This window comes from Athene noctua, chromosome 6 (assembly GCF_965140245.1).
Source record: "Athene noctua chromosome 6, bAthNoc1.hap1.1, whole genome shotgun sequence".
Classification (NCBI taxonomy): domain Eukaryota; kingdom Metazoa; phylum Chordata; class Aves; order Strigiformes; family Strigidae; genus Athene; species Athene noctua.
Genome location: NC_134042.1, coordinates 37,087,366 through 37,159,454, shown reverse-complemented (window position 1 = coordinate 37,159,454; position 72,089 = coordinate 37,087,366). Strand labels below are relative to the sequence as shown.

Below are 72,089 nucleotides of genomic sequence, written 5' to 3'. Positions count from 1 at the left end.
CAGTTGTTATTTTCTTCAAAACATTTTGTCACTTAAAAATGTTAGCAAAATTTTCTTGGAAAGTCCCACTGCAGTGTTGCTCTTGCATAACAGTTTGTCAATCGCTTCTAACAAAAGAGAAAGGGCTGTGTGGGAAGCCACGTGGAGGACTCATTGATGATTCCACCAAGTTAATGATTTGTTGTAAGAGGTTTGTCCACAATGTTCCATCTTGCTTGGAACATGATTCATTAGCACTAAAGACAGTTGAAGCTAATCAACAGATAAGGAAAGGGAGAGAGGTGATGTCTAGTGAGGAAGGACTGAGATGGTATATGTTCCATCATCAATTAACGAATTGTTCCGTGCTGATGAAATTTAAAGGTTAACCAGAAGTTATTATTTTAATAACAGATGACCATAAAGTGCATCTAGAATGCTATGGAAAAAAAGCTTAATGCTATCTAGTATCTCTTCCATATTTGCAAGTACATTTTAAAAGCAGTACATGAAAAAACATTTGTCTTAATGGGGAAATAAATTCAGGAAATTAAATTGAAATTCTGAATTTAGCTATAAAGCTGTCCTCTGCTTTTCTTCAACAGACTGAAATCAGTAATACTCCTTCGCATGACACATGTCTCAAAATCCTCATTAGCCACAGGTTGAAGTTTCGTTGATGGAGCTTTTTGTTGCTGTTTTAGGAGGGGAATGATAACCTTGATTAAACTTTTAAGTTTTCATGCATCCATCTGCACCTCCAGCACAGCTGCATAGACTTGTCAATCTGAAGATTTTCAATATTGTATTATAAGAACCACAAAATATATTAAAGTATTTTGTAGCTAAGAAGGACAAGGGCCAAATGTAATCCACACTTATAGCAAAACTTCCATTAATGTTTGTGATGCTGTTATGGATGTGTTCTGAGCTCTAAACACTGAACCTATGTAGGATTGAGGTTGGGGGAAAAAAAAAAGAAGATATATTATTAGTCTGCTGTTTCAAGACAGCATGACAGAGACAAAGAAGCCTTGTCAAGGGAAAAGTAACAGGCTGGTTTGAAACCTGATGTCAGAACTAATGTTGGACACTATACTGCTGTCACTGTGGGACTGCTTGTCTAAACACAATGAAATAGAATCAGGTAGATGCTACAGCTCTGCCTACTCTGTCGTTTGATGCCTGGACCAGCATGATGTTCCATTCCCTGGGGATAGCAGAACTTCACATCTATGGTGGTCTCAGCTGCCAGTAAGGAATGGGTACAGGAGAGTGGTGTTCTTCAGGCTAAGGGCCTGGGTCTGAGGAGAGTAGTGAGGGCAGGAGGACTTTGATGACAAATGCTGTCTTACTCAGATGTTGCAGTGAATTCTTTCAGGACAAGTCTCTCTTTTTCGGCCATACTCCTGCTAAGCAGATGTGTGGAGGCACAGGGTGCTAATGAAGGTGAAGAGACAACTCCTGTCAGTCTTTGAAAGTCCTGGAGTCCTTTTCACCCAGCAAAGTTTGTAGTACTATAATATGAAGAATATTAGTACATATAGGAAATAAGTTATTGTAACAGTGCATTGATCTCAATATCTGTATGTTTCAGACAGTAGCATTAGCTACAAAAAAAGAGTCCGAAGCTTAGAAACTTTATCTGCTAGAATCTTGCTTTGTCTTTTGTCTCCCTTCTCAGCACCATCCAAAAACCCAAGACAAAATAACATTATGTATGTTCATTTCTAAAACAGAAAAAATCCCAGGCTGTTTTCTGTGTATTTACAATGCCTGAAGCCCATAAAACATTACAAGTGTTAAGCAGCTGCAACAACCATCAGTAAAGAAACCTCTATTATTATGGTAGGATTTGTATTTTAACCTTTTGCCAAATAAGCATCAACTGTGAAAACTTGAGGCGCTTTGACTGAATGTCAGCTGAGCAAAGGAAAGATGACACCTTGGGAATTTCAGTCTTCAAGAGCTGGTGAGGTGATACCCCTGGAGGGATAAGAAGGCCAAAAGGCGGGGAAGCAGAAGGCTGATGAGAAGATGAGTTGGCCTTGGCAGAATTGTTTGTCAGCATTTAACCATATAGCCCACTGGGGGAGGAAAGGAAAGAAGAAGAGTGATAGCAGAGAGACTCAATCAAAACAAGAACTACTAACCAACTGATTTGTGTCTTCTGTTGTGTTGCTTGATGCTCAGTGCAAAAACTCGTGCATAGAAGTTTGTAATATAAAGAGGCTGCTTCCCTTCATTTTCCTACCAGCCTTGATTTTCTTGCCTGTGATCCACTCCTTTTCTAATCTGTTCACATCTCATGTCCTCTAGTTCTGTGCTCCCTTCCTCATCCTATGTCCTGTGACACCTCTGCTGCTATACCTCCATCCCTCCTAGCTCCCACTCTTCTCGCCTTTTTATCTCTTCTTCCATAGCCCTCTTCTGATACACTGTTTTCTTTGTAGGCACCTGTCCTGTTTTGACAATTTAAATAGCTCATAGAGGTTTTTTAGCTGGGGGACAAGGAGGGGATGTCTTCCAGCAAGGGTACAGAGAAGGAAAATCAGAAGCATTTAAAATTTGACATTTCAAACAATGATGTATGATTCTCCTCACAAGGGCCTTCCTGATTCCCTGCCACCTTCTGCCAGTATGCAGTTATGGGAGCTGGCTATAAGAGCTGTAGGAATAAAGATGCTTGGAAGCACTCTAACGCATATGAATGATACTTCTGTCTTTCTGAACCTAGGCACAGGTATAAATGCCTTCCACAACCTTGAACACAGGGGCCTCTCGTGCGATCCCTGGTTGTGCTCGTGGGTGCTGTGTGAGGGTGGGAGTCTCACCCTGTGCTGGGCAGGACCTTGCCCTCTGCGTGCAGGGGCTTTGCTGCTCTGGTGCTTTCAAGATGTGGAAGGGAGAATGTAACAGCTCAAACAGTCTGAGTACTCAAATGTCCTGCCTGTGAGTGTCTCGCTTGTACCTTTGCTGATGTGTATGCTCTCCTGAGACGTTTTAGGAGAAGGGAAACCAGGCCAGTTGTCAGGGGACTAACCTTGAACTACCAGTTCCCTGCTCTGCTTCAGGCTGAGGTATGTGTTTGTGACTCTGATAAGGAAAGTGCTGAAGGCTTCAAACCCACTGGCATACTAGGGCTTGGGGGTATTTTCCATTAAGGTTTTGCGTGTTTGTTCTTAAGTCACTGTTGCATTTTCAGTGAATAATGGAAAGTCTATACCATTCCCTGTTCTTTAAAACTATACAGAAATATAACTTGTGCAGAGAACCATAATTTTTAATAAGCAGATCTGTTTGGTGGTGAAAGCTTGTTAAAGATCGTTATTGAGAAAATGTACAGCTCTAAATCAAGTTTATTTTTCAGACTGAAACTTTGATGGCATTTAAATGGTGGGTAAAAACCTCATGAAAAAGTTTTTGTATAGCACCCTGTGGATATTAAAATTTATGGTGAGCAGTCATGAAAGGTGTGTGCAGGGGAAAAAGGAAGAGTGTGTGTGTGTGTGTTGGTGTGGGGGAAGAAAATAGGGTTTTGTTTGTTGTTCATGTCTCAAATAATTTTAACCTCACAATATACATTAAGTACCAATGCATGTGAAGCAGAGTGCTGGGTATGGTGACTGAGAAGAGCTGTTCATGGCTTATAATTTACCTGCCTGGTGACATAGAAGATTCTACTTTTGGGATGCTGAGGAGAGCAGAGAACTGCATTTCTATGTGTAAATTCAACCCTGGAAAATCAGCTTCCATCTGTTTTGATGCAGTTGTGCTTCTTTCTGTGTTCAGTGTGGTGTTTGCTGCCTCTTCTGCTCTAAGTGAGATGAGAGCGAGAGATGGAGACTTATGTGTGACTTGTGAAGAAGCTAGGGATTACTAATGCTCTTTTTTAAAAAAATAAAGGTCAGACTGCATTTATTTTATGAATTCATGTACCTTATTCATTTTGTTTTCACATTAAATGAGAGAGTCCTCATGCTGTAGTTTTTGTTTCGAAAAGTGAATGATTAAAGGAATAGGTTACAAGGAAAGTACATTAGAAATCTGCCCAGTCTTCCATCTGTAAATGTGTTCAAAGTATTTCTGACATTAAAAGTTAAACCAAATGGTCAGTGGATTTTAATGACATGGATATTTTGCTGTTTTACTGACATGATACAAAAGCCATTCTTGCTCTCTACTCCCCTCTCCTTTCAAATAAATTTTCTAAGCCTAAAACAGTGTGTGTTAGTGAATTTTAAATATTGAATGAGTGAAAGCCTGTGTAGGTATGTTGAATGTCTGCCATTTTAGCAGATGTATCAATCCTTGAAAACATCCTAGATGAGCTTCTTTGGACAAACAGTTTATCCTGTAGTCAACTGGCCAGTAGCAGCATAACTTGTGGTGGACACCACAGGCAGTAAGGCAGGATAGAAGCTGTGCCTGCTTCCACTTACTGTAAGCTTGTAGCCACAATTAACCATCTTCTGCCTCACAGGTTGACAGATCTCAGAATGCTTCAGCATCACTGTATGGAGAAGTGCCCCAAACCAGATGCACGTGCCACAGGTGACACCTATGCAATGTTTCTTGCTAAGAACAGGGCGATCTGCTTATTGGATGAGGGAAAGGCTGTGGATTTTGTCTACCTTGACTTTAGCAAGGCCTTTTACACCGTTTTCCACAGCATTCTCCTGGCAAAACTGGCTGCTCATGGCTTGGATGGGCACACGCTTTGCTGGGTAAAAAACTGTCTGGATGGCCGGGCCCAAAGAGTTGTGGTGAATGGAGTTAAATCCTGCTGGCAGCTGGTCACGAGTGGTGTCCCCCAGGGCTCGGTTTTGGGGCCACTCCTGTTTAACATCTTTATTGATGATCTAGACAAGGGGATCGAGTGCACCCTCAGTCAGTTTGCAGATGACACCCAGTTGGGTGGGAGTGTTGACCTGCTCAAGGGTAGGGAGGCTCTGCAGAGAGACCTGGACAGGCTGGAGCCATGGGCTGAGGTCAACTGGAGGAGTTTCCATAAGGCCAAATGCCGGGGGCTGCCCTTGGGCCACAACAACCCCCAGCAGCGCTACAGGCTTGGGGAGGAGTAGCTGGAGAGCTGCCAGTCAGAGAGGGACCTGGGGGGGGTTGATTGACAGCCGGCTGAACAGGAGCCAGCAGTGTGCCCAGGTGGCCAAGAAGGCCAATGGCATCCTGGCTTGTGTCAGCAATAGTGTGGCCAGCAGGGACAGGGAAGGGATCTGACCCCTGTACTCGGCACTGCTGAGGCCGCACCTCGATGCCTGTGTTCAGTTTTGGGCCCCTCACTACAAAAAGGACATTGAATGACTCGAGCGTGTCCAGAGAAGGGCAACGAAGCTGGTGCAGGGTCTGGAGCACAGGTCGTAGGGGAGCGGCCGAGGGAACTGGAGGTGTTCAGTCTGGAGAAGAGGAGGCTGAGGGGAGACCTCATCGCCCTCTACAGCTCCCTGAAAGAAGTTTGCAGAGAGCTGGGGATGAGTCTCTAACCAAGTAACAAGCAATAGGACAAAAGGGAATGGCCTCAAGTTGTGCCAGGGAAGGTTTAGACTGGATATGAGGAAGCATTTCTTTACAGAAGGGGTTGTTGGGCGTTGGAATGGGCTGCCCAGGGCGGTGGTGGAGTCCCCATCCCTGGAGGTGTTTAAGCGTCAGGTTGACATAGCGCTGAGGGATCTGGTGTAGATGGGAGCTGTCATTGATAGGTTAATGTTTGGATTAGATGATCTTCAAGGTCTTTTCCAACCTAGATGATTCTGTGATTCTCTGAACACCCAGAACCATTATTTCAGTTTTAAACTTGAATTCTTTCTGAGTGGGAAGAGCTGCACACTTGTGTTTGGATTTACCTTTGTTATAACTTGCTTAATTTGGGTTGGTAGATTTCAAGGACAAGAAATTAATCACTTGTTCTTGAAATCTTGTCTTATAGTCATACTATGGTTGACTGGGCTGATAATGGCCCAGGGGATGAAGCTGGACAGTTGGTTCCGAGACTTGGTGTGAAGATCCTCCATAGGATACCCCAAGAAGTGCTTGCACTACTGAAACAGTGAGCATGGAAGGATGGGTGCAGTTTTATTACTAGTGGTATTAAATGTATCTTCAAGTTCCTTGAGTTTTGAAAACAGACAAAAAATTTTTAAAAAATAATTTACATTTATTTTTACTTAAGACATTATTTCAAAACAAGATCTCTCTGTGGGGATCTTGAGGATGAAAGAAATGAAACTGTGCAGGGAAATGTTCTTTTATTTTCTACAAGTGACATACGTTCCCACACCTTCACTTCTGTAACTGCATTGAAGATGTAGCTCAACTTCTCTGCTATACGTTGATTTCTGGGCCATCAGCCACTGCTTCCACCCTTTGGCAATGACCTGGTGCAGCAGCGTCAAAGTGCTTTGATGTATCCATGACACATGGCCCTGCCCCAGGACACCAGACAGGATCTCCAGCTGAATAGAAGTGCATTTGCATTTAATAATAAACTCTTCATTTCCATTTTTGGAATTCAGAGTGCTACCAGGTTTTATCTGGGATGAGGTTTTGTAACATAAATGCTTCTAGAAAGTCCTCTCTAAGGAAGAATTCTTGAGACTCAACAAGTTGGAGTACCTTTCAATAAAGAACCTGATAAATGAATAGTTCATGCCAACTTCCTCAGTTTTGAGCCATATGTGAGGAAGAAAGAACTCCTCTTTAAAAGAGGATGTCAATAAAATTGATACTTTTTACTTAATTTGTTTAAAGCTAATAAACGTGAACTACTTTCTTAGCACTTGTAGTGTCAGTGTACATCTAATTCATAATTGTTTCTCTTCCATCACAGATGTTTTGATCTATCAGAATTCATTTAGGGTTTTTTGAGCTGTTGACCATGATAGTATATTTGGCTATTAATATCAGACTTAAAAGTAAAATTTAAGGAAAATTAAAGTTTGGGGTGGGGAGAAGTGTTGGTAATGTTCAAGCACTGCAGTTCAACAAAGGCTATTCCAAGAAAAATAAAAAAGCTTTTTATGTTTTTTTCCAGATTTGGAAATTAAGAAAAAAGGTAAATAAAACCAAGTTAGATTACTTCTTTTTTCCCCCCACCCACACACAATACACACACACTTTCCTCAAGTAAGTTGTTTTGGAAAACATTCTCAAGGATCCTTGTGACACTTGAGAATATCTCCCACGTTGAGAACAGTGGCTTTGAATTATAGCAACGTGCTTTACTGGTTTGTGAAGAGTAATTTACTATTTAAGATTAAAATGGTCACTTGATGTTATCTGATGAGCTCCTGTTTTTTCCACATAAAGACTTAGAGTGTTTTATTCTAGCTGTTGTGGTCCTCATGAAATTTTTAGAGGCAAGCCAAAATTACAAGAAATAAAACCAAAGCAGAATCTAATCTTTGAGGAAGTTCTTGCTTTGAAAAAAAAAGTGAAAAAAACCAGAAGAAATTTTCCAAAATGCTAAAACATCGGGTTTCAAACTACTGCTTACATTTAAAAATGCTTTGAAATTTTAAGATTTAAAACAAAAATGTTTTGAACTATCTAAAATTATATTGCCTCAGGGTAGCTGGAACTTGAGAATTTAATTTTTTTTTTAGGTGGGCTTTAATACTCTAAATATCTGATAACCCCAACATATAAATTGAAACCCCCTGTCTACATGTTCTGTGTGGTCTAGACCAGTAACTTCAAGGTCAAAGCATTCATACCTACCTGTTTGTGGTTTATGGTCTCAGAAGATAGTTGAAATAGTTACAGCTGAGAAGTCAAAGTTGTAAACAGTTAAAACTTGTGTCTCATTAGATCTTTCCACTATTCCTGGGGCAAATATCTCTTTTTCCTTTTTTCTCAAAATATTTTGTTACCTTGCTTGTTTAAATTAAAATGGATCCTGTCTTCAACCTGACTTTGGCTAGGTTTTTTGTTTGCTTTGGTTTTTTTGGTGTTGCTAAACAATCTTGGTCAGAAATTGTTCCAGTGCTGCTGGTGAGAAAAAATTATCTTAATCCCTAAATATTGAGTATGAAATGTTTGTTTGGTTTTGGGTTTTTTACGCTTAATGTCAGACTTTTGTATAGCATAAAAAGGTGATGAAGACAAGATGAAGTGTAGATAAGAGATAAGAACAGTCTCAGCCAGACCGCTGCTGCCCTTGTTACTTACGCTAACTGCAAAAACTAACCATGACTCTCTTCTTCCAGTGCTTCCTATAAACACCATAGAACAGCTGTCCATTGACTCATTATTTCTGCAGATTCAGTATTAGCTTATTAATTCAATCAACAGACTCTCATGTGAACAAGAAGAATATTTATTAAATGATTTATTGTCCTATTTAGTGCTTAAAGATTGTTTTGTGTCTTGAGCAGGGAGTTGTTCTGCAGGGCATGGTTACTCATATCAGCAAAAGTTAAAACATAAATATTTTTTAGCCATTACATGTATTACCAGTGCTCGTATCTTCATTAGCTTCTAAACTTATTCATTTTATATGTTGCTTCGTTGTGTTTTCCATTAATTCAGCACTGCAGTAACAGAATTTCTATATTTCAAGAAGTGGATTTAGAGTAGTCCCAGTGAAATGCTGGGTCAGGTTTACAGCTGCAGCTGAATTTGCATTTACCTGTCATCAAGATTAGGGTCTAAAAGCAGAGTCCAGATTTCATGCAGCCCAAGTGTGCAAGAAAACCCAGGTAGCAAAGGGGACAAGGGAGAAGGTAGGAGTGAAAAAGTGAGAAGCTAAAATGGAAGATTATCCTGGAAGAGAATACTTCCCAGTATAAATGCAGAGATTACATTTTATAAATTGATTTGAACATTTTGGCTTGTTGTATAGTGTTAGTTTATTTTTTGTTGTATATCAGCAGTGAAGAACTTTGTAATGGGTATGTTATTTTATTATATACTGGGTATTTAGTCCTATCTGTTACTGTTACTCCTTTCATTTGCTTTTCTATTAAAAGTAATTTCTCCTTCTGAGATTACTTTTGCCTGGGCTGTGTCACTGAGAGTCGAGCAACAGTGTGCTGCACCTGAGCTGACCTCTTTGCTGTAGACCTATCTTCATTTTGTTCATGAAGGGTCCCAGTAAATATTTTCAATAGACAGCAACTGCAGAGCTTACAGAGCAGAGGGGTATCTTGCTGTGAATCTGCCTGGGTAGGCACTAAAACACTTCTCTGCTTTGTTACAAGGTGAAGCACTGGCATGTGCTGTCACTTGAACTGAGTGGCAGTTTGCTTCAAAAGCAATGCTAAAGATAATACATCATACCATCCCCTTGTAACGCTTGTCTTAAGATGGGTAGGTACTGATGCTTGTTCTAAAGATCACTTTAACAAATTTTCTCTTCATTTCCACACCCATAAGCATTGAGAGGAACTGATTTCCAGGGTATAATTTACCTTCAAATAATATTAATTCACATCTACCTAAGCAAAAGACTGACACAGAATCCTATTGAAGTAATTTATCATGCTACATAAAAATGACAGCTATTAAATCATTAATCTTTTGCTATTTCCATCAGAAACATGAAAAAGAACTTCAAAGTTGATAACAGTTGGTGTGCTAGAGCTGAGCTGAGCCTGAGGAAAAGGAAATTCTTTCTGCATGGCCTAGATAGTTGTTGGCCTATTTTCAATTTATCCTTTAGCTTAAAATAGTGGTTTTCAGAATCTTCAGTATCAGATAAATGTGATACACCAATACCTGAAGCTGTTACAACTCACTGAAAGAAGTTGTTTTCTTATCTGTTATTAGTAATTACATCTGGTGCATTTGGGCTCGTCACACGTATAGATTTTTGTCACTATGGAATGCAAAATGAAGGACTTTGACATGGAAACCTCAGACTCCCTTGAGGGCCTGTTTGTAAAGCTTGCAACACTGAGTCAAACTCCAGTGTAGGACTAGCCAAGGCGCAATGGTTCTCTGTCTTTGGGGATTTGATGAGTATGCATCTAATCCTCAGAATGGGAAAAAGTCCTTGTGAATAGACAGTAAATTATCTTAAAAGTTAAAAACTAAAACAAAGCTTTGTTTATCACAGTTGCTAGAGAACTACTTCTGCTCCACTAAATAGTAATTTGTGTAGCTATAGGTTGAATGTATTTGTAACCATCAGTGCTAATGCTTAAGACGTATCTGGATCTGCTCTGTGTCAGTGTCATGGCTGCACTCAGCAGCACTATAAATCACGCGTTAAACTTCACATCTGGAAGTTCAGCAAAGTTCAGATGATTTTGGTTTTAGATTTGTACCACTGGTTTGAGTTCATGAACTTTTGTCTGTTACTTACTCATTTCTTTCTTTGAAGGAAAATCTGATTAAGAGTAAACTCTAAATGCTTTGTAGATAAAGGGAAATTTGTGTTACATGTATGACTGGGTGCCTGATAAAAAAAAGCTTGTTGGTACATCTGTGCTAGCAATCCCTCTGACTGTGAAATTGCTTCATAGAAGCAAAAGATCATGTTAGACTGATTCTTTTTCATTATACCATTTTGCCTGACTAAATTAAATTCTTGTAGAAAAAGCACTTTTACTGCTATGGCTGCATCTCCACTTTTTGCTGAACACAGAAATCACCTTTCCCCAGAACTGTTCCTGTCTTAGTAAGAATGTTAACAATATAAATGCATCTTTCCTTCTGCTAATCCCTCCCCCTAAAATGAGGATTTCTGATTTGACTTTTGTGCTTTTAAAAAAATATTATTATTTTGCTTTCCTAACATATTTGTGTTTGATTGCCCAGTAAGCTGAGGTGTACATTTATTTTATCTTAAGTACACAAGAAGTGCCTCTAATAGGCTCTGTCATATAAATATTTGCTGTCTTACTTTGAAGATTCAGAGATCTTGATTGAAAGGATGAAGGCCCCTAACTGCAGGCCTCTTAATATGACCTGTAAATTCAGAGCATCGTTATATCAGTAATAATTCTTCCCAACTTCAGTTTTAGCATTTCCTAAACTGGAGTCTGTATCAATATAATCTTACTAAATATCTCTAAATAAATCTGTCCCCATGAATAGACATTGGGAGAGAATAATTACACTCAAACCATGTAAACATTTTTGACTTGAATTTATTTCTAATAATTGTTTAGAGGATTTGGGGGTTGTTTTTTCTTTTTATTTACAATTCCCGCAATCAGTGTTTACAGCAGAAACATTTTTATTTCACTAAATATTTTCTATGTGGACAAATCTAAAACAATTCCACTTAAAGTTTATCCTTTATTATTTGTTGTCAAACAATGTGCATATTTTGTGCTGAGCATTTTGACATTGAGAGGTGTCTGCCAGGGCTGGAAAGTGCCCTGAAATCACACTTCAGGGGCTTAGTTTGCGATTCCTGGCCAGGTTGTTTGTCCTGCACTGCACTATGGTGTGTTCTGGAAAGCAGAAGACTGTTTCCACCATGCATTTAGTCAGACTAGGAAGAAAAGCCTATAACAGAGAAGGAGAACGGGAGGGATATGAAGCATATCCCATGTTGGGTCACTGGGGACGTTCAGAAGGACAGAGCTTGAGGACAGCTGTAATGGAAAGCATTTCTGAGTAATCAGAAGCCTCAAGCATGTTTTAAATTATAAAAGGCTCTTGTGAAAGTGAGCAGCAGGCAAGAAACTGCTAGAGGAGCGTATATCTAAACATCCGTGCTTAAATTTTCCATTTCAAATGAGGACAAGAAGCTGCATGCTGTGTATATCTGGGCCCAAGGATTTTTTTTCCTCCCTTGTTGTTTGCAGAACAGTTAACAAATAATTGGTGCTAGAGAAATAGCGGACTTGTGATGAAGTCAGATATTGTTGACTCCAGATCAGACTGCTACCCAAATTGTGTCCCAGTGGGCCACTGAACCACCACCTGAAGCTTCCTTCCCCTTTGCCTTCATGCTATAGAACAAAGTGTGTAAATTTGTGTCATTGGAGATGACTCTGGCATGACATGAGTAGGTGTGCTCCCACTGGAGGTTGATGGTCTGGTGAGAGCCTAGCCCAGGAAGAGGCATGGTTTCCATCTGGTCTCTCCAATGGACACTGGGTAGGAATGTAGACATCTCCATGCAGCATATTATTTTGCAGGTTCCTGCGATAATAATCCGATTTAATAAATGCTGTGCTGTTGTACGAGATCGAAGGATATTATAGATAAATTTTCAAAGGGTGTTTCTGGAATTAGCAGTGGCTTGTGCCTGATGTCACCCCTGTAATGTGCATCACAGATGTGACTGGATGGTCTGGAGGCATCACAGCAGCCTTTTTTAGAGAGACCGTTGAGTTGAATTAGCCTGTAGTACTCTTTATGACGATCATTGAGTATGTATAAACGGTGCTAGGATTAGTTTGTGTCATACAGAATTACCCAGGAAACTGCCCGTTCTCACTAACACAGGGCAGAGAGCTCTTTGCCTAGGAATTTCTCCTGGGAAATTAGGAGAGTAACAAACTCACTCTCCTGCATGCTCTTGTTTAGAAAACTAGCTATTTCCTCATAGCCTCTAGCCAAGAAAAATACTTTGCAGGACAGCTTCACTGTAAAAGTAGGGGCAGGCATGCCGTGCAGCAACCACTGGCATGTGGGACCAGGTTTTTAGCCTAATATAGTGATTTGCACTCTGACTTCTGTTTCTATTTGTAAAGCTCAAAATAAAGCTCACAAGTATCATAATTTGTGTGTTTGCAGCAATTCTTGGCATGTGCATTTGTGTACATCCAGGTATTCATACGGGATTCCTATTAGAAAAGTCCTTTGTGTGCCTCTGCCAAGTGCTCCAAGACAAGTGGCCAGGTTTTTACAACAGCTCAGGTTGCTGGATGCAAAGACATTTCAAATATTTAGATGAAAATATTTCTACTGGAGTTGCTGAGATCTTTGAACACCTGGTCTGAAGTGCCCAGACATGATCTGAGTTCTCTTCAGTTTCCTACATAATATTAAATGCCATGGGTGCATTTTCCTGCTATAAAGGCCTCGCTGAATTCACAGAGAAATGTTGCTGACTCCTCTTGGTAGCCATTTCACGTCTCTTTAGAAAGTACTAGCATGCAGGTAATATTTTTTTTCTCCCCCTCTCTGAATTCAAACCAACTGATGTGAGTCACCACAACTCCCTGTTTCTGGGGGTGCATAGTGGTACCAGTAAACAGGGCAGAGTATATTAATTAGCCTGGAAAGTATCAGGGGAAGAAATCCAGATGGACTAACCATCCTTCTCTACATCTAGCTGAGTATAAACAACATTCAGAGCTGAGACAGACAAATGCAGTGCTGTTATTTATGGTCAGATTAAAAGCACAGGATAAATTCCAACTACTGCTGCAAAGAGCTTGGCAGGAAGGGTGTTTCACTGCACGGGGAACCAAAGAATGTACATTTTTGAGAAAGGTATGTGCTTCCCCTTGCCTCCTCCAGGACCTGAGGAGCCTTGAAGTATTTCCAGCAATTATAAGGAAGTGTACAAAACCTGTTTACCCCAAAGTGCCCTTGTATTTTAATGTTTTAATATTTCACCAGCTCATATTTTCAAGTATTCTGAAAGTTATTTATCACTGAAGTGAACACTCAAGGTTTCTTTTAGCACGAGGCAGTAGAGAGCTCTCTGTGCTGGCAGAAAATATTGGTACTTGGTTGTAAGTTGCCCTACACAGGGAGCAGAAGAAAGGACTGACCCCTCTTCCCATCTCCTCAAATTCTGACATGGCCCCAGGGCGGTTCCTCTGAAAAAAGAGGTATTGTTGCAGGAGAGGAGTGTTTGTCACTCTCTCTGGCAGGCACAGGGATGAGGTGGGGTGATACGCTGTTCAGTGTGATGGGCAGGCCCAGGAGTGTGACTGACCATTTGCCAGTGACGTTGTGCAGTAGCAGTTTGGACATGGCAGCAGAACATCAGGGAGAGGATGACCTGCTCCTCGCCTCCACAGGGAGGTGAGCTGTAGGTCATCCTTTGCATGTGAGGAACAGCAGCACTAACCTAATAACTTCCTGTCCTATAGTATTTGGATTTAGTTATGTTTAGCTGTGAATAGCACTGCCAAGTGATGTTCTTTTTCATAAATTCCTTTAAGTATAATTTCTAATGCCAAAACCAAACAGCTAGTAATTTATTTTTTGTTTTCATTATGTACTTATGTCATTGAGGGTCAGAGGTATCTGACACTTGCACAAAGCAGGCATAATAGGTACTGTCAGTGACCATCCTCATGTGGATTTTAACTCACACACCAGAAGGGCTGACCCACCCCTTTTCTCAGCGTAGTTCAGTATGTCTGCTCCTGGCTCTGTGGTATGATGCTGGACCTGTGGCTGGGCAGTCTTGTCCCACTTACCCCTTCTCTGATCCAGGCTGTTGCTCCATCTTGTCAGTAGTGGATCTTGGAGCTAAAGTTGGCTGTAATGCATGTGCTGTGGCGGTACCATGGTGGTGTAATTGGTAGTGCTGATTGGACAGAATTCTTTTCTTTTATTGCTAAAATAATATGATTGTGAATGTAGCTGTGGCATAGGGTCATATTGCTGTGTATTTTCTCATCCCTGTGTTATTTGCAAAGAGGAGAAAGATGCTGGAGAACACTTGTATTTGCTCAGTTGAGAATCTCCCTGCGAGAAGAGACCTTTTTCATGATATGTAGTTGAGATATCCAGATTCTTTGTTTCTTCCTTGCCCAGGTTTAGCACAAAGCATAAGCCCATGTGGCATGTGGCTGCTTGTGAGATATTTATAGCCTGCAGATTTTGGCCCCAGATGTAAGGCAGTACTTGGCCAATTTAATCAACCAGTACTCTGGCCAAATTCCTTCTTTTGGCAAGAATTTATTAAGGAGATAAATGATTGCTCAGCAAAGCTAAAACTATTTTTTTCATCATCAGAATTTGCACTGAAAACAACAGAGAAGTACTAACATGCATTTGAAAGTTGCAGCAAGCTTTTTTAGCTCTGGGAACAGAGTTTTAAGGATCCATACATGTCCAAACTCTGTTCCTAATGTGTTTGCATCTCAATTTTCATAGATGAACTTGTTTCTACATGGGAAGGCCCAGAAACTCCTCCAAATTAGGCGGGGACATAACTAATCATTTGGGCAGTTCCATCCATATAATTAGACATGCTCAAAATCGCTTGGGCTGGAGACTTTCCCAGAACAATCATCTGATCTATGTTAACAAAATGTTCTCTTAATTTGGACAGACTCTTACTTAACTTGGTCAAAAGTCAACTCTGCAAGCATGGGGAACTTAAGTGAAGACTTTCTGGGAAATTTGGTGAAAAAGCAAATGGCAGCCTTTAAATGAAATTATAGACTTCATTAAGTGTTATCAGTGCATTTAAAATGAAACTGGCAGGTGTCCCTTGTTCTTTGATAGCCGTGATCTGTACCATCACCATAGAGTGGTCTCTTGGAGCTATTTATTACACCCCTATGTCGACTTCTTGTGATAGTATTTGAAAAAACTTTGCCAGCTCTTTTCTGATTTAGAGTGTGATGTAAACCTTGATCATCTCTCCTTCCCAGATAGAGGTATCACTTGAGAAGCACTGTATAAACAGTGGGATTCAACGTCTGGTTCAGAAGTCAGAAGTAAAGAGGAGAGCCAGTGGAGGCCAAGGTCTCTCAGCACAGACTGTTGCCCCTCTGGCAGACCAAACTTCCTCTTGGTCTCCTTTCAGCACTGACTTAAAGAAAAACAATTGTCACCATTGGTCCCTTCCCTCATATGGATAGGCTTTTAAATACTGTATTGCCATTGTATGATTCTCCAGAGTTTCCTCCATGCTATTGAATTCTATTTTCCGTTACAAAGTCGGGACTAGATTGAGTGTTTACTTTCAGAAATCCAGCCCCAGAGGAAACAATTATGATTTTCCTCTTCTTGGCCATCTGTCTTGCTGATAATTTGATGTGCTGCGGACACAATTTATTTTTAACTAATTCTGAGTTGTAGCATGTGGCTTTGTTGCCCTAATGCTGTTTTGCCTTTTTCACAATCATTTACGAAGATGTTTCCACTTGGTCATGTTCATTACAGTCAACATCTATGTGATGATATTTGCCTCCCATTCCAGTTTTGTCACATATAATGAATATACAGAAAGTCTCAGGTTTCACACTGAGGGTGGAAATTGCAGTCTTCCACCAAGTCTGAAATTATTACTATTTTTTCTAATGTTCAACATATTTCATTTCGGACTGACTGAAATTCTTAAGGTACTGTTTACATAAATCAAAAGATGAAAAAAACTCTACCCCAAACCAATAAACAATAGATCCCAAAGTATACTGTCTCCTTGCCCTCTTCAGAAGAATAGCATAGCATAGCATAGCATAGAATAGTTGGAAAGGACTTACAACAGTCATTAACTGCCTGACCACTACAGGGCTGACCAAAAATTAGAGCATGTTATTATGGGTATGGTCCAAATGCCTCTTAAACACAGACAGGCATGGGGCATTGACCTATCTAGGAAGCCTGTTCCAATGTTTGACCACCCTCTTGGTAAATGCTTCCTAATGCCAAGTCTGAACCTCCCCTGGCACAGTTCTGAACCATTGCCATGTGTCCTGTCACCAGATCCCAGGGAAAAGAGCTCAGCACCTCCCTCTCCACTTCCCCTCCTCAGGGACCTGTAGAGAGCAATGAGGTCACCCCTCACACTCCTTTTCTCCAAACTAGACAAACCCAGAGTCCTCAGCCACTCCTCATGGAACATGTTTTTCAATTCTTCCACCAGCTTTGTTGCCCTTCTCTGGACATGTTCAAGTACCTTGAAAGTTATTAAGTAACTACTCCATTCATGGCTTAAATAATTGGGAGAGAGCAAATTCTGTGGCTCAAGGAAAACAACCACAACCTTCTACTAATACTGTATTGCTTAAAAACTTCTTTGACATTTCTTAGTAATCTCATTCACTTTTAACAAGATCAGCAGTGTGGTTCCATTAAACTTCAAATTAGTGTTGTTTTGCCAATACACCACTCTATAATTTGACAGTGGTGTCCCATCTAGCTGCTGGTGGTCAAACAAGCTTCTTTCTACCTGTACAATTAAGCCTTCGATCACAGATATTCTTGTCATGTAACAACTCTACTGGTTTTCTAGATCTGAGAGAGCTGGTCCTGGGAGATGTGCCTGTATCTGATGGCCATAGGCACTGTAGTCTCTGCAGAGGTTCAGCTTGGCCTCTCAGTTCCTCAAAGAGTGCTCCAAATAGTGGGCTGTAATGGAAAAAGGGCCAAGGATGTCAGCTTTTCTACCTGCAGACACATGAACGCATAGAGTGGTGTTCACAACTGTCTCTGGGGCAGGGAATAGATCCTTTAGGTGCGGTACAAGAAATTAAGTCCTGCCAGGGGTGCACAGGTTCTGGGTACGTGTCAGATTGGGGTCAGTTCTGGCCATGCACAGCAACACTCTTTGACAGTGCCTGACAACATGAGGATGTGTTTTGGGTACAGTGGTGCCTTGTATCAAGATGACTGATGCATGCATGGGAAAGTTATCTTTGGTATAGCCAAATGAGAGGGACTCCCTTCCTGGCAAGGGAGCTTCCTGAAAAAGGGATATGCTGACCCCAGGTTAACACTGGGCTAATGTGAATTTACTGCTGGGCGTAGATAGGAAAGTGTCTTGATCTAATGCTGCATTGCATCATATAGAGATAGCCTTGAGATCAGACAAATGCTATCGTGTTTTGTGCAAGTTTGATTGAATCCTGTATATGTCCTGATTTTAAAGGGGTTTTGCTGTTGGTTTTCAAAAACAAACAACAAAAGGGGCTCTCAACATTGACAATGTTCGGTATATGTTTCACCAAGTGAAGATGTAAGATAAGAGCTCCTACTAAGTTGAGGTTCTGAAATTTCCTGAATGGTAACTGCCAAAGTGTAGAATGAAACTTCAGAGATAGAAAAGGACCAAAGTTAAAAGCAAACGTCATGTAAGAAGCTGACAAAAGAAAAAAGAAAAAAAACCAACTTAGTAGGAACACAGAAGATGCACTGCATATAGTTTAGAAAGAAAAATTTAAAATGCAAGGAAAAAAATTAATCAGAGATTTGGATGTCCACTAAGGTGCTATTTCTTTTGATGTGGAACACAAGAAGGAGGAAACATTTTATTGTTAATTTGTGCCTTAGTAAGACAGGATATCACTCATGGAAAACTGGAAAAGCAGTGTCAAAGAACAGTGACAGGAAACATAACATCAGCAAATTTCTTTCTCGGTCTGCTGGACTTGGGGTGGGTTGCTTTTAAAAATCCAGAGCCATTGAAAGACAATAGGCATTTATGTCGGCCAGGCAGCAGTCCTCATATCCTTACACAGAGAACTTTCCCCTCATTGCCTTCAAGGATGCAGGTTCTTGTAGCAAAGGAAGAAAAGTACTAGCAGGGCCTGAGGAACAGATTCACTCTTTTAATATGCCGATTCAAAAAGGAAAAGCTGAGACATCATTCTGCAAATATAAATATTGACAGGTATCATAGCAACACTATGAAGTGGCTTTTGAACTTGCTGAAGAATGGTAACTTGGGCAACTAGAAACTGTTCCTTTCTTTTGCTCGCAGTCTTGCACTTGGTGATCACCCTGCTAGGCATTTTCTGGGCCATATGTGAAATAAAGGGTCTGACTCTGAGCTTACTGTTGGTTGTCTGAATCAAGAAGGATCCTACTGAAGCCAGTATTGCACTAGACAGTCATCTAAAATGTGTGTGGGAAAGATGAGTAAGATTATCTTTTGGGGATCTGCTGAAAATATTGCTCAATTTGCTCCAATCAATAAATTATGGTGCTATTTTGAGTAACAGTCATTAAATTCTAATGTCTTTTCTTCCAATGATTCTCCACAAAATATACAGAAAGCCATCGAAAATAACTTTTCTATGTGTTTCTAAAGCGCACAAGAGAGGAAAGTTTCAATGTTGTGTTCTAGACCTTCAACAATATTTACGAGGAATTCTTAAAAGGATTCCAAAGCTAAAAGATACTTTGATTATTTAACTTGATCTTGTATAAAAATAGACCACAAATTTCCAAACAGTGCTTTCTCAACACTTATCTTTTATGAACCCTTCCTGATACTGAGTTCCATTTATTGAGGATTATTTTTTCAAAGCTACAGTTTGTTTAAAAACATATCTAGGAGAAGAAATGGGCTATAGTTTTGTTTCAATATCTATTTAAATTTGTGATTCATCTCTACGTAACTAACATGACTGTATCCTATGTGACAGGATAAAGCTGTCACATAGGATAAAGAGTAAAGGGGTCAGGGAGTGTCTTCTATGAATTCCTCATATACTAATGAACAGATGAGATATAAATAACTTCAGGTTTATAACCTATAAAGAAAAGGATTCATGGTATAACAATTAGTTCATAGTAGATAATGTAACAGAGAGTAGATAATTCCAGTAGAGAGCTCTAGTACTGTTTCAAGGCTATATTACATTAAACGGTATACATTACTGATGGAAAAGAAGGGAAATTTGGTTATGATACTTGTCTCCCAAACAAGATAGGAAAAATATCACTTCAGATTTTAGACTGTGCAATCTTAGATTATTTTCATCGGGAATAATACTTCAGTCTTGTGTCTGAATTTTGCAGCTCTCTGGGGAAACCAATGTACTTTTCCAATGTCAAATAATCTGAAGAATTGAAGGCACTTGTAGTGTGTACGTTGACATAATTCAAGGAAGACAGGAGAGAAAAAGAAGGGAAGCAAATCTCTATAGAATAAAAATAATTCTTAGGTATTATAATTTGTTGAGGTAATTTTGAATGTCAAAGGAAGAAAGGAACATGAAGATCCTCACATCTGGAAACCTAAGCAGCAGAGGCTTAGAAGCTGTTTTTCCATGCAAGCAGATAAGATTTTTGCCTCTGATTTCATAGGGAAGAACAGTTCTTAATATATACCCGTGCCTCAAATCCAAGCTGTTATTTCTAAGACTTAAAGGATCTGAAATGATGCAGACACTGCAAGGTTTACATGGAAGGACATTTTGTAAGTGACAATCTAACAAGTCAGAAAAGTTACTTCAGTTTTCATTAGAACAAGATTTTTTCAACAGCTTCCTTTCAGAAGTCTCCTTCACCTCCTTGAAATTCCACTCAAAGAAACCATGATGCCATCCTCTGACAGCCTCACAGATTGCACTAAACCAATTAAATCAAACCCTATGATTTATGGAAAAGATACTAAAACCTATTACTCCAAAAACATATTGTCTTGAATCTAATTATTACAAGGGTTTCCAACCTGAAAAGGTAACAATTGTCAACATTTATAAACAATACAGCTTGCTGGGAAAAAACATAAGACTATATATTCTAACAGCAACAGCAATCAAACCAATTCCATAGTTGTACTGATTTTTAATGAATTTCAAGTGTATAAATAAATCAGTAGAGAAGACTGAGGTTTCCAAATAACTTAGGAATAGTTCCATAAAAAGGTTAAACTTGCAAATTCTGTCATCAGGGCATCCATCTTAAAAAAAACCCCAGCCAACCAACCAGAAAAGCCCGAACACCCAAAACCTATCAAATCTCTTTCAGAAGCTGTCTAACCTGGGAACTACCCAAGCATCTGTGGCTTCTTAAGGTCTGTGTTGGGACACTACCCAAAGAATAGCTCTTCAGATGGTCACAAGCAGGCAGCCCATGCTCTATGAACCACAAATTTAATCTGTGAGGTTCAGTGCACCACTAGAACTAATTCATGATGAAAGACTACGATATCATATTTTTCCTCCTTCCTTCTCCTCCCCCACAATGTCCAGTGTTCATTGGCCAGTGCACTTACCTAAATGTGGAAAGCAGCTCAGGTTTCTCCTCTGCATGTGGAGAGGTGAACTCATGTTTCTGAGGTGAAGGCTGCACTCACTGAGCTGTAGAATATTTGCCATACTCACATTTTAGTGTTCAGGCACTAAACAAAGATTAACTGGATGAGAGGCAATGAGTACAAGTGTCTTGGAGTTAGGACACTCAGTTGGGGGTAGAGAAATTGAGTCTTACACTGCTCCTCCAATCACTGATTACATATCTTAGGAAGGGTAAGACAAAAACCACCAATACACAGTTTTGCAGCCATAGTTTATTAACATAGCCACTGTGATTGTTTCAAGTTTCCAGTAAATGCTATGCAGACCACCAACTGATGAGTGTGCATCTGAAGTAATTCAAAGGTTTTCATGGCTTCTCCTAGCCAATTTTTCCTACAGTAAGAAATAGACTAGATGTTAATTTTTAAGTACCTTCCCTGAGTTGAAGTAAGATTCAAAGCCAGAAGTAGGCAGAGAGGGTGAGACTTCTCTTTGCATGAAAAAAATTATTAACTTCAAATATCTAGATCCAAGTGATTATGCTTTTTCAAGTTGATCAGGAGAGGAAAAACCTCTTAGACTAGATATTAGGTAGTATTTCTTTCCAGAAGGGGTTGTTGGGTGTTGGAATGGGCTGCCCAGGGCATTGGTGGAGTTCCCATCCCTGGAGGTGTTTAAGAGTCGGGTTGACATAGCACTTAGGGATATGGTATGGTTGAGAATGGTCTGTATTATGTTAATGGTTGGACTAGATGATCTTCAAGGTCTTTTCCAACCTAGATGATTCTGTGAAAATGACACTGTAGTAACCAATAAGACTGGGTATGGTATGTAGAACTCCATCTGTCTCATCTTGGCATCAGTTTCAAGACCTGATGCAGAAACCACTACATTTTTCCTTTAATCTGAGCTGTTAACCACATGGGTCCTATCATTAGCTGAATCGGGATCTATGTTATCAAAACTCTCACCTGCAAAATCTCCAGGGTGGTAAAGTAATAATCAGTCCTTATGTTGCGTCACTTGTCATCCTTGAGTGCTTCTGCTGTTTTGAGTGAAGGTGGATGGGATGAATTCCCAACCAAGAGGTCGAGCAAGACTAGAGCATATACCAGACTCTTCCTAAACAAAAAATGCCCCAGCATGCAAGCTAAAAAGTAACTTGATGTACTCTAGTGAGGTCCTCAGTCTGGACAGGTGAGGACTAGGAGTCTTCCAGGTGTAAGGTGCTTCTCAGTCCAGAACTCCTCTCCACACATCTCTGCAAGGCAATAGAAACAAGGCTTGGCCAGAAGGGCTTTCAGGTGGGACTTGGACAGGGATCCTCATACAGAGAAATGGCAGTCTGAAGTTTATGGATTCCTACGGTTCAACTGAAAATAAAGGCTGACACAAGAGAGGGAAAAGGGTTTTGAATACAACTTGTACACACTCTTCACAGCAAAGTGGAGACTTGAGATACCAATTCTGGCAGCTTTTCAGTGGAATCTTAACACTGGTGCAAGCTGAATGCATTAGGAATAAATAAACATGACTGTAGGTATGCTAAATAAACTGGTAGAAGACAACCACCTGCACTGACAAGATACTGAGCTGGCTGTGAAAATAATATCCTATCTTTCAGTCTTTGGTGTGAAAATTTGCAGCATTAAGAGGTGCATGAGTAATGCAAAGTGAAGTCCACTGACTGTGTCCACAGAATAAGTAATGGGTCATGCCAAAGTCACTCTTGCCATTGAGGTGTCAGTCACAGAACTGCTCCTGGAGATTCAGTAGAGCTACAAAAAGCACAATCTATCCTCCAAAGGCTCAGTCAGAACAAAGCCTCCAGGCAAAATTTGCCTTTCTGCCCTCTGGAACTGTTTGGGGTTGGGGGGGGGGGGGGGGGTGGTGGTGGTGGTGGTGAAGGGAGGGGGCGGATTTGCGTGTCTGTGTGTGTTTGTGGGTTTTTTTTGTGTGTGTGTTTTTTTGTTGTTTTGTTTTGTTTTTGCGTTTTAAAATCTCACTATTTTTGTCTGTGTGATTGGCGCCTGCAGTACAGGAAAATAAAAGCCCACAATGTTAGGGGTTTTCTTTATTTCTAGTTGTGGAATGGTCCTGCATCCTGATTCTGCTAATATGATGTGACATTTTCCCTGACTTGTATTATGCCACAAGAGGAAATAGTCAAGTGGTTTAAGAGAGACATTATCCTCACTTCTATGCCAAATTTTCTCTGTTGTTTTTGGTTTAATGGGGGTTGTTTGTTTGGTTTTGTGGGTTTTTTTAAATATAAGCTAGTGCTTCACCACTTGATTTATTCTTTTCCCATGGTTCTTTTCTGTTAAAATGGATATGTTACAATGGCCATCCCTTTACTGTGCAGGTTTGAAGGAGGCATTTCTTATTTCCCCGTAGTGAGTCATAGGGTTTATCTGCACAGAGAAAATGGGGTAACCTACAACCTATAGTTACTCAGCAGCAGTTTCCCAGGTCAGGTGTGTGTGCTCCGCTTTGAAGGGATGTGGCCCTCTCTCTGTCCTGGCAAGCCCTCGAGCAGCCCCATGTGGGACCCAGCACACTATCCTTGTTCCCAGCCCCATGCTGCACACAAATCCGTGGAAAGCACCAAAGTTTCTCATTAGAGTAACCCTGCTGTAGTTTTCTTTAACACTCATGATAGTTTCCTACACTGTTCAAATAATCATTTGGATTGAAGCACCACTTTCTAGACCCCTAAGTTGTTTGTTCTTGACAAAGTTGGTTTCTGAGACAGCTCTTCCCCACTTAGTGTGAATTAATGGACAATAAGTAAATAAGCACTGAATGGAGCAGGGGATTGTTGTTACACTATAAAGTAAGGGTGGCTGTCATCTGACTTGAATCAACCTCACTGAGGAAAGCTTTCTTAAACCCAGCACTTGACCACGTTCAAACACATCCGATGAATTGTTTTTATCACAAAGAGCTGGATTATAAAAAAAAAGTCCTTTGGCACAGGATGCTGTTCACGTATTGATAAATTGCATTGTACTGTACTAAAATTTTTCTGATTCTTGTCATACCGTAGGTCTCTTAACATCTTACAGGTAAAATTGAAGCTAAAAAACCTACTCTGAAATAGGACAAAATATTGTGGGTTTTATGTTTGCTTGGTTTTCTCATATTTAGAATGGATTTTTTTTCCAAAATTACCTGAAGAATAGGAATTCTACATTGCGATTGGAAAACGGAAAAAATAAGGTTTCATCTAGAGTACCCTACAATCAGAAGTCAGACAACTGGGACAACTTTAAGAATTCGATCCTACATATCCTTGAATTAGAAAGGAAACAGGAAGGTAAGGAATATTCTTACAAGGTCAAAGTTTGAGTTTGACTTTAGTAGACTCCAGTCAAGATGTACTTCAGAAGATGGGACCCACCTGAAGAAAAATCAAATCAGTAAATCTCAAGCAGAAATTACAAAGGAAGGTTGCACAGAGGATAGAAACTGCCTCAGCTAAGAGAAATTGGTGTGCCTATATAAACTATTTATAAAAAAAAAAACAAAAACAAAAAAAACCAAAAAAAACACAAACACAAAAAAAACCCAAACAAAAGCATGAAGCTTTCAAAGTAATTAATTGGTATTTTGATTTACCAGAAGGTGAAGGAAATATGTCCTTTACTTCCTTTGCATCAGCTGTTATCACAGAGGACTTTGAGGAGTATTTACTCAGTCTTTTCAAGTAACAAATATTGCCAGACATCAAAAGATTTTGGGTATTAGCACAGAATATGAAATGAAAGAGTAGACAGATTTTAAAAAAAATAAGTGCCCATGTGGTTGGAAGAGCTGCTGAAAAAACAAAATTCTCTGGTTAAAATTGTTAGCTACACTGGAGGCTCAGGGAGTAATAAATCACTTTACCTATCCTTTAAGGAGTCACTGGGGAAATTCACAGCCCAGTAAACCTTGTTTCTGTACTCAACATCTGCAGGCATAAAACCTTTGTAATTCAACCAGAAATGACAAGAAAAAAATCTCCATAAAAGGAGCATCCTTCTTGCCTCTAATGAGCAAGGATTATTGGAATATGTAAAGGAAATGTGGGAGTCAGTTGAACTCATTTATTCAGAATAAGAGGCATCTTTATAAACTGTAATACAAATTTTGTGTTATTTACTTATCTCAAAATAGACTTTACAACAAACAGCATTAATTAGCTCAAAATAAAATCTTTATAGGGAGCAGCATGAGCTGACTCGTGCTGGCAGGTGCAGGAAGAGGTGAGCTGCCCGGCCCCGCGTTGGTGTGATACCCATGGTCAGGGCTGAGTCACAGTGCCAGTACCTGCACTGCACCCGAGCTGGCAATTTCATCGTGAGTGTTGTCAGCCTTTCAGAAACACTGCAGCATCTCATAAGAATTCAAAGCAAAAGGCAAGCTGCTGTTTGATTCCAATGTCTCTGTTATGGCAGCAGGCGATGAAATGGATAGCAGGCTGTTTATAGAGGTGCTGCAACAACCCCCATATAAGATGCATGTATGCTGCAGTTAACGCAGTGGTCACTCTATCATTCCAAATTGTTTGAATTAATTATTCTTTATCCTAACAAAATCTGTAACATAGCATTAAACAAAACAAAATACATTAGTCAAATTCTACAGTGGACAGGCTCTCTTGGACTAAAAGACTAACGTTCATTGTTAGCTTCACTACGAAACAATTTGTGTTAGCAGACATTAGCATCTAGTTTATGTAGATAATGCTGTGTAATAAAATAGTGCAAACAATTTCAGTTGGTTTTATTAGTCTGAACACACATAGCTAAATCTTTAAATGTCTGTTCAACAGAACATTCTCTTCCATTTCTAAATTATACTCATTTCTAATTATTATGCAGAATTTAGAAATGAACAGAATTGAGATCTGTAAGATTCCATAGCTGTAATAGAAAAGTGAATTATAATTAGATATTACTGTAGTGTAGTAATTGCACTACCTTACATTCTGATGGGTAAACTCTGGAATATCTTGTGTTGCTAGATTGATAAAGATTGGGACTAGAAGAAAAAATGTATTTGATTTTTTTTAATTCATTTTTAAATGGATTTTTGTCAGACTTGCTATTGGGATTCGCATATGCATCTTTGTGATGTTCTGAGTTTGCTTCATTCAAAGGTAAGTCAAATTTTTATTTAAAATTGTGCATAAGCCAATTCTTCTTGCCACTATTTGCCTTTATGAAGCTTGCTGAACGTCCTACAGTGAGGTTTCCTCTTGAGTCCCCAAGCTCGAGGGACTCAAGACCCTCCTTGAGTCCCCAAAAGCCCTTGGAATGGCTGCCCTAGGACAGGAGTTTGGGGCCACAGTCACAAAAACATCCACACTGCACCACAGGACAGGGTAGTTGTGCTAAACTGAAGAGAGAACTGGAAGAGGACTCATGGTATAAGGGCTTCTGAGCTTACATTTGAAGAAGTTGAGACATCTTTTTTTGACCCCAAGATGTGTTGAGGCACTTCTTGGACCTTAAGAGTGGGTGAATCCATTTCTGTAGAAATAGCCAGTGTTTTCTTTATGCCATGTATGGAATAGATGGTTTCCCAAGGCTGACAAATAATGCAGATTTGTAATTGCAAAAAATTATTCATGTCAGTGTGTTACTGGAGGTAATAGCTAAATAACTGAAATTACAGACGTCTAAATTTTCTCAAGTAAATTGAGAATAAAATGAAAAATCACACACTGCCATCAGTTTGAAGAACTTTATTCGAAAACACAACTTCTATCTGATATTAACAAAACTTGTAATTTTCACCATAGTAAAAGAATGAACTAGTACTAAGTACACACATAGCGAAAGCAGTCAATAACTGGAAAAGAATATAACAAGAGCTTAAAAGAATACATTTCTGTTAACTGAACTTGCTAATTGCAGTAAACTTAGAGAAAACAGAGGGCATTTTAAAAGTTGTTTTTCTCTTTACAGATAGAGATCCACATTTCAAGAACAATGATTACAATTTTCTTTAAACGAACCCATATATTACAAAAACAATACAGAGAAGCCCTGCAAACCTGTTAGTGTAAAAAACAGGGTAGCAGAGATAAAGCACAACAGAATTAAATTACCAAGGATTATGAAGAAAAATAACAGTGCATACTAAAGGGCTCCTGTAAAGTTGTTTTACACGAGCTGAAGGATGTAATTTCCTTATAACTGTGATTTTGTGTGAAGTACAGATGCTTTCAGATGAGTCACTATTTATCTTATTTTGGAAAAAAACCCCAATAATTAGCAATATTTGAGATGAGACAGCTGAAAAACAAATGTTATAGGCTACCTCACAAAGCTAGCTACTGGATTTATTTACATTAGTTTAAAATTTTACTGAGGCCTTGCATTCCACTTCTTCCAAAGTTCATAACTTCAGAACTGAAAGAGATATTAGTTAGAGAAAGAACAAATATTTCTCAAGTTAGGTGCTCAGACAATAGAAAAAATAGTGCAACTGTTTGCTACATTATATACCCTTCCAGGATATCTATCAAAATATTCAGACTTGGTTTTTATTACCTTCTCATTTAAAAAAATACAGCAATCTGCTTTCTTTCTTTCGATTAGGAAATTATGGACATCTTTACATATATTTAAAATAAAACCCCAGCAACCCAGAGCTAGTTTTGCAAGTTGATCTATTGAAGCAGATGTCAGTGTAGAAGAAGTATTATTAATCCAGTTGACTCCAGGTGGAGGCAAAGGTCCCTCTGGATAGAGCAGCTTGCAGGCTCGGGATCCTTATGAAGGCAGTAACTGAAAACAGTTTTAAGCCTAGATCTGTAAACAGCTTAATCTTATTCCCTCATTAGTGGGACTGAACTGCACAGGAAACGTGGAGTCACCTTAATGACTGCAGCTCAGGAAGCTCCCAAAACAATACCAGAACAAACAGGGACTTGTGGAGGAGGCTGTTCAGCAGTCTTGGTGGTGGCCAAGGAATACACCTCTTTTTGGTCACAAGATTTAGAAATGTGCAATCTGGCTACACCACCTTGGCCGTGCATGTGAGAACTGCAGGTGTGACTAGATTACCCAAGGCATAGCACACTGTGGTTGTTTTTCTTCACTAAATTAGGCTAGGGGTTAATGGCCTTGACCCTACAATAACTTACACAGAGCTTTTCAAGTCCCCTGTGTATGGCACTTCCACTTCCCTTACCCTACCCCAAGTGCATTACCACTGATTCTGATTTGCTAAGAATAACAAGGGACTTTGGGCTGAGGAAAGCTCAGCAAATGCTGACTGCAGAACAGTGCAGTATATTTATAAAATCTGAATTTCTAAAAGGTTGCGTGGATAACAATACAGTTACCAAGCTTCATGTCCGCACCTTACTCTTCTGCTTGATTAACATCTCCCTACAGGAAGAGACCTTGTGTCACTGATCCTTGAACTCACTGTGGTAAGTTCTTACATACCACTGGCCTTACTGGCAGTGAAGGTCAATAAGGTGGTTAAGAAGGGCTGAAGAACATTTCTGGCTTCCACATGCTTGCATGTTCTGATACCAGGGAATTGAAAGAATAGAGAGAAGACAAGGGAAGAACTCAAATGAAGGCATAGAGACATGTGGTGATGACAAGGGGTTTAAAGGGTTGGGTGCAAGTCCACATCAGGGTACTTTGGGGAGGACTGAGGAATGATGCAGCCTAAAGATCAGGTAGTGACTTTTGAGACATTCTTGAGAAGTGACCTGTCTCTGTTCTCAGTCTTTTTAAAGTCTGTGTAATAGTAAGATCCCCTTTGAGACATACTGGCATAAAGCTGTAGATTAAAATGAGGTGATGCTACTGTACAGATGATACTTGACTCATTAACATTCCATCCTTAAGAAACCTAAGTGGTTTTTGCTTTTGCAGGGAAACTAAGCAGAGCTTTGGAAAGTAAATCTTGCATGTATTCTACCAACACAGGAAGCTTTTCAAGTATTTTCTACTACTGAAAAATACTTTCACCAGCAGTCTGCATAGGAAAGATAGAATGGGTGGCATTAATGCTCTCAAAGACTTCCCAAAAAGATGGAGACACGATTTGTGCTCATATGAAAGGGCTTTTGCCTCTGTACCAACAGATCAAGTCTGCCTATGACACTCAGGCAAACCTGCCTTCAGAGGCATGTCACTGAGATGATTAGATATGTGACAAATTTGTGTTCTCAAGGTTGTCTCTTTTTCAGTTCCTGGCTGTGTTGCTGTAATTCCCAAAACAGGTTACGGCAAAATCAGGTTTGGTCATGTTAACTCATTGCAAATACTCTGGTATAGGCTGGAATGAGATAAAATTGCTATGCATTTTGTTCTGCAAAGGTGTATATTCCCCTGGAGTCTTCTGGGTAGACAATTAGACACTTTCTTCCCTCTTTGTGCCTGAAGGGCTAAAAACTAAAATGGGACATGGCTGGTCCCTAGCTGTTAGGAGCTCTCTATACATCCAGAGAACAGTATAGTGATGACTTAACTTTCACTGCTCTGAGTTGGAAACACAAGATAAAAGGCAAAGAGGGGTTGTACGAGAAAACACAAAGACTTAGTGCCAGATCAAGGCCAGTAGGAGACTTCAAAGCCTCAGGGTGTTTTGATTTCTTTAGAATGTTCCAAGATTGCGGCAAAGGACTAACTGTTAAAGTATCTCTATTTCTACCTTATGGGTGGTGGACCAATGTATCGATGACAGTATACCTAGCAGAATATTGATCTCTGGCTTTCCTGTGAATGGAATAAATGCACTTGTTTCACTGAGGATTAGCAAGATGTAAAATGAGGAGGGACATGCTGTGCCTGAGGGCTAGTTCACTTAAACTCAGCTCAGGCTGTGTGTCCAGGAAGCCAGCAGGGTTCAGAGGGGCAGAGCAGGAGTTAATGAAGCGCTCAGCTCTGCCTGTCAGAACCCTGATGTCTGGCATTATCACCAGGGACCTGACTGCCCTTTTTTTTTCTGCACATTAACCAGATGAAATCCAATTCTCCAGAGCTCCAAATGCTCCAAAAGCACAGAAGCATTTTGATCTGGGATTTTGATTTTTGGCCTATTTCTCTCAATTATGGAAGTCATCCTTAAAATTAATAGTTTTTCAGATTCTGCACTGTGATTAGACACAGGAAACCCAGTAAAATTACATGGATAAATGGACAAAGCTATGCAAAGTTAATAACTCTCAGGAGCCTGCAGAGAACATGAAGGAGGATATTAACAACTGGAATTTTTTGATAATAGCAAAACAAAAGCTTCCAATGATAGACAAAATATGTAACAACCTATAGACTAAGGACTTCTGTTTTCATTTGATTCCAGACACAAATGCACATTTTCCCTTTATCTTCAAATGGATGTACAGGATAAGACTATAATGGCTGGCTGCTTCTATTCACTCTTGATTTGGGACTTGTTATTACAGGCTGCTCAGCAGTTCGGTGGGATGCTGATGGCCCTCAAGTCCCATTGCAAACAAGGATTCTGGAGAGGGGATCTCATTACTTCTGAAGTATCTATCAGCTCACTTGCTCACTCAAATGGCTAAATACATTATTTGTAGCAAATGAGTCTGCTACTGTTGTTGCATCAGTTTAAAAATCTGTTGTTCAGTTTTGCAAGTTTGTTGATACAGAAATACATCCTCCTCCCTCATTTTATTTTAGGAGGATGCTAATGCTGTAGACAAGCACAGACTCCTAGCCCTGCAGATAAAAATATAACAGGAGTAGCTGTGTGGGTTTCCCTACCACATTTTCTAATCTAATGAGCCTTTGCACCCACCTTCACAACTGTTCACCCTTTAGTCTTGCTGCTGTGATGGCTACACAGCTGCTGTGTTGAGCTGCTGGCTGCTTAGAGCAAAAAATTAATATCTTAAGAGACAGTTCCATTATTTTGACATGTTGCTATTGATCCCTAAAGGCCATGGCTAGAAGAGACACTTTAGAGCATTCAGTTTGGCTACTTGCTTTCGATGGCTCATTATTTAATAAGCCATCGTCAAAATAATATTTCATAGAGCACACAGTATTGCATCTTGTGTTTGCACAATGATGTTTACAACATAGCTAGGGGTCTAACACTGTATATAGGGTGTTTTGGTTTGTCTACTACAGAGCAAACTAATCAGGACCTTGTAACTTAACCTGTGCCAGATGCTTTTATTTAAAGCACAATCTTCTATAAGGCGAATCCTGCTCTCATGCTGATGCATAAAGTGCTCAGCAAAGCAGAGCCCTCTTCTGCTTTTAGAGAAGAGCTTCAGAGAACAGCTCTGGGGAATGTGTTTGGGCTTCCTTGTCACCCCTCAGTGAGCAACAGACCGTTATCCAACTGCCCAGCTCTAAGGAAAGGAGAAGCTACAGTGCTCCAAGTCAAGCTGTGTTGACAGTTCAGGGTATAACATACACCCCCTTCAAGAAGTGGTAACGCATTTCCAGGTTCCAACCGTGTCCTGGGCTGCAGGTCAAGGGAGGGGTTTCTCCCCCTCAACTCTGCTCTCGTGAGACCCACCCGGGGTGCTGTGTCCAGCTCTGGGGCCCCAAGTATAAGAAGGACATTGACCTGCTTGAGCAGAGGAGGGCCACAAAGACATCAGGAGCCTGAAGCACCTCCTTTATGAGGACAGGCTGAGAGAGTTGGAGTTGTTCAACGTGGAGAAGAGAAGGATCTGGGGAGACCTTATAGCAGTACTCCAGTACATAAAAGGGGCTACGGGAAAGCTGGGGAGGGACTCTTTATCAGGGAGTGTAGTGATAGGATGAGGGATAACAGTTTGAAACTGAAAGAGGGAAGATTTAGACTAGAGAGAAGGAAGAAATTCTTCACTGTGAGGGTGGTGAGACACTGCAACAGGTTTCCCAGAGAAGTTGTGGCTGCCCCCTCCCTGGCAGTGTTCCAGGCCAGGTTGGACGGGGCTTTGGGCAACCTGGTCTAGTGGAAAGTGTCCCTGCCTATGGCAGGGGTGTTGGAACGAGATAATCTTTAAGGTCCCTTCCAACTCAAACCATTCTATGATTCACAGGACCACACCTATGAAGCCATTTATCCACTTCTCCACTCCCCTCTGTGACTTCTCTGAACTTAACAGTGGTGAATTTAAACCTTCTCTAACCTCCCAGAAGATGGAAGTTGTTGTAGTGGATGAAGCCAGAACACAACATCCGGAAACATACTGTGCACATTACCATCAGAGTTTGAACCAGCTCTGCTCACTGTGATTTAGGGATCTTTAATCACCTGACAATATTCTGCACAGACTGTTGCATGCAGTATTCTTGCATCTGCAACCTAAAGCTACTTTTTCTCAACAGAAAAGCTACACAGTTAGTGTGCAGTTTAACTGCGAGACAGGAAATGCCTGCACTTGCTGCCTGCACCCAGTTTGCCATGCCACCCATGTCAAGCCAATTACTTTAATTAAAGTACTGTCTGGTCCTTCTTCACAACTCAGCCTGTAATGATGAAAATATGTATGAGAATGATCTGGACAATTATTGTTTTCCAACGCTCCTGCTATTACTATCAGTTTCACATGAAAGTAGGGCAATTTCTTTGGGAAAAGCAACACAAAAGTGTCACTCGGTTTCATTAGCAGAGTGGTGGTTCTTTGCTGTTCCTGCTCTAATGCTCTTCATGGGTGAAGAATTTAGTCCAGTGCTTGGTAGAGAGATGCAAACATTGCTAATTGAACTAAGAGTAATATTCTAGGAAATTTAAACAAAGTACTCCACCGACAAATTCATTAAGCAGTAATGGGCGAGTACTATAGTGTCAAACTGGTTGTAATCATGGTGGAAATGTTTTGCATTTCACACAAAAACAGTGCTTGCAAGATCTGGCCTAACTAAGCCTACAGAAACACTAAAGAAAAGTCCATGAGTAATTGATACAATTACAAAGTCAACAGAGTATCAGGAAATGGTTGGGGACAGTACATCACATTAAGCAACATTTACATGGATCCTATTATACATGTTTGTACATCACATCTTATCCTGCTTAATTCTGCACTGGAAACTTCTCTGCAGCCTTCCAACCTCACTCAACAGTTTGCTTTCTGCTCAGTGAGAATAAGGAGGAGTGTAAGAACAGGAGAAGTACACAATTTATGCAGCTCCCCTGTTTTTTATTATCCTCTGCCTACGAAGGAACAAATAGCTATCTTAGGACAGTGAAAATCATCATTTTTCTATCATTCTTAAGACTACAGCTATTTTATTACATAGAATTTGCTTTCTCTCCTGCTGATCTTCCAGAACTGGGCTTCTCAAACTTTTTTCCCAGCACAGATCTTGTCTGTCCTCAACCATCTTCACAAAATTCTTCTTCCAAACAGGGAAATAACTACACACACAGAAGCTCAGTTCCTCAAGTGAGTTGTCATTGTTTTTCTCATCCTCAAAGTAACTTAGGGTTTTTTCTCTCCCCTGCTAGCTCTGTTTGCACCCTTCCCAGCTTTAAATGCCAGTTCATAGACAAGGAAAAAAAAAATATTCAGTGACTGAGGGGTTATGCTGCTTTGATTCAAGTAACTGTCCACCAGCCCTGCAGGAAAATGTTTTTGAAGAGAAAAGATAATCCAAACCTCTCTGTACATTCAGCAGCTTAGTCCAGCCTCAAGCTCAGTGGCAGGCAAGTGTCAAAAACAGTCTCTGTGCCTACAGAGAAGGCTTTCTGGAATTAGGGTAGTAGCTGTATGAGACAGAAAACCTATACAGTACATGCAGAGAGAGGAAGAATTTGTCTGCTGCTCTCAAAGTGCAGATATTTTACGTATTTGTGTTTATTTTTTAAGGGGGAAGAGGGAGATTTCCAAGAGAGGTGATTTTTTTTTTCTTCCCTCAAGATTTTACAATCTCTGAAACAAGGAAGGCTACAGTTTATTTTGAAAAAATACAGCTCTTGAAAAGGAACTGCTCATGGGAACAATGAAGTGAAAATGTTGTCCCTCAACAGAACAAATCTAAATGATCATCAGAGTTGTTACCTAAAGCAAGCTATATGAAAATCACTTCCAGGAGCCTCATCAGAGCACAGAGACATATTAATACTGAAATATAAGCGCTTGCATATCTGTCATTTGCTACCTTTTTTGTGCTGCTTCTACCCCAGGCCATACCTGACTCTTGCATTCTCTTATGAACACAGAAGTGTCCAATATTTCAATGTTATTTTCCTCATAGACATCATTTGCTGTTAATTGGCCTTCATAATTTCCCCATATTCTTTTGATACACCCATAAACTTATGAAAGTACATGACCACTGTGGGAAGTCTGGATTACAGTGAAATGAGCTGAAAAGCATGGAATTTGGCCTTTGTTTCCTGGAAGGGACACACCTACAAACCACTGCAATCCTGTACCTCTGGACAGAAATGGGAGCTTTTGCTGCTGCTCTGTTTAACATGTCCTCCTCTGGAGTGCAGAGGGTGTGCAGATCAGCCACGCCTTGCAATAGCTGTGCCTCCTCCTGAAAACAGCAGATAGGTTTAGCATCAACTCATAGACTATCAGATCCAGTAATTGATACTGGAAGGCAAGTGTTAGAATGGATCTGCCTGTCTTGGCTTTAAGACTCATGATGTTGAACACAGCCCAGCAGTGTATGCACGTGCTGAAGACTCACACATGACGAACTTGTTCTTCATCAAAACTGAGCCAGTGCTGGCCATTTAGTCCCTCTGGAAAACTAAGATGTCCAGCAAACATTACAGAACAATTTCATACAACATTATAGCACAGTAAAAAATGCACAAAAAAGCTGACAAAATTCAGAAGAGCTGCTAGAAAAATCTAACCAGTAGAAAATAAGCACTTTCTATATAAATCTCACTTTCTCCTTGTATTTACTATATCCATGTTGGTCTCTCTTTTATTACATTTCTATACAAAACTGGTATTGGCTCTTTTCTCAATTAAAGCTCTCACCTTCATAAAATTTTCAATTGCATCCAAACTTTCTGATTCAAGATTCAAGATGATTGACTTGCATTTAATTTCCACAACTGTGGCAGCACTTAATCAACAAAGTCCCTACGTATATGTATTTATATAGATATACATGTATATACACACAAATACATACATACACATAACAAATACTGTTGCAGTTATCCTCTCTTCCAGTGTTTGGAGTGACAGTCATCCTAGAAAGTGAAGGCATACACCACTCCCACAACCACAATATTTCCAATTGTCGCTATTATTGCAATCCATAGCAATATGGCATCATTTGAAGAACGGGATGTCTCCTCTGGTGGATTCTGCATGGAAGAAGCTGCATGGACGTTGGCTGATGAGTTAAACAAGGAGTACTCTGTACTAAAGTCCTCATTGGGTGAGTCCATAAAGGCTCCTCCCATAACAGGAAGCTGTGAAGAAAGATATGGCAAAATTAGACTGAAGGCAAATACCTGTATTTGCTTGTCTCAAAGTCATTACAAAAGACTAAGGTGGAGAAATTTTTGGAAGATAACGGTCACATGGTTCTTGATACTGAAATGAATAATTCTCTCCGGTTTGCCTCTGTATAAAGAATTATTGTTCAGTGTTCCTCTCTGGCTTGCCACTGCAGAGAGAGCTATTGTTCAGCAAATTCTTTAACTAGAGATAAGGTGTGAAGTTGAAACCTCAAGTAGGAGGTCCATGGCTCGTGCCTTTCACGTGTGCTTCTTACGTTGTACCAATGAAATATGAATTACACCATGTGGACAGTAGCTTAGAACCAATCAGTTTGTTTCACTTCATGTGATCGCTCTCTAACAGTACATAAGATGCTCTGCATTTAATAAAATTGGATTAAGCTTGCAAACCATATTGATGTTATTCTTGATACCCGGGCTTTATCCTTCGACAGAATAACCACTAGCAAACCCGCAAAACTGCTCAGATTTCAGGTACGTGGTGCTAACCTGTTAGGAATACCACAGGCACACAGTTTACAGTATCACTTCCATTTCTGTTAGAATCAATATTATTGTGAAAAACCTATGTTTATTACATGGAATATACATAAGATCTAACATGCAGACTCCAAGTCAATCTAAGTACTTATACGCATTTAGAAAGAAGAGATACAGCTATCCACAAAGCACTCACGTACCATCAGATAATCACTCAATAACTAAAAGTCCCAGAGGACTACAGTAGGTAAGTAGACTAAACCCATGGCTTTACTGGGGAAAAAAAACAGCCTAGAGCTCTATGTCCAAATCTCTGCCAGCCTGACCAGAAAGGAGAAATTCCTTCATTGTGTTGATGACTGGTCTGATCTTGAGCAATGAGTAGAACTTAGACATCAGTGCATGCTCCCTACACTCTGCCTTCAGATCTGGCAGAACTCCAGTGCTTCAAGAAAAGCTGAAAAAAGTCCAGGAATGTTCTCCTTAAAGAAACACCTGTACTGCAACACCAACCAACTTTTCCTTCTCCACAATGCTTTCCAGGCTGCTGCTGTCACCTTCCAACTTTTAGACATAATTACAATCTCCTCTTTTTACATGCTACTTGTAAGTGCTTTTGGTATTATTATTCTTCACCTTTCTCAACCAGGATTACAGCTGAAACCCTCTGGTTCTGTAATACGATAAAAATTCTTCCTGCTGTTATACTAGTAGTAGTACTGTTATAACGTCAACAGTCCTGTTGAAGTCACCATGGCCTATGAATAAGAGAGTAACCATCCTTCTTTTCATTCAGCCACATCACAGAAGGCTGCTATACCATCAGCCCTAAATTACCCTGCGCAGTACTCACTGGGCTGAAAAATCAATCTCTTTTAACACCCTCTCCTTCAACTCCCACATCCCATTTTGAGTCTCCCAGTAACGTCTCCCTTTGGTACCAAAGTACACCTGCCTGACTGTGTGCAGCTGTGCTATGGAGGCTGCTAAACAGGACAGAATCTGAGGATAAGCCACCCCTCCCTGCCACAGTGGTGGCTGTAATCTAAAAATTAGAGCAAAGAATTTGAGAAACTTGAGAATAAAAAAACTTTTTTAGCTTGCAGTCCATAACATTTTACAGAGCTATAAAAGACAGATTCTCTTTCAAAGCTGACTGCTGAACAAATTTCATCTGTACTAGAAAATATCGTGTCACATTCAACGCAAAACGAAGAATGATGAAAGACAACAAGTATATCATACTACCTAATACACATTAAATAAAATTATCTTTGCCATTAAATATGATTAGACAAAATCAGTTTGCAAGAAACCAAACAGGAAATTGCAAAAGTCAAGTTTGATACATTGTCCCTGCATCAAACAGTTTTGTTGCCAGTTTCAACACAGGGTGCCTTAAAGAGAGGAAAAGCTTCCATTTCACAAGCAGCCCAGCTTGATGTTTTGAATCCAGTTACACACCAGCCTTTTTTGTCTTGAGATTTGATAAGGAAAACACTGCTTGGTTAAATCAGGATTTCTTTTATGTAGAGAGTGCCACAAAAGGCAATTCTGAGTTCAAACTAAGTGTACTTATGTAGGGATGCTGCCATTTAACAGCTATGGAGACACTAATTAAAGATCTTTGCAGCAAATGACAGGCATACATTTACCATACTGACAGCAAAATGTTTAATCTGAGGTGCTTGCCTCATTAGCAAACCATTTTAAGGGTATCAGCATTTAGGATCACCAATTCTGCAAATCTCTCAACTGGAACAATCATCCAAAATAGAAGTACATATATATGCATGTGCCCAAGACAGTGGGAGGTTATGAGCCCTGTTCTAGTGAGTGATACCTGGGTTTTGGGCCACACATTCTGTGCCCTCAGTAAGTTATTTGACATGACAAGCTGCCACCCCGTTAATCCACCTGGTGCTGTCACAGAGGCAGGGAGTATTCATTGTAGCAGCACAGCTACACACCACACTGCAGATGATGTCAGATCTGAATCTCCTTGTACTGTCTAAAGCTTAAACAAGCTGTTTGCACCGTGTGAGGGGAACACATGGTAAAACAGCTCATCTGAATCTCTGAAAGGCCTGCAGTGACCTGATACAAAGCACTGACATTCAGCACCTGGCACAGGCTCTTTCCGTAAAACTGACTTCCAGTTTTTCTCTTTGTAGGTCAGTAGCACTTCACCACAAATCTGGAAATAAATCTTACTGCAAATTTCCTGTTTGCAGAAATCATCTCTTACTAAATGTGTATCCCCCTGCTTCTCACTGCTAAAATGGCTTCACATAAGAGCCCAGGAATGGCCATATGTTGTCAGACAGAAAGTCCAGCTCCCTTGTGTGATAGCTCCAGCAGTGGCCATAAATAGATGCTTAAGAAAGAGTAAGAGCACAAGAGGACAAGCATGTCAGATACTACCTCTTAACAACTCACAGCCTCCAACTGTTTTCAGCAAGCCAGATGCTATTGCTATGGGTTTAATAATGCCCAAAGAATTTTGCTACCATGAACTTGTCCAGTCTCCCCCTGAGCTCATCTAAAGCTGAGCATCCTTCTCGTTTCGGCCTCTTACTGCCACGTAACAGTCAGGGTTGCCCAGTGATTAGGGCCACATAAATCGTCCCTGGGAGATATGCCTGTCTCTCCACTGGAGAGAGGGAAGTATAGATGATTAATATCAACTAGCAATCTATCTTTTTCGTAGATTAACTTTAGTGAGATGTCTCATCCTCAGTCTTGATGTCTTTGTTCTCCCAAAAGGTACAGTATCTTCCTTCCCTCTGCAGTCTTATTTATTATTATACATTAAAGGCTGTGAGACATCCAGACCCAACATTAATGGAACTTGTGAAGTGCCTGTGATAAACAGTAGGCTGAGGATAGAAAGCCTGCAGTGCATTCTGTGCTTGCTCTATTTGTCTGTGACTCTACAAAGCAAATATATGCCAATTTACATCAGCCAAAAACTTCAACCATGTCACTGCCATTATAGTGACCTGCAGTCTGTTTTAGCCTCAGAGGGTTTTTAGAGTTCAGGCAAAGCTGTGCAGATCCTGTGCCACCCTCCCCAGGAGCACTGGGCAAAGAGGCCAGAGCAAAGGGTTAACTGGGAAATGCAACAGCCAGGGACATGGCAGGAGCAGATGGAGGGGGGGAATGCTGTAGAACTGTTTGGAAATTAAACTCTTTTCCTAGTGACTATCTCGATATTGTTAAGTAGCACTAAATAGTACGTCACTTGCTAAATGGCTTCTGGGACTGGCAAAGAAAGAATTCAAATCATTAAATATCAACAGGAAGAAAAGCAAACAGCAAGATGTCAAGTGGTAATGAGAACACCCACTGCGCTGAATACCTCCTACTGACATCCAAGAGGATGCTTTAGGGTCACGAGAAGGAGAACAAGGCTCCTGAACTGTTGTTAAGAGATACACTTTTCCGTTAGCAGAAAAATCCTATTCTATAACCAAAATGATTCACATGACAGAAAAACAACATGTCAGGTACCAGTCACTGATACTCTAAAGATGAACGCTTTCTTAAGCAGCAGCATATAAAATCCATGATTTAGCAGTAACATTGCTCCAATTCTTTGAGAATCAGGTGTCTGTCACTTTTTCAGTCAGCTAGAGAAATGTAATACTTAGTTCCTGCTACCTTATTGGGAACCCAGGCTTGGCATATAGTTCTGAAAGCATAGTTGAATCTTCTAGTAGCCATTTTCCAGAAATTAGGAAACCTCAGCAGCAGCTTCAACAGCTATGCTGTATCTTAGCCTTGGCCTCACTACACACCGCTCTGGGACTGGGATGCTGAGAGGGTGAAATGTCACCCCAGCTCAGATGTTGTTTTGTAAAATCCCTCTCGTTACTTCAGAATATCTAATTTTTCAGTGTTTCTTTTTGGTTTAATTTTAGATTGGATATTTTTCCATGATCACATATGCTGAACACATAAAGTGAAACTATTATTTCCTCTGCCCTGGCAGCATTGATCACTGCAGTGAATATTTGTGCCTGAAAACCTTCTAGCTGCAATCACAAATCAATCTAAGACAGTTGCTGAAGATGGCAGCAATATGCAGGTTAGCAAAAGCATCTTAACTACATTTTCATCCTTAAACTCTTTTAAAATAAACATTTTGCACTAAAAAGATACCCCACATGACCAATATTCTTCCCACACCCTAATTACAGAATCACAGAATCATCTAGGTTGGAAAAGACATTGAAACTCATCTAATCCAAACATTAACTTCACACTGACAGTTCCCAACTACACCAGATCCCTCAGCGGTATGTCAACCTGACGCTTAAACACCTCCAGGGATGGGGACTCCACCACCTCCCTGGGCAGCCCATTCCAACGCCTAACGACCCCTTCTGGAAAGAAATGTTTCCTAATATCCAGTCTAAACCTTCCCTGGCACAACTTGAGGCCATTCCCTCTTGTCCTATTTCTTGTTACTTGGTTAAAGAGACTCATCCCCAGCTCTCTGCACCCTCCTTTCAGGGAGCTGTAGAGGGCGATGAGGTCTCCCCTCAGCCTCCTCTTCTCCAGACTAAACACCCCCAGTTCCCTCAGCCGCTCCTCGTACGACCTGTGCTCCAGACCCTGCACCAGCTCCGTTGCCCTTCTCTGGACACGCTCGAGTCATTCAATGTCCTTTTTGTAGTGAGGGGCCCAAAACTGAACACAGGAATCGAGGGGCGGCCTCACCAGTGCCGAGTACAGGGGTCAGATCCCTTCCCTGTCCCTGCTGGCCACGCTATTGCTGACACAAGCCAGGATGCCATTGGCCTGCTTGGCCACCTGGGCACACTGCTGGCTCCTGTTCAGCCGGCTGTCAATCAACCCCCCCAGGTCCCTCTCTGACTGGCAGCTCTCCAGCCACTCCTCCCCAAACCTGTAGCGCTGCTGGGGGTTGTTGTGGCCCAAGGGCAGCCCCCGGCATTTGGCCTTATGGAAACTCCTCCAGTTGGCCTCAGCCCATGGCTCCAGCCTGTCCAGGTCTCTCTGCAGAGCCTCCCTACCCTCGAGCAGATCAACACTCCCACCCAACTGGGTGTCATCTGCAAACTGACTGAGGGTGCCCTCGATACCCTCCTCTAGATCATCAATAAAGATGTTAAACAGGAGTGGCCCCAAAAACCAGCCCTGGGGGACACCACTCGTGACCAGCTGCCAGCAGGATTTAACTCCATTCACCACAACTCTTTGGGCCTGGCCATCCAGCTGGTTTTTTACCCAGCAAAGCGTGTGCCCATCCAAGCCATGAGGACCCAGTTTTGCCAGGAGAATGCTGTGGGAAATGGTGTCAGAGGCCTTGCTAAAGTCAAGGTAGACAAAATCCACAGATTTCCCTCATCGAATAAGCAGGTCACCCTGTTGTAGAAGGAGATTAGGTTTGTCAAGCAGGACCTGCCTTTCATAAACCCATGTTGGCTGGGCCTGATCATCTGGTTGTTCCCACATGTGCTGTATGATGGTACTCAGGATGAGCTGCTCCGTCAGCTTCCTGGGCACCGAAATCAAGCTGACAGGCCTATAATTTCCCAGATCATCCTTCCGACCCTTCTTATATATGGGCGTTACATTGGCCAATTTCCAATCTGTTGGGACCTCCCCGGTCAGCCAGGACTGCTGGTAAATGATGGAAACTGGCTTGGCGAGCACCCCAGCCAGCTCCTTCAGCACCCTCAGGTGTATCCCTTCCAGTCCCACAGACTTGTGTGTGTCTGTGTGATGCAGTAGGTCACTAGCTATCTCTCCTGGAATGAGGGGTGTGTGTGTATGTGTGTGTGTGTGTGATTCTCCCAGTCTCTGTCTTCTGGCTGAGGAGGCTGGATTCCCTCAGTACAACTAGTCTTGTTACTAAAGACTGAGGCAAAGGAGGCATTAAGCACCTCAGCCTCTTCCTCATCACTCGTTGTCATGTTTCCTCCTGCATCTAACAGGGGATGAAGGCTCTCCCTGATCTTTCTTTTGCTGTTGACATACTTTTAGAAACATTTCTTATTATCCTTGACTGCTGAAGCCAGATTAATTTCTAGCTGGGCTTTAGACCTGATTTCCGCCCTGCATAGCCTCACAGTGTCTTTGTAGTCATTGTGAGTGGAATTCGCTTGTGTCTCAAAGGATCATGCATATATATATATATATATATAGTCTCCTCATCTAAAGCATGCACTATTATGTAAATGAAGATGTCCTGGCTACTATGTAATTACTGGTAATATCTAGAGAACCAAGTTCTTCCGTCCACCATTTGCCAGAATATCACCCTACTACTTACAATGTGAAGGCTGGGTACATAGTGACAGTCAGGACACTTATTCCATGTTCGCTGAAAGTGGATTACTTTAAATGTATTAAACCCACACACAGGCAAAATTAAAGGGCACCTAAGGCAATCCTCTTTGATTTAATTAAATAGGTCTAATTCTGAAGAGGGAGGATACATGCAAATGTTTTATGCAGTTAACTTCAAATTCTCATTTTAATTAATTCGGATCCCTGCTTCACCCAGAAATCACAGTCTCAGGTTGACAAGCTTAGGAGAAACAGCTGCTTATTTTCAAAATATAATTGTCAAAATGCTCACCCTACCAGTGGCAATGGAAAATTTTCACTCTAATTTGGAAGCATCAGGATTTCACCTGTTAATTTTAATCTTGTTAAAACTTCTCTATTCTATGAATTCTATCAATCTGCTTTTCTTCCAATTCATGATATTCCTAGGACTTATGTATTACTTTCTCCACTGTTTTCCTGATTTATGCTAGGCTAGATATAATGTCTTTGTCATTTTAGATGAGATCACTGTTCAAAGTTATTCCTTATCAGCAGTATCTCAGATGCCTGAGGTTAAGAGTTTCAGCCTTGCTGTTGAATGATGCGAAGAGTTGCCTTGATCAACAGGTGTCTAGATATTCAGGAAGGAGCATCCAAAGATGTTCCAAGGTGTTGCAGCAGACACTTCAATTCTGAATTTGTTCTTGGCTGTAGAAACCAGTTTCCCTTGACTCAGGTATTCCCATGGGAAACTGAGCTCAACTAGATCTTTGTCCCTAGGCACAGCTACCCCTCAAGTGCCTTATATAAGCACATGCCTTGTGAAGGCTGGAGCACTTCTCTGTGGAAAGTTATTCTGCTGAAATCAGTGTAAATAACTGTCATGAATGTAAGTGTTTTCACCCTGATTTTTTCACTCTCATATTTCTGCACTGGTAGCATCCAAGATACCCTAATGATAAACATGCTGTGATTCCATTTCCCACAATTTACATCTGCCTAGTGCCTCCTTGAAATAGCTTTTATTATTTCAAAGAATCCTATGCTTTTAAACTATTATTCTCAACCAACTACTGTTGGATTTCATCTTCCAAGTACAGAAGACTGACAACAAACAAAAGCCTTTTTATTGCTGTCAAGTCTCAAATGGAAACAGAGAACTTTCTCATCCTATCCCTGGTCCCAAGAATTCCTCCTCACTTTCTAGCCAATGTCAGCAATGATGCATCAAGGAAAAGAAAAAGCTTTGTCAGTGTTCAACAGAAATGCAAACAACCTGTATGAAGAAGCTGCAATCTAAGTCACATATAATTTAAATTGTGAATCTGTATACTCTAAATTGGAGGGGGTGGTGAATATCATAGAAGTGTGCAGGGCAATCAAGCAGATGTGCTTTAAACTATCTGGATATGCCAGGAACAACCATTCAAGCAGCAGCACTAGGTGACCTTCCACATAACTGATACAGCTGAGGCTAGCATCCTATTTTGACACCATGTTGGGGAAGTAGAAGGTGCCTGGGTTTCATTTACACACAGTTATAACTTTTGTGCTTCCAGGAGCACATGCACATGGAAGAAAAAACACAAATAAAGGGAACCGGAAAGGCGAGTATTTATCAATATGGACAAACTCAGTAGAAGGCTATAAAACTAACCATCAGTGTTATTACGAGTTATTCAAATCTGTTTACTATTTCCTAAACTGGCAAAACAGAGGATCTTTTCACACCATGTGTACTCATACTGGAAAACTCAGAGAACAGGAATTCCTTTAGAGGTAAGAGCAACCTGCAGAGCTGTATCAGTTTAATATTGAACATAACTCTGGAAGGGCTTCAAACACCAAGCTTCTGAGTTTAAACTCTTTATTAATATGTGAGAAGAAAGAGGTCCTGATTATCCCTATTGGAGGGTTTCTTGCACAACCTTCTGATATTTGTGACATTGATAACTTCAAAGCCAAACTAATGGATTTAACTGGACTTACATGGTCTCCTGCTCAGATCCAGGCTGGCAACTCCCTTCTGGTGTCAAGTTCCTCTATTGCAAAAAAACCCCAACCAAACCCAAACCAAAAAAAAGACACACACACAAAAAAAAAAAAAAACAACCAAAAAAAAAAAAACCAAAAAACAACAAAACAAAAAAAGAACAATCTGAGGGAACAGAAAGGAACACTGCCTGAGGCATAATGTTTTAAGGTCCCAAGGGATAGCATTGCTCTAAACACACAAGGTGCTATCACTGGCTGGAAGCAAGCACACAGCTACATGGTATCAGTGAAAGTTTTGGTTCTTCTTAAGCAGAGAGTTAGTGGCTATCCACGTGCCAGAGGATAAAGAGGAAAAGAAGAGTAACACGAGCTGGTTGTAATGGCACTTCATATCTGCAAGAGAAAGTGCATTCCCACCATAAATGAAAAAGTCAAATAATGAGGTGGAAGTGGAAAACCATAGAGCGGAGCTCAAAGGCAGGTGTACAGGAAAAAATTGAAAGAAGCCTAATCCCATTTCTCAAAGTGAAAAAGAGCTGCACAAGCCCTTCTTCCACCATGATCTTTGCAGCCATGTTAATCTCTGACAAAATGTCGATGTCGCATTATCAATTTACTGTTGTGGCCAAGGTATCCTGGTAGCAGAGAAAGGGGCTGACCATATTCTTTTGATTTTCCTTCTGCTGCTTCTCCCTTAGTCTAACAAGATGCTTAGGCTATTCCCAGGGGGAAAGGATGGGAATTGGCAGCCATTCACAGTAATGGAAGGAACGACACAATTTCAAAACTAGAACTAGTTTCAGATTAAAATTGTTTAAATCACTAGACTTTAGGCATGGGCAAAAGTAGTGATTTTGCAAATCCTTCAGTACTCAGTAATCCGGATGCCTCTCACAAACACTAAAAGAATTTCAACGGGCAGGTGTTAGGGGCTAGACCTAAAAGGATGTGACATTCTGGACATCATCTTATTCCTCTAGAAAAAAAATAATTACATACAAATTCCTCTATATTGCATATGCTATGCTGACCACTGTTCAAACCAAAACCCAGTAGCAATCAAAAAATCTTGCATGCTATCTCCAATCCCTGCTACACAGCCCATGAAAAATTAATTGGCTGAGGTTTAACTAAACCACACTAACAGCCATAATACAGCTTAGCTCTATTTCATCAGAGAAATTACTTACTATTCCATGCAGACTCAAAAGCTTTCAATCTATATATCTGATGTATTTTACACAATGATGGATATACTACAAAGACAAGTTGGGATAAATCTGCCCATTGAGGGAAGTAATCACTACCATTGCAGCTCTGTTGTACTTAATGGATACGATATAAATGACTCATTTTCAGCACCTTTGAGATAGCCACCTGGAATCTAGCTTCAAATACGATAACACAAGAATTAGGTCAGTGCCCCCATCATAAATCAAATCCACTGGGAAAAACTTATTCTATGATGACTTCCAAAGATAAATTCTCCCACAAAAAATACTTGCAGGCAACCAGCAGAAAGCCTCAGAAGGGAAATTAAAACAATTTAATAGTCTCAACACTTTCCATATTTTCCTTAAGTTTATATACACTATTAGATTCCCTGAAAGAACTGAGAGAGAAAACTGGTAGTAATGTATGCAATTTTATTTTGGCTATACATCATTTTCAGCCAACATTTTTTTTCGTATTTTTTTTCCTTTCCCTTTCATTCTCATTGCATTACATTTTCACAAACAAAATAGGGGGGAGGGCTGAGGTATGCTGACAGAATATTTGAGGTATATCATGTCTTATTTAAGACTATTTTTGTAAATATTTTTGCTTGCTTACTTAGCGCCTAGTTCAAGACACAAAACATGCCTAAGAGTCAACAAAAACAATGTATTCCAGTTAAGATGCACTGAAAAAGAGAAAAAGCTGACACAGTGTTAGCCCTCTTCATGTCTGGAGACCTTAAGGGTAGAGGTCAGCATGAAGGTCAAGTAAAGCATACACAGCAGCTTCTAGGAAGAAAGGAGGACTGCCAAATGTTACCCCTACTGTGTGCACTTCACTTGATAGAAGACCAACATCTGGCAGGTTGCCATAAGTCTTGATCCCACCAGGCATATCAGGCTCAACATATGGCTTGAACAACCTATAGACTGCACATACCCCTCAACTTACTCTGTAATGCTTCAGTAGTGTTTTAGACTTGAAAAATATATAATTTGCTTAAAAATTAATTCTATTCTCCTGCATTTTTGTCTCATGAATGAGCTAATCACACAATACACAAGAGAATAAAAATTAGGAAGTGAAAAAATGTTGACAATTTCCTAATTTATAGTATTTGAAGAATAGTATAAATTGTGCTATGAAAAGTTTCTTCTAACATAACTCTTTGTTGGGTACCATGAAGAGACTAAAAGCTTGACCACGTGTAAATCTTGAGTGCTTAAGAACTCAGTGTCACCAGAAAACTATTTCAACCATCTTCTAGGATTTATTGTTCCTATAGCAGAGCCCAAGGAAGAGAAGTAACATGTGTTTCTCATCCACTTCAGTGCAAAGTCAACAGGCATACTGCGAACACATTTCACAAATGGCTTAAGATAAGTCTGGATTACTTTGCTTTGAAGTAAAAGAAGAGCACCCATATGGGACATTTCACTGGCTCTTTTAGTGGGGCAGAAACCTTCATCAAAGTGTGAGAACAGCCATCATCAGAGCCAAATATCCCATATGTTCTCACAAACTCTGATTCTCACAACCTAGGTTTTGCTCATGTACTAAGACCATCAAGGGATGATTAAGTGTGGCTGAACTAGATAGCAGCTGATGACATCTTTATCATGCCAAACAAAAACAGAACAGCCAAGCCATCTGTGTTTCTGTGCTTATTTTTAAGACTGTTCAAACAGTTCAGACATTACAGAAGAATATAATAAATTGTACATTGATTCTTTCTTTCTAGATAAGTGTGTCTGTATGTGTGTAGGCAAAACAGTATTCCTTAGTGGTTGACATATGCACAGGATAGGCACAAATCAATATATAATTTACTACATTTCTATTTGTAATTCAATATTTGTGCTTTGCACTCTTGCAGTTGGTGGGGCTGAACAGGATAATTAAAGACATGAATATGTAACAGCTTCCTGGGGAGAAAGAGGGCTATCTCTCACCCCAGTGGCCTGAATGCTATCCATCTACCCACAGAAGGACTTACCCCAGCCACACTGAAGTCTTCAGAATTGCAGCTCCAGCCTTTTTCAAGATGAGCATCACTCGTCAAAAACCCAACACAGGAATATTAATAAGCAGCATGGGAATCTTTCAGTAACAACAGTGCAAATATCTAGTACTAGTGAAAATGCAAGCATCCCTCTCATCTTTAATCACCTATATTTTTGAAATGCTGGATTGAAGATCTTAATTTCAAAAATATCTCAAAGAGACTTATGCATCCCACACCACAATTCTGTGTCTTGCATGAATAAATCAGTAACACAACGACTTCTGAGAGCTCAGGAAGAAAAGTCACAAAGAAAAATAATTGCAACAGATGCCCCAAGAAACAATTAAAGCCAAAAAAAAAACCACAGAAAGAGGTGCACTCTGTTTGCACCCTCAGAGGCAGTCTCCTTAAAGACATTCTCAAACTCACCATCTAGTCTAAAGGAGGAAAATTTAGGAATTTAAACTGGACATCAAGATGTCCTTCGGTAAGACTGTTGCTCTCCATTTGCAATATAAGAGAATGTAAGTACTTAATCTTGAGGGAGTGCACACAGCGCTCATTTGAAAGTTTATACCTTGTAGGTGCTGGTAGGAACTTATTTTCTACTCTCATTATTACGTTTAAGGCTTTAGAGTTGCAGTAAAAAAGTGACACACATCTAAAATTATCTACACAGACCCATCTTAAATGTAACTAAATCAATACACTAGCAAATCAAGGAAAAGCAGAGAAAAGGGGAAGGATTTTTCAAAATAAATTATCATTTCTTGAAAGTAATTCTGCATTTTGTCATTTGAAAGTGCCCTGCAAATCATGAGTACTTTTGTAATGTAAATGATTGTACACTGAAAGTATCATTAAAGGGAAAAAAGCAACATCAGATAACAAATAGACTACCATAATAAAAAGATGACCATGTTCATCCAAGTTAAAATGAGATAAAATTAGAAAGTTCAAAACATTCCAAGTAAAACAATGTTTCCTACATATTTGTTGGTAGGTTTGAACTCAAGACAACCTTTTATGCAAAGTTTCATTTCATTTATATAATATATAATTTCATTTATTTCAAAGGCCAGAGTAAGATCTTTGCACTCCATAAAATAACAGATGCTGCTCTGAGTGCTTTCCTCCTAGCACATGCAATACCTGATCCAGTTCTCCCTTGCAAATAAATTGGAAACATGCGATAATATCATAATACACCCTCTGACTGGGGAAAATATACAAAATCGATCTCTGCATTACATCCTTAAAGGAGAATATAATTCCTTTCATCTGTGGTTTAGGATTACTTGAAGTTCCTCTAAATTAAAGAAAGACATTATTTCTTTATTGGAAAGTACTTAGAATTAATTACAAAATAAAACCACATTTAATCCATCCTGCTGCTCAAACAGCATCATGAAAATTTAACCAATAAAATGCAGTACATCAATGCAAGATGACTGCCCAGCTTAGAGATTCACCACATAAAAATAAACTCCAGCTCAGTTCAGGAACAAGTGACCTAGAGAAGTGGGAAATTATAAAATATTTTTTTAAATCTTCCAGGCTTGGCTTGTGTGAGAAACATGCAAATTGCTCTTTAACTTTTTATTTCCAGATTGCTGGTAGGAATACTACTTAAATCAGTGAAACAAAAAACCAAGTTTAAGAGTTTAATACTATGTGGTTTTAGGCCAATTCCAAACCACACCCAGTGCAATCTAGAGAGTTTGTATAAACCAGTGGATAATCTCTACTGGCTTCAAAGCAGAAACACTAGTGACCATAGACAGCCACCCAACTGGAAAATAGTTTGAGACATACTGGGCACCACAGGCAAGCAGCTGGTGGTGATCATCAATAAACTCTTATTTGCATCCTTGCTATTGTCTGAATTAGTACCTTCAGAAACTTACACTCCTCTGTGCTTCTTGTTCTTTAATTTATTTTTTCGTTCTTACTTCTTCATAAAAGTTCAGGGATTTTTTTGCAGAATGGTTGAGCTCTACTGCAGTTTCACTTAGTTTTAGTTTACACAAAGTCTGCCACAGTGAGGTCCCAGTCTTGCCTAGGTGCTTTGACTACAGTGTAGTTAATTACAACCATAACTAGTAATTAGAATTATCAATGACTCTTTATACCAAGAGCCACTATAGTGTAAGCAACCAGCTGCTGTCAGATATCCTCTACCAGCGCATGGCATATCCATGTCCATTATATGCATGAGAAAATCAAAGCAGTGGATTCACTGAACCCAGTACTCCTCTTTGCATTAGTTTTGATATTATTTACTGCAATAATATAATATCAGTTTGGGAGAATTATAATTAAAAAATCACACCTGTCATTTTTTCACCTGATTTATGTTAGGAAACACATCAGTGTGGAGTCTGTCCAACCTGAAACCAGAAAGGATTCCCCTTGAGAAAATCTTGAAGACATTCAACAAGGTAGAATTTCATTATCCTGAAGTGGACCTCTGAACAAACCTGTTTGACTCCACCAGTGATAAAAAACACATTTAGATGAAACACACATACAACAACAAAAAGGAGCAAGTCAAACTCATCAGAATGACCACAAGAAATGTGACTGCGATAACTAAGAAGGACTGTCCCAAGTCCCAGTAAATAAAAGAGCAAATGCACCATGGTTAAACTTTAATTATATTTGGCTCCCTCAAAACAGATGCTCGCAGACAGATTTCTGTTTCACCCACTAATGACTGTCATACACAATCATGTCACTGATTCCAGAGGGCTGCAGGGTTTATACGCTTGCAGGCAAAACTGACAAGACACAACCAAAGAATATTCACAAACTCCAACACCCTGCTTTGTCCAACAGGGATATTCAGATACTGCGATGGAAATAAGAGAAGACTGTGCCACACTGTTTCAGGAAAAGGATTGTCAGACTGTGCTGGTGCCTGTTACAGCCTCTGCATATAAAAGCAATGGCCCTCCTGGCTGCGGCTTAGGAAGCCACAGTGTTCTCCTCCTCTTCAATATCTAGTCTGGGTTTCTGAATCATCACACTGCTGAAAGGATAACAGGAGGTAGTGGTACAAGAAGATAGATACAGATAGTCAGGGGGTCAGAAGGAAGAGGTACATCACAAATATGTGCAGGGCAAGGCAATCTGTTGGGAAGTCATATATGCCTTGTGTACTTACTTCACATTGGCCCAGAGTAAACACCCTCCCAAGAAATTTAAGAGAGCATTTCTAATTACTTCAGGTATGAGCCTCACAAGATTTTACAGTGGGCCTTGGGCAACTTCAACTTTCTGTTGCAAGATCTACAAAAAATGAGATGGGAAATGAATACATTCATCTGCTCTCCAAAGTCATGTTTCTCAAGCTCAGGTCTTCCCAGCTCAGATGAGGACACATCAAAATGGGGCACAAGTCTGGAGTTATGCAGCACTACTGTCATGAACGTCAATTCACCCAATTTTATCAGGAGCAGCTTCTTGCTATTATAGGTTAAATAGAGACGGAAGAGGAAACAGAAGCAAACCCTTCTGTGTCTCTCCTTCAATTCCGGGGCTGGGCAGAGCCTCAGTGTGAAAAGAGGGACTAACACACCAATTCCCACGTACACATAAGGGTCACTACCAATGTTAAACATGTTCTTCAAATACCAAGTAGGGATCCCTTCTGTGTATTGCAGCTCTGCCCACAGCAGCACTTTTCTTCACACAAGACACTAAATTATCCCCAGCACTGATATGACAAAACCAGTGTCACCATCTCAAAGGTGAAAGCAGAGCCTGTATTTTGCATGCCAGCCCCAGAGACAGAACAGTTTTTCATTAGCCTGCCCAAACTGTAGCAGAAGAGTAAGCTGCTTCTTCTGTCCTTCCGTTAGGACCCATTTCCCTCTACAATTCTGCTGTGCAGGCACCACTTCTGTTTCCCCAAAAGGAAAGTGCTTGCTCTTTGAGCAGCTGCAGAAAAGCTGAGGCTCTGCTTTGAAAATACCACTGGTACACCATGTCCATATATATCCACACTCCCTGTAAATCTGACCAATACCCATCCTTTCTGATTCAAGCTTCTTACAGTTGTACCGTAAGACGAAAAAAGAAGGAACATTAACAATTCATCTAAGTCTTGCTGACCTGATGGAGAAAAGGGGGGGGGGGGGGGGGGGGGGAAGAGAAAAATAATTTCTCGAAAGCACTGGAGTGCATGACTCATTACCAAGGAAATATCATTGGGCCATGTCTGCCCTCAGAGTGAACTGGCACCTTTCAATGAGAGTACATCTTGTGTCAAGAAAAATCTTATCCATTACTTGGAAATAAGCTCTGGCTGCTAACTGACCTTGGCCTATGAAGGCTCCAAACAAGATGGGCTCTGAGCAAGAATCTACCCACATATGGAGAACAGCAGCAGAACCAGCCAGTCAGGATTTATGTCACAACACGATCAGTATTACAAATCTGATTACTGCACAGTGAAGCAGAAAAAAAAAGGTAAAGTGGAACTAATTTTCTTTATGCACCAATTCTTCCCTCTGATTCGTATGTTAAATTCCTTCTTGACTTATCTTGTCTACTTTGATTGAAAGTTCTTCAGAGTTTTCTGCACTTGTTCAGTGTCCACCACAAGACTAGCTGATGAATCTCTGAAGGACTACCAGTGTTCAGCTCACCTCTAACTCCAAAGCCGCTCTGATCCGTAATGGACTACTGATAGCCTCATGTTAATTTTTAATCATTCTTGTCTATTGCTTGTTTCACCAGTCCTAATGAGCCAGTGGCTTCACAGCACTGAAAAAACTCAGAACCTAGCAAGCTGTTCTACTTCTGTTGGATGAATAACTCCTATAGATATTTTTCTTCAGATCAGTCAAAGGCTGATGTTGAACACTTTCCACCAAGAGGCTAAAATACAAGGGCATGCTCATTCTTCTTTTCAGAAAACACCATGTATGGGCTAGAGAAGAGGAAAGGTCCTTATTACAAAAGGTAATTGCCTCATGTCAATTCTTTGCACCATTGTCTTCTCTTGGGGTTAATAAAGGAAACAGAAAACAGCCATTTCACAAAAGACTTGTGCCAGAGCAAACAGCCTTATAATCAAGCAGTGAAGACCATCAGAGATAGCTAATATCCCCCAGGTTATTCAAGTTGGGTGTGCTGAAAAAGGTCAAACTGAGGAACCAAAGCAAATACTGTGTGCAGTTTTGGCTCCCTTAATATAAGAACGACACCAAATTATTAGAGTATGTCCAGAGGAGGATGACCAAGATGGTGAATGGTCTCAAGGGCAAGACTTACAAGGAGTGTGTGAGGTCACTTGGTTTATCCAGCCTGGAAAAGGCTGAGCAGTACCCTCATTGCAGTCTACACCTTCCTGCAGGGTGCTGATCTCCTCTGTCTGGTGATCAGCAAGAAGACATGAGGAAATGGAATGAAGCTGCATCAGGGGTTCTTCATTGAGAGAGTGGTCAGTCACTGGAACAGGCTCCCCAGAGAAGTGGACATGGCACCAAGCCTGTCAGAGTTCAAGGAACATCTGGACAACACTCTTAGTCACATGGTTTAGTTTTAGGTAGTCCTGCAAGGAGCAGGGAGTTGGATTCGATGATCCTGATGGGTCCCTTCCAGCTTGAGATATTCTGTGATTCTATTACCTGCAGTTCAGCCACATTTCATATTGTATCCTTTCTCCCATCTCACTCTCATCTCTCCTCTGCTCCCATTAGACTTCTGTTTTCCCTCATTTTTTTCATCCGACTCTATTTCCCCTCTTATCGCTCCAATTCCTCTACTCAATATCCGTTCTCCTGCCTTTGATCCATCTCAATTACTTAGACCATGAGTGATTTTGATCAAAGGCTGCTTGGCATTCTGGGGCTGAAAAATGCACAGCTTATCCTTGTTGTTCCCTAGTTATGACAGTAGAAAAAGCAAGAAAATTCAGCATCTGCCAACATTACTTGGGCATCTACAGACAGAGCAACATGAACCAGGCATGAGTTGACAGCCTTAAAATATTATCTGATCCATATTATTTTCATTAAAGCCTGTAATTTAGATGATGACATGTTTCTTTCTTTTGCCGAAATGCAAATGAGATATTTTGCATCTGAGAAGTTTGACATTGGTGGAGTGAATTATAGGAATATTGATGTACTCTACTTTCTCAAAAGGTTACTGTGATCTTTTGTTGATTAAGAGACGTGATGTTACTAAGCTAAATGCTTCAGTTGCTATTAACAATATCTCCCAGTGAAAAAGTCAAACATTTTTACACAAAGTGCTGAATAAGATAAGGGAAGGATACTTCTCATGTCAAAGCAGGAGATTTATGACCTTCATGATGCTGCACTGTATCATTGTAAAAATGTAAATGTTTAGCTTGGGCAACACCAAGGCATTGGTCATCACAGCTCAGAAGTAAGTATAAAAGTCACATTTAAGAAAGCTTCTTCCAGGTGATACCCTTTTTATTTCTGCTGGCCATCTTGTTCTGTCAAGTGAAAAAAACTATGAAGGCAAAGAAGCTAGCAGCAAGACTAAATGTAATTTTATTGAAAAATGAACTGCTGTTTTGTACCATGATTTCAGATAAATTAAATCTGCCTCATTTTGCCATAAAGAGACTGAAAGTTAAAAGAAGTCAGTCTAAACCAGACCAATGCTAACTAGACCCAAACCACCCCAAGCATATCTGACATATAACCCAGAGATGCTGTCTTCAGTCCAAGGCAATGCTCACCTCTTTTAAGAAACCCTCATTCATATCCCACATGTGACCTTTTTCTACCCTCTCCAAAGACATGGAGCCAGCATAGACATGCAGTTCCTGTCCTCAGGACTAGTGCATTTGTTGAAAACATGCAGACAACCTCAGCTTTCACCTAGCCAACTATAAACTCCTACTGGTTAACTTCAACTTGTTGCTCAGAGGACTTGATTTAAAAGATGGAGTGGAGTGAGGAGGTGCAGGAAAATTAAAATAAATTATTATTTGATCAGAGATGGCCTGGAAAAGGGGAAAAAAATCTTTAGCCCTCTTTGACATACATGTATAAAGACAACTGTAATTTCAGTGACACAGTGAAAAATCTAAACAACCAACCTGAAACATGTTACGCAAATAGAGACTTTCTAATGTATTGATGGATGAAAACTGGATCTAAATGCATGCTTTTGAAATCCAGATCTAAAAGCAGATTCATACGCAATAGCACAAGATCGTTTTTATCACAGTTACAAAAAACGCCACACTGACAGAAGAGGAGGGGGATACTGGCAGACACTTGAGAACGGATGTGAACAGGCTGCCCTTTCCCACTTACAAGGCTGACTTGAGTCCTCATGAGAACTGCCTGACAAGTGAATGAAGTAGTATGTGAACTCAACACTACTTTAGTGAAAGAAAGTGTCACAAAGAAGAATATCCACAAAGCAATTACTCTTTTCTGTCAGCTTCACTGACTTGAGAGCTCCTTTGCATTGCTGCTGAGTCAAGACCATTAAAACTGAAGGACTAACAGGATTTACCACCATTAGCAGCTTTCAGAGTTGTTCTCTGGTTATCCCACATAGTTATTTAAACTAATTAATCTCCATTTTTTTATTGATTGTTCTTTATTTGTTTGGCTTTACCCCTAATTTGAAGGACATTGAAAAGGGCTGGTCAAAATAAGATGCACCTAGGATGGTATTAGGCTCCTGTGTAACCCAGTTCATTGTTTAGAAGAAAAGGGTGCTACCACCTGACACACAGTAGGTGGATGATAAACAGCCAGTGACTATGGAGCGTGTTTTGGCAGGATCACTGGCAGGCCAACAGCTTTCAGATGTATATGAATGTACATATGGGAATATAGTTACACTAGTTTCCTCCACAAATATAGAGAAAAAGGTAAAATTCCTTCAAATGGTGTTTAATGGGCTGAATATTCCAATACCTGTGATTTGAAAATGTTTCATTTTTTTACTCCTACTCTAGGGATTAATAATTCTAGTTAAATATAAGGATGCCACAGGAACTATGAAAATAAATTAAAAAAGGTCTTGATCAAAATAAATAAATAAAGGAATGGGAGAAGGACAAAGATGGCAATGAGACAGAAGTACAACCAGGTGGTTATGGGCACCAGCATTCCAGCCACTGCCCAGTATTTTGCTGACTTTAAAAAAGGATGATTTTCAGAAGGTATTCTAGGAAAAAACAATAAATTGGCTTTGCTGTATGTGAGAAACTAAATGCAAGGTTGAGAGTATATATGGGAAGAGGCATCCCTGAAATCAAAAAAGTGGATAATAGAATCATTGTAGGCCAGCTGGAATTAGGACATGAGATTTTCAAAGGAAATACAGAATGATGGATGAGATGGTTGACACCTGGGTTTATTTGTGATATAAATGGTCCTAATATGAAAGCAGGAACTAGTTGAGACAGACAAGGGAAAAGCCAGAGACTTAAGAAAAAATAGCTTTTTTCTTTGTTTAATCATTTCACGTTTCCAAATCTTCACAGCACTCCCAGTTTGTTCTGCATCCAGTCAAAGACCAGAGCACTCATGTCACTTGTTATTTCCTCAGCTTGTATTTTTCCCTCCACAGGTCTGTACAAGGCCAATTTGCTTTTTACTTACAGACTCTGCTGCTGATGATCAGTTTGTGGGCCCTGCATTCATGCTGCCTACTCCATGGCAGAAACAGCTATCAAACCAAGTACCCCTGAGACCACCTGGAAGGTGGCAATAGCAAATGGATTGTGATTCCTGGTTTTTTTCAGTTCTACTGTATGTCTTCAGCACATGCCAATTTTAACACGTGCATGTTTTCCCTTGGACATACGTGCGTCATGGCAGCAAGGCATGTGTTTATTCCCACTGATTCTTTACAGCTGCCCTCAGCATCGAGCACTCAATACTCATGCACAGAGATGTGGACCTGTGAGTAAGTGTATCACAAACACCCTTTCTCCTGGGCTCTCCTTTTGCTCTTCAGATACAGGCACTTGTGCTCTAGCAGAGGAGGGCAGCCATGGGGGTGGGCAGTGGCAGATGGAAAGCAGAGCAGCAGTGCCACCCTCCACCCACTCCTCCTCCGTTACACGCTCTGCAGCACTCAGGGACCGCTGCTCTGCCTGGGACACATGAACAGAGCCGTCTGCTCCTCCATGCTGGCCATATGGCCAGGGCTAGCCCTGTCCTTAAGTGGCAGTAAGGTCAGGTGGCATCCTGTTGCTGCAGGGTTTTCCCGGGCAGAGAGGAGAGCGTGCGTGTGCTCCCACTGACAGGCATCAAGTTTACATGATGTGAATGCACGTAAGCTCTTATCACTGTTTTGTCTCCTGCCTTTTAACAGCAATTCTTCCCATCAACCTGCCTCTTCGTGAATTTGTCACGTTTTCCAAAGAACAGATGTGGAGGCTACCTAGTGGCTTCTGTGAAATGGATTTAAAAAAAAAATAAAATCAAATTCTGGAAGATTCAGGGTTTTGCTGGTGGTTCCCATAACATAAATCCAGTGCTGCAGTTGGGCAGCACAGCTCACAGCTGAATTTGGACCTGCAAAAATACACATAGCCCAGATTGTGTATGAAATAAATGCTCCTACAGCAACAATGATAGCACACTTGAAAGATAAATGCGAGTTGTACTGCTTGAAGCATTGGTTCCAGAAATCCCCAGACTCACAAAAACAAGTCTGCTTTATGATTATATAGAAAAACAGGAGGAAAAATCTAAGGAGGGAAAACAAAGCCCAAACATGCAGACTGCTACATTTTGAAAGCTACAATCTGGTGCCTCCAGGGAAATGCAGAGTTCTGCTACTAATGAACCAGTGGGAATGACATCAGAAGGTACCATGTCCATGTACAGGATCCTACACAGGACATAAGTTTCTGAATAAATACATCCCTTAGCAGTTCTAAGAGATAGGGACTCAACTTATCTGGTACTAGCTAATGAGGCGGGCAGGAAAGGGACAGTACTATCACAGAGTCATGGCAAAGGAGGGTCAGATGGTGGCACAGATACTCGTGCACCGCCACGTGCTGCCATCACTCGGGAATTAGGCTCAAGGCTGCACCAGCGCAGAGATGAAGCCTCCCAAAATGAGAGGGAACAAATAAGCCTAAGATGTTTCATTACTTCTCTAAGGTCACGTCCCTGAAAATGTTGACCATGGTGTGTTTGTAAGGATATACAATCACTCTGTTTCCCCCATACTTCAGAAACAGATCGGCAGGTGAGATCCTAAGAGACCAGTAGGTCCCAGTTAGGAACACCGTCCGCAGGTCAGCCTGATTACAAAACCCTATTCTAGCAGCCGTGGTACTGGACTATATCTCCCAAGAGCCAGCTGCTAAGCAGCTATTACTTAGTGATCAGACTGTGTAATCATCTCCAAGACAAAAATACAGCTCCTGCCATGAGATGGTTGTTCTCTGTGATCCCCTCTGTAGTTTGGAGGAGGAAGAAAGCAAAGACAGAAGGAAAACTAGGGTGTAACATCCATGTCCCCAGTGTGTCTGTGTGGGTTATTAGGGGCTTGCCCTCCGGTTTATCTGGGATATCCTGTTTATCTGTCCCACTTCAGCCCCCAAAACAGACGATCGATTTTAAACCTGTCAACTTTCTTGACTTCCTGCTTTGTTTACAAATTGTCTACTGTCAGCCACTGTTAGACTTTAATAGAGATTTAGTGACTAAATACAACCACATTCATGCCCACATTTCTGGGGATGCAATGCTGGAAGATAGGAGATCAAGTGTTTGTTTCTTGGCTATCAACAAGAAAATGTTTATATTTTCAACTTTTTTCCCCTCTCAGTGTTTTCAAACAAAACAGGAAAGCAATCTCTAATTGTTATTTCTTTAAACATTTGCTCAACTGTGAATTCAATCAGCCTTTTTTTACAGTAAATATCACTTGGTTACATGCGAGATAATTACTCATGACTGCAGAGCAGGTAATAAAACCGGGGAATAAAATGGCAGCAGCAGAAAAGAATCAGTACGTTCCTGCATTTGGAAAGCCACATTCCATCTTGGTACAACTTCACTCAGAGAAGAAATGTGCATTTACTGGTTAAGGATGTGGTCTTTACCTTAACTCGTCTATTAAATTAACAGAAACAGAGGGAAACCCTCAGGTCAAGCACTAGACTACAAACCACACAGAAAGTGCTGACAGAGCTATTTTACTTGTGCCTTGATATTTTTCAAGTGACTGATTTTAAAAATAAATTGCTAACCACGCAATTGCATGGATACTGTGTTTGTTTATTCTCATGTCAGTAACTGAGAAGCTGTAAATAGGTGTGACAGCTGCAGCATCTCCTCTGTTACTACTGCTCTGCTTCTCCTGCGAGACAGGCAGTGAACAGAATGGCTAGGACTGACAGGAGCATAGTACCATCCTCAGGCAAAGAGTCATACACGAGCTGTATTACTCTTAAACCAATGATGGGGTTTCTGTCAAAATCAGCACTCAAAGAGATGCTGCCTGTTTTTCAGGAAAAGCACACCCTGTTCTGCCAGCTAGCCGAGCTTTACTGGAATGGTTCAGGGTCTGACAGTCCCAGTTTTCCAAACTTCAGCAAGACCGCCTGCTAGATTCATTTTGTAGGAAATTACACCATAGCTTAAAAAAAAAATTAAAATCTCAGAGACTGATAATCATGAAGCTGCAAGCTTAAAGCTGTAACTTCATCCATATCCAGAAGAAGTTGAGGGATGCTCGGAGCATTACCTCACGGGCCACCTGACTGCACACATGGCGTAAGAAGGATTTGCTTGCTTTGTCTCTGCAACGCACAGCCAGTTTAAGCTTCCCCACTAAGGACGTGCCAAATTGGGAATCAGTTCTCACTAAGACCCTTATGTCCTCCATGGCATCACAAGGAAGTCCTGCCTTCCTCTCCATGTCCTTTATTTGCAGGTGAAACTTTACAGTCTTCATAAGATTTAAAGTTTATGAGAATGAAGGTCACATTAGAAGTTGAACCAAGTAAGTGGTAAGTCACTGCTGGATGTAGCAGTTGAACAACTACCCTGAAATACAGCAGTAGCTGGAGGCCACCCATGAGTGACAAACATAACCATATTTTCTTTGGTTGCTGGCCCAGCCAGGACACGCAGCAGCTTGCAGATACGGTCCCTCTCCTCCCTGATCATGCCACAGTCCTGCAGGACAGAGTGCAGGCACCACAGATGATCACAGTATTTGGGTGCAAGATCTCAGTCATGTTTCACCCAAATTGACAGTATATGCCTGGCCACTGCTTTGTCGTAGGGTTTTGGAGATCTCTACAATAAGTATGGAGATGCATCCATACCCCAAGTGATACATCTGTAAAAGAAGGTATCATGGATGTGGTGGGAGTCCAGCTGAATTACCCTCATAGCCTATGTGCTATACAAGGTATGGAATAATATTTTTTTTTTAATTAAAAACTCTAACATTAGAAAATTATCAAATCTGTTTTCATCAATAAAATTATACTCTTGTTTAGGCAAGGCTAAACTCAGAGCATAAAATTATGTGATTAGTTTTCTAATGGCACAGATCAGGTGGAAGACAAGACCAACTTTCACCTCAGAAGAGACTCCCCCTAGTTCCATTTATTCTCCTCAAGGACTGAATTTAAGATTTTTAATAACTGTTGTCTTTGCCATTTCCAAAGCCAAGAGTTTTAGAAATAATGAGCTGGCTCCCAGGAGCTGGCCAGCATTTTCTGCATCAATTCAAATCATACCATGCTGCATGCTCAAGGAAGACACCAGAGTTTGGCCAAAACTACCTTTGCCAGCTGTCTCCCACTTCACTTCCTCAGCATTCTCCATGGCATATGCTGGCACCCGAAGTCTCTAAGGAACAGCAAGGGGTTGCTATTGTGGCAGCCTAGACAGCAGCTTACATCAGCATGTTGTCTTCTGCCTTCTCCACGCCCTCCTCTTCTGCCAACTATGTACTGCATAGACCAGAGGACAGGAGACAAATGATTTAGAGGCAGGATTGTTTATTCAGTCATCCAAATGCTCATTTTTAAAGCACTGTTTAGGGTATTAAGTGATAAAGTGATAAGCAAGAGATGCACCATGAAAATCACCCATGCTGAAAATCACAGCTGGCTGGGTAAAGAAGGTTACATGTGAAAGTATAAAGCACAGTTGTAAGAGAAATCAGGAGGTGCATACCTCTTCTCACACTTCCTAAGATTACAGGAGAAACGTGTTGCAAAACTACCTTCAAGAACAAGGGAGAGAGAACACAGCAACTCAATTTCTTCTGCTTCTGTTTCATGTCCATGAGGAATGCCAGAGAATGCACCAGGAGAATAAAACATCTGCCACCCTGACAACAAATCAGTGCAGGGTTTCACCGCCTTGCTCATCCGCACAGTTTAACAGCATGCTCAATCAAATGGCTCAGAGACCAACACAGAATGAACCATTTCATAGCCTGGATCCTATTACAGAACAACTACCATTTTCCATGCCTTAAGATTAATAACCGCATATTCAATAAAGTTTTCCTCCAGATATGTGGGGATAAAGATATCATAGGACAGACAAAGAGAGAGAAGTGTTTGTGAAAGCATTTTCAATATTTTTCTCCCAAGTGACTGCTGGGCTCACCATCCAGAGAAGAGAATTCAAAACTTTTTGGATTGAAGTTGTACACTGTTCTGCTTGAGCTGGAGAGCAACCAAAACATGAAACAGATCAGAGGGGGTCACATTTCTATTCCTAGGGGTTTAGATTCTACATCTAGCACCACTCAGTTTTTACTAACCTGCAGTCCAGTAAAGACTGTGCAGACATACTAACATGTCTTTAGTAAGACAACTGAGAAAGTTTCTGCCATGTTGCTTACACTTGCAGTGACCGTAGCATTTTAGTTTGCTGCTCTGTTCCACTTGCGTTTGCTGTCCCTGAACAGAAGAAATGTTTACTCTTTGTCCACATCTTCCAGATCTAAGCCTAAATTTCTGTAGTATTTGACCTGAGCTGGTAAAACTATAGCATCTGAAATAATTTACAAAAGGTAATGGTAGATGATATGAGAGACATAGAAAGAAGATACCTGACAGCATACCTGAGTTGGAATGAAGACATTTTATACATGCATGCAAGAGAAAAACTGGGAGAAAAACCCCGAGAAATGTCCATAAAAACGTATGTGGTGTATCAAGAAGGGTAAGGCAGAAAGATGGAGTCACCCAATTTACTTCAAGTGAAGCTCACCTTTAAAGAAAAGCTATTATGATACCTCAAAATGCTTCACACTTATTGCAGATTATCAAGGCACTTAATTATATACTTCACTTAAACAGAAGTGTAGTTCAGAGGATTACTCACATACTTTAAGCACACAGCTGGGGACTTAGAGAATTTAAGTGTGATGAACTGCTCTAAATCCTAGGGTTCTGCTGCACTTTCAGAAATCCTTTAAAACTTCACATTTTAATACTGTTGCTACCTCACCAGTTCAACTGTTACTTTTTCTCCCTGAATATATATCTCAACACATTTACGCATCAGCCAAAGAGCCACGGCTGTCCTTTCTCCTTCCAAGCAGTGATTCTGTGGGGCCTGGGAGCTTTTATCAGCCACAGAACCTAGCACACCCTCCCACATTTTGCAAACGCTCATCCAGTCGTTTTGGCAGAAAAAAAAAAAAAAAAAAAAGCCACAGTGGAAGTCTATGGAAGTTTCATTTTGCTTTAGCGACTCACAGCTCATTCCTAGACTGTTCCCCCTTTCCTAACATTTGAAAGGCTTACAAGCAAAATTACACCAAACAGAACCAGCTGAGGATAAAAGCTTTTTTAAATTATGTTTTAAAACATTTCCAAACTGGAGATAATCTCTTTGCAAAGCAAAAGGAATTAGCGCTGTATCCAACAACCTGCTGCAAAGAGGCACTGAGATTTTCTGAAGCAACTGTAACATTAATGTTTTCTAATTAGCTGCTGCTTGGCAGGTTTTAGTTCTGGAAGCTACAAAGAGTGTAGAATTCAGCTTTCAGAATCGAAAGACTAAAGATTCATCCTAGAGTATGTGTCATTTCAAACAGCCAGTTCTGTGAGACAGACCTGAAAGCACTGCGTGGGTGTGCAAGCCAGCGAGAGAAAGGGTGGGTAGCAAGTACCGCTAACAGCATCAGTTCTGGCTGCCCTGCACATCCTGCATGGTCATATTTGCAGGGAGAGATATTCTACCCCGTGTTGCCTCTGTTCCCCGTAACCCTTCCAAAGCTGCAGAGCATACATTCAGTAAGCGTTCAGCACTCCTGGTCTTGGTGCCACAGTTGGCCATGAATTTTTCTCCTATTCAGGGCTCAGTGTAGGGACAGGTATTGATCACTGCAGCACCAGAGGGGACAGGAGAGCACACAGCACCTTCAAAACAGATGGCAAGGAATCCACACACTTTATTCTGACCCCTTCCGTTCTGAAGTGCTAGTAACTTGCATATGCAATGTCAGGATCATGTTTGCCAAAGGCTTCCACTGCATTTATCCTGCTGTTACTCCATCCACCAGCACAAGAAGTAGATGAAGCCACTGATGAGTGACACAACTATCATCAGTTAACCGATTTTCAAGGACTTTCCTTTCACTCTTGAGCATGTATCAGCTGACAAAACAAAAAAAGTGCTTAAAACAGCAACAAAGCCATCACTACTTCAAAAGACTCCTTTAAAAACCATCACCCTTGTGAACAGCGGAAAGGGTTAACACTAATCCTGTTTGGAATACTACAGTCATCAAACCAAAAAGCCAAAGACGGCCAAAACAACAGAGGACTCCAACAGACCACACTGGCTTAGGCAGACAATGCAATTCATGACAGAAATACCATCCCAGCAGACAGACGTAGCAAGCTAACAGAGTAAGTCATTGCTCAGTTTACTTGGGTTGCTGTTCTAATTTTCTGCTTTCCACATCACTGCACTTCATTTGAATGCTTTAATGTCTTCCTTGATCAGTGATTTAATTTAATGGCATACCAATGGTCACCAAAGCATCACACTTCTTTACTAAATCCCATGCAACCCTTTGAATTATTTGGAGTTTTGCCCAGTATGGGAATAAGGTTAGGAATGGTGAAACTAGTTTCCTAATGGCCAGTATCCATCCTATTTGCAACAAAACTTAAAATACAACTTCCACCCCCAGGTTTGCAGCTCATCAATGAATACAGAAATTCAGTCTAGATTAGCCAAAAAGAAGCATTACAAAAAAATAAAAATCTATAACCAGTCTAGATTTTCTGGCATATGGATTCTGAGGACTCATTACCATTGGGCTACCCAGTTGCTACCCAGAAACTCAGTTCTGAATTTTGCCAAGAGCATTACTGCTTAGTATATGGCGAGTTTGGGCTTTTACTGCTAAAGAAGTACCAAGCACCTGAACAAGCAAGATGTTTGGCGAGAATGTAGTGCTGCTTCAGTCTTCATTCCTTACTTGCCATCTGTAGCTATTTTCTGTGTACAATAGGAACCCAGCTGTTGCTGCCATCAACTGTGTTGTGAAAGGCTTCCGCTTCATCATCGTAAAGCATGTGAATGTGTCCATTTGCAGTCACGTTACAAACCTCCTTTCCACATTCAACAAAGATGGAAATACAGGAGATCTGCTCCCTTTGTGAACTCTTTAGCCTATATCTGCTGAAAATCATGTAATTAAAAAAAAACAAAAACAACCCAAAACCAACCACTTCACAGAATTAGTCTGACAGTTACTCAACACATGAAACACAAATTTCCAGTATCTTCTGACCCTCCGTGGGCAAGGGTGGACATAACTAAACTGCACAAACAGGTGCATCACATAAGCCACACCCTACTTTCCCTTCCCTACCACCCCTCCCCTACCACATCCTCCTCTTCCAACATTCAGCAGCTTCTATGAGGGTTTGGTCATGCTATTAATTGGTGGAAATACAGACACTCCAAAACACATAGTCTCAGCCTTCCCTGGATTAATAATATGACCAACAGTAGGTTTTATCTCGCTCTTCTAGGACATTTTCCTATGAATTGCAAAGCATTCTCACCCCATCTGTGCCAGGCTTTGAGATATTTCATTTTAAGCAAGTGACAGTCCTGCTGATGTTACTGCAACAATATACACATGCTCCAGCTGCAGTAAGTGCTTAAGTGTTTTGCTGGATTGGAATCACTGCTTTTAGCAGTGTGCCCAAATCTCCACAGAATTTTCAAAAGCTTTGCTGGAACATAAATTTCTGCTATGCAAGACTTGGAAATGCAGTCTGCAGTGCTACTGCAGTGATAAGAAAAGTGCAGGGCTTCCTCTTGTTCCCCTCACTAATGAGAATCCAATGCAGTTGTGCCAAGCAGCTAGCAGAAAAATTTCTCTAGAAAATGATTCTCACCTCAACTACTGGCAAATCCTAGATGAGGACACCACGGATTTCTGCGCACCGAACAGGATTTTTGCAACATCTGGCTTACGCAGTTGGTCCCTCTGGCTGTGCCATACCAGAGCAAGGCATCAGGACTTAAGCTTGAACTTTGAACATCCGAGACATCCTTAGTTAAACTCATATGCTCTTTCAGCTTCCTGATGCTTTGATTCTATTTATTATAGGTCAACTCATTCTGAAGAAATCAAAGGATGTCAGAGAAAAAAACTTTAACCTTTAGAAGAAAGCAGAGATGGTAGAGTAATGGTCAGTGCCTTATTATGCTGTACATAAGTGAGCACTGAACTGGTCATGTAAGAGAATGCCTACATCCTCCTAGCTAACATTATTAATGTTTGATGCTACAGATCAAAGAGGCTTTGTCTTAGGTCTTACACTATAATCAAGGCAGCTTTTGACAAGGAAAGGTTCATGCATCTTTAAATCCTGATTCTCCATGTGGTTTGGCTTAGAGCTTAGTTTTTGGCAATCACACTTTTTAAAGAAAAAAGTACAATAAATCAGTCCTACACTTACACCAGCAATGTCAAAGCTTCTGAATGACCACCCCATTCAGCACTGTCACGCATAGATTCTCCAGGTACAAACATGACCGAAAGGTCTGTCTCTCAGCACATATATGGTGCATGCAGGCATACACACAAGCTCACATTGAGCAAGTAGACTGGATTCCGTTTTGAGCTGTTGGGAATAACCTACCAAAACCACAAATCTAAACCCTCCTGGTTTTAATACTTTCAGATTACCCTGCTGTAGAAAGAGCACACAGCTAATAAAGGCTTTGAATCCCTTTCCTCTTCTGAGATGGAGAATACATAAAGAAAAAGTGGGAAAACAGATGCAGGATTATCCTGCATTCTGGTTCCTCTCTGCTGATACAGCAGAGTAGAGCGGATCCTAATTGTGCCTCCTCTAGCATCCAGAAATCTCATTAGAAAGGAATTAAAGGGTACTGCATCTATCTCTGGGATTTCTGGAAACGCAGCAGCTCTGTTGAGGTGGCTGGGTGTCCAAAAATGCCAAGAACACCCTTTCTGTGCACACCAGCTTTGCAGCACAGACATGGGCAGTCTTCATTTTCTGGAAAATATGAGTATTAAGTCAAACATGTCCTAAATGAACTCAGTTTACCCTGTGTATTGCAGTGTTTCCCAATAGCTCTTAATAATATCCGTTTCATGTGGAAGCATGGTAGCCTTGGACTTGTTATTCTGACATGGTTGTAGGTGGCTATAGGGTTCCTTCAAGGTACACCAAGGACCACCTCTGTGTTTTGGGGAAAGTGATCTGAACTACTGCCAATATAATGAAAGGCTCAGAATGAGTTGAATGATCCACTCCTGAAATCCTAGAAGAGTAATATAGAACACAAAACCAATGAAATTTAAATTATCTTTATTATTTAAATGGTTTTGTCTTCTGTACCAAACTTCTTGATTTTTTCTCTAGCTCCTGAAGCATGTCAATTTTTTTTTCAATTAAAAAGAAATCCTCAACACTAAACTGAAATTAAAGATTACAAAGAAACAACTTTTAATCATTGAAACTAAATACAAAAAATTCAACTTACTGTATTTCAAATTCTCAGAAGTTGTTTACAAAGAGCTTTTGAACATGGAGAATCAACAGATAATTAATATGTAAACTATATATGACTGAGACCAAAAAAAATCCACAGAAATGGCCGTGCTCCCAAGGCTCTTACTAGCTCTTCCCTGTTCTATATGTAAAAGAAGAAAAGATCATTTATCTGACAATTAAAATATTTTTACTGTATGGAGATATACCCAACCATAAAACTACTGCAAGTTAAAGAAATCCATTCCTCATTTTCAATATGAAACAAAATTTGAAGAAATCACTTGATGAAAAGTTAAATTGCAAACACAAATCTTGAAAAGCACATAACTGGCATTATGACTGCAGGTGCTGTTCAGCTCATACCGATTTGTATCATACTAGAAGACTGTGACATCATTTTTTTCTCCTCTAGCTTCCCAGTTTTTCCCCACTATGCACCTCTATTTTTTCAAGTTGAATACACGTTTCAACTCTGCTCCCATTAACCCAGATGCAATTTTCATTCTTACAGTTTTTCCATTATAAATGCTTTAGACAGTTGTTAAATGGATATTAATTTTAGTGTGTCAGGAGCAGGGAGGGGGGCAGCTCACCACTGGACGCCTGACAGCAAACCCCTGACCCTGCTGAAAAGCACCAAGTGCTCTTAGCCTGGACCCAGCACTCAGCACTCTCTAAAACCAGGCTTTTAGATTAGAAGCAAAAGCCTATCTATAATAGGAGGCTATTTCTGAGGTTACCTAGACTACAAGAGCACTCTGAAATCACCGAACAACACAGAAATGAGCCAGTCATACAGCTCAGCAGTGGCTGAACATCTCTGGCATAGCATCGTGAAGTGTACAGGATTACTTTAATTAAAATATGGATTTAAAATGAAAAAAAGTACTAGCTAATAGGTTTTGACTAGGTGTGAGTCATGCTTATTAGCATAACTGACCTTAACCAAAATCAATTAGAGCACTTGCAGAACAGAGGACACCCAAGCTTGCACAACAGACTCGTGATGAACACACAGATACAAAAAGACTTATTTTAACAACAGATTTAATTGTTACAGTCAAAAGCTGTTCTTCATGACATACCTAATAAATGTACTACAACTGAGATATTCAGATGTGGTTGCTTAAGCTGGGTATCCAAACTCTCGTGCTGTATCTACACTGCACAGATTTGTTAGCATTACTACCTGACAAGCTCCTGTTCCACAACAACAATTTTTATCAGCAAAATGTTATCCTTTCTACAGCATCAAATACATCATTCAGGGAGGGAGGGGCATTTAATTTATCTTACCACTGGCACATGAAATGGCTTCAGGGCTTCCAAGGCACAAACCATCTCACAGACATCTTAAAAAGGAGAGGAAGTGCTGAATATGAAAGCTGCAGTTTATTCATATAGCTTTGTATACCCCGTGCTTCTAGAAAGCAGGGTTCCTTATATTCAGGTGTCTGAAGAGGTGAACATACCAATACAGTTATCCAGATGTGAAAACTCTCACCCACTGAACGTTTTAGCAAACACACCAAAACTTTACTTAAAAGACACTGTTAACTATTGCACTACCTGGCCTTACGCTTTCATCCTCTGCACTTTAGAGGTGGACAGATTTTAAGGCTCCATAACACACTACAGTATCACTGAGGCTCTGTTAACCAAACCTGCACACACCTCTGTCTCTGTGCATACATCAGAGGGGCTCTAAGGTACAGATCATCTATGGTGTCTCACAAGATATCTAGCAAAGCCAACTCGCGTCCACGATGAGCAGTGCAAAGGTGTGATAAGAATAATACACAAAAGCAACTTATAGGAACATAAGTAGTCTACAGTTTCCTGTAGAAACTAAACTTGAGAGTTGACCATTGCTTTTAAGCCATTAAGCATGTCAGTTTAGACATTACCTATTTTCATATAAAGTGTTAATGTACCTAGTATTCATCAGGTAAAATGCAAAGGATGTTAATGAGTGATAACAGAGCATCTTTAAAAGCAGTTATGAGCAGGGAGTGCAGGTCAATAATTTTCTTCTGTTCTCACAGTCTTATTGACGGTCATCTCAATGGACCACACCACCAGAGGTACCACAGAGATGATAAAAAAAAAAAAAAAAGACAGAAAAGATATAGCAGGGAAAAGAAAGTTGAACTCAAAGCAGTACCTAAATTAGAGGAGTGACACTCTGGGGGTTAAATACCACTGTGGGGACATGAATGGAAAGGATTGCCCTGTTCAGAAAGAAAGGTACAAGAGGTCTGTGACAGGGGAGTAACAGAGCTAAGGGTAGTATCTGCTGTGCAGTTACCTAACAACAGGATTAATTTCCTTCAGTAGATGAGGAGCCCAAGAAATTCTCTCCTACAGCCCATAAAAGGTTAATTACACAAATACCCCCGGAGGACTCCCCCATGTGCCCTGTGAACAGGTGCTGTGCGGACCCAGGGAGCCCCATGCTCTGGCTGGAAGAGACCCAACTGCCTCCCGCCTTCCCCTCCCCAACCAAAGGGCTTTGTGGCAGAGACAGCTCCAAGGTATTCCATCCTTTCTTCCTGAGGTGTACTGGGCCACAGGAAGGATTGTGTGTAACTGCACCCCAGTCTTCTTGCAGCTTGTCCCTGTCCCCATGTGGCTGGGTGGTGTTCAGAGAGGGACGGGGGAAATGCAGTGTGAAGGCTTCTACCTCTTCTGCCTCAGGGACAGAAGATCTGTACCCGTGCTGGGGAGGATGAAGCTTGTTTCACCAACAGCCTTCCCTGATGCAAGGTTTTAACATAAATATTTTTCTTCCTGAAAAAGATGTCACCCAAGGAAAGACAGATTCCCCAAATTCACCAAAATAACATTGAAAAAAATTATTCGTTGTCACTTGTGTGACAAAGGAAAATAATAAAGCAACCCCAGAGGATCAGGAAGAAACACACATAATTCCCTGTAAAATGTTGCCCTAGTAAACCTATTAAGTGCAAGACATTTGTACAGGGAAGTTTTCTGAGAGGACTAAAGCACCCAGCTTTGTGGCTCTTCCAATGCACAGAATTAGGGTAGAAGATACGTGGAATATAGGACAGCAAGAATAAAGAAGAGCACAGAAAGGGAAAGGGCAGCACTTAGTCCCAGCTTTGGCACCACCACAGTTGCTGCTCTGCTGCAACTCTGCTTCTGTGCAACAGGGACATCCCACTTCAACACAGCGCTTGGGGAACAAAAGATGGACACAGGGAGCTCACTGACCATGCTGAGGACTGTAGGATAAATGATTTGACACATATAAAATTTCCTTTGAATCCTCCAGTTCCCAGGAAGCCCTCAAATCAGTAGAAATAATAATGCTTTCCTCCTCCCCACTGTGGCTTTCCTTAAAAAAATATTCTTAAAAATACCTCCAAATGGGAGAGATTCTTGGACAGCCCACCACTACCTTCAGAAAGGCAGAGCCTGACACCCGCTCAGAAGTAGACTTTAGGAAAGGAAGAAGACAAAACAGCCACTGCATTAATGAAACAGAACAATGCAGCAAGAATTAGATTTGGTTTCCACCAACCACCTCCAGCTGAGGCCAGTGCTCAGGCAGCAACAGTGTGGAAAAGCCTCCCTGGCCCCTATTCCACCTCTAAATACAGGGTGACATTTTCTGGCAAAAGCTCAAACTTGGATCCAAATCATTCTCGAAACGACGCAATTACGTGCATACAGTTAGGTGTCTGCATAAATAGAAGAAATTATCCTGGAAAAAGATTAAATGGATGTTCAGTGACTGTGACTTTTTCAGAAGCATAGCACTGGGGTTTTTTCCTTTAAATACCTAATCACCTGCATTCAGCAAGATGATTTTTGGCTTTGAGTGGCTTACAGGCATTACGTACTTCTCACTACATTAAGCATCGATACGTTGAACGCCAATACCCATGTTCATGCCTCGAGCTGAAATCCAGAACTTAGCTGCAATTTCAACAATTTGTTCATGCAAATAGAAGAGTATTTCCATACACGCCACGCTAGATTCTGTATGCAAAGGCAACAACTTATACAAACACAGGTGCACGTATAAAGGCAGTACGGAGGGCAGGGAAAGAACCGAAAAATGAAATCTCCGGTCTGCGCGCACCGCCTGCCTCCGGAGGGAGGAGGGGCGCTGCCGCCCCGGCACCGGCACCGCGGGCAGCGCCCGGGCCGGGCCCGCCGCTCCGCGCCACAGGTGCTGCGGCCCGCGCTGCGCCCGCGCCCCTCCTCACGCAGCGCTCCAGTTCTAGCTGGTCTTTTTGCCCCTTTTCCCCTCATTTTTTCCGTTGTTTTCTTTTCCCCCTCGCCCCGTCCCCAAGCGCCGGCGCCGCCCGGGTTTGCCGCCGCGACTTCGGAGCGGGGAGGCGGCGAGCGGCACCAGAGGGGGGAGCGCGCCCGCCGCCGCCCCGGCCCGTCCCGCCGCCGCGCCCCACCTGCGCGGCCATGAAGGAGAGGTCCATGGTGCTGCCGCTGGAGCTGGCGGAGGTGCTGAGGCTGCCGCTGCCGCCGCTGCTGCTGCCGGGGGCGGGCGGGGCGCGGGGGCGCGGCGCGGGCGCCGCCTCCCCCAGCAGCGGCGGGCGCGGCCGCGGCAGCGGGACCGACACCGGTACCAGTTCCAGCTCCGGCGGCTGCCGGCGCGGCGCGGCGCGGCCCGGCGGGCTGCTCCGCCAGGGGGCGGCGGCGGCGGCGGGACGGCCCCCGCGCGGGGCTGGGGCTGGGCCCGGGCCCGCCCCCGCGGGCGGCGGAGGGGCCGGGGCGCGGCGCCCGCCCTGGAGAGCCCCCGCGGGACGGTCCCGCCGCGCCGCCGCCCCGGCACCGCTCTGCCTCCCGGCCGGCATCTCCTCCGGGGGCCGGGGCGGCCTGGGATTGCCCCCCCCGCCCCGGGCCGGGGCTGCCTGAGCCGAAACAAAGCTTTTCGGTTCCCGGGGGCACACGGGGGCCGCGGCTGAGTGAGCCCCGCAGCCCCCGCCCTGCGCTGGGTGCCCCCCGGCAGCGGGCAGGCCTGGGCGCTCAGGCCGAGGGAGGGGGCGGCAGCGGGAGCCCCTGGCGGGGCCCTGCGGGGCGGGCGGGCGCGGAGGAGCAGCGCGGTAACCCCTGAACGCCCTGAGGAGCAGGGGCAGCTGCTCTGCATCGCACAGACCCTCCGAGGTACGGACCTGCCGCTGCACACCTGTCTGTGCTGCCCCGCTCGCAAAGCCATCAGCCGTTTTTTGAAATACTCTCTCACCTCAGCTGAAAACTTCCAACAGCTTACTCTTTTCGTGGCTTAGCTGTTACAACTTTATTTTCAACTTCTCTCTCCTCCTTGTTCCCTGAATTTACTGTTCAGCAATTCACAGTATGCATATTTTGTCCTTTTTCTTATGTTTTCCCCTGTATCCCATAGATACTGTTATCACTTTGCATGAAAACTTAGTGAATTCATTTATTGGGTGGCTCTAGAAAACCTTTGACACCAGCTAGAAAAGCAGCGTAATAAAAATCTAAGTTCTTATGTGTTGAATGAGGGTTTTTTCTGCAATTTTTATCTGACTGCTGTCATGTACCTGCTGGTTTCATCTCCAAGGCTGACCTATTTGGCCATGCTTTTACTACTGCAGCCTATTACAGGGGCCTGACCCAGGGCTGGTGCAAATACGAGTGTAAGCCAGTAGCAGAAGTACCTGGAGAATTAGCTTTGCACTGGGGTTTTAAACTCTGACAGAAAGAATAGTAAGTACTTCATCCCATGTAAATACTATGAACTGTATGCTGTTTTGTTAGTATAATGCCACACTGTTGCAGCAGGTGGTGGTGATAAGAAAATCAGCTG

The 72,089-nt window shown here is 41.2% G+C and overlaps 1 protein-coding gene across 1 annotated transcript; it reads right to left on the bottom strand.

The window, feature by feature from the left end:
- Positions 1 to 31,300: 31,300 nt before the first annotated feature.
- Positions 31,301 to 70,762, bottom strand: C6H14orf132 (chromosome 6 C14orf132 homolog). Its single transcript, XM_074908609.1, has 2 exons — positions 70,711 to 70,762; positions 31,301 to 35,213 (listed from the first exon to the last, which is right to left on the bottom strand). Exons 1-2 carry the CDS (start codon positions 70,735 to 70,737, stop codon positions 34,989 to 34,991), a joined length of 252 nt encoding a protein of 83 aa, XP_074764710.1. The 5' UTR covers positions 70,738 to 70,762; the 3' UTR covers positions 31,301 to 34,988.
- Between the last annotated feature and the right edge of the window lie 1,327 nt (positions 70,763 to 72,089).

Coding starts and splice junctions, on each gene's coding strand:
- C6H14orf132 (XM_074908609.1), bottom strand. CDS start 70,737: ATGGACCTCTCCTTCATGGCCGCGCAG. Junction 35,214..70,710: donor TCTCCTTCATGGCCGCGCAG/GTGGGGCGCGGC, acceptor CTTTCTTCACAG/CTTCCTGTTATGGGAGGAGC.